This window comes from Triticum urartu, chromosome 5 (assembly GCF_003073215.2).
Source record: "Triticum urartu cultivar G1812 chromosome 5, Tu2.1, whole genome shotgun sequence".
Taxonomy (NCBI): domain Eukaryota; kingdom Viridiplantae; phylum Streptophyta; class Magnoliopsida; order Poales; family Poaceae; genus Triticum; species Triticum urartu.
In genome coordinates, this window is record NC_053026.1 from 444,164,337 (window position 1) to 444,236,425 (window position 72,089).

A 72,089-nucleotide genomic window follows, 5' to 3' on the forward strand; every position below is an offset into this window, starting at 1 on the left:
GTACTTGATGAAGTGGAACTTGAAGTAGTCTTGGGAATCCACTTGACTGAGGTCTTAGGAGCTTCTTCAAATGCATAAATTTCCTCTTGAAGCTTGTCCTTGCCTTTTTGCTTGTAGTCTTGTGGTGGAAGATCATCTTGAGCTTGTGTCCCCTTGAAAGAAGTATCATACTTCTCTTGTTGAGGAACAAACTTTGTCTTGGGGTATTGATCTTCTTCCCACTCAACTCCATTGGCATTGAACTTTCGTTCAAAACCAACACCTTGATTCTTCCGGTGCATTCCTTGCTTGTGCACAATTTCCTCGAATTGCTTACTCCCGGCAAGGCTTTTGTACACTCCTTTCTCTATAATTCCCTTCAATAAGCTATTTTCTTGCTCAAGTCTAACTTGGCTAAGAGAATCATTAGTGGAATCAAGAGAACTACTAGAAGCAACAATATTGGATTTAGCATGATCATTGTTACTTCTAGAGGAAGAATCTTTCTTGTTACTAGACTTGACTTGAGGCATGTAAGTGGATAAGAGTAAACGCTTGGCAATGTAATAAGAACTTTTCTTGCAGAGATCATCATTGATTGCTTTTAAGAACTCATGCTCTTGCTCAAGATTGAGATTTTCAAAGCGTAATTTCTCATGAGCTCTTAAAAGTTCTCGATGATCTTCGAAGATAGTTTCATGAGCTAACTTAAGAGTGTTTAGTTCTTTAGTTAGAGCCTCAATCTTCTCCTTATCATTGTCATTCGTTTTATCTTGATTAGCATGATTAATTGACGTTTCATCATAGTATTCATCACTAGAGTTGTCAACAAGCAAATCATCACCTAACAAGTCATCTTCATCACTATTGAAATCAACATACTCGGGGTGTGTTACCTTAGGACCTTTGGTCATGAAGCATCTTCCAATTCCTTCATTTGGTGAGTCAAATATGTCGTAGGAGTGGGTTGACACAAGTGCTAGACCGGCAACACCTTCATCTTGAGTATCTTCGGAGTCGGAGTGATAACTTCTCTCGGAGTGGCTGTCGGAGTCAGAGCCGGATACCCATTCACCAACATGAGCTTGATGTCTTCGTTTTGTGTAGCTCCTTGATGATTTTTCCTTCCTTTCCGAATCCTTGCTTCTCCGTGAGTATCTTCATTCATAACGATCATCTCTACTCCTTCTCTCTCTTGGTGGTGATTCTTTGCTTCTTCTTTTTGGAGAATCTTCTCTTCTCTTGTAGGGAGCCGTACACTCATTGGAATAGTGTCCGGGTCTTCCACAACTGTAGCAGTTTCGCTCTCGACTAGAAGATCTTTTGTCATTGTAGGACCTTGACTTGAAGCTTCTATCTTTGCTTCTACTCTTGTAGAACTTGTTGAAGTTCTTCACCATTAAGCTCAATTCTTCATTGTACTTTTGTTTCTCACTTGATGATGTAGGAGCTTCACATGAGGCTTTGTAGGCACCACTTGATTTGTTGTGAAGTTCCTCTTTATCCTTAAGTGACATCTCATGAGCAACAATTCTTCCAATCACCTCTGTTGGCTTGAGATCTTTGTAATTGGGCATCATTTGGATCAATGTGCACACGGTATCATATTTTCCATCCAAGGCTCTTAGAATCTTCTTGATGATGAATCTATCGGTCATCTCTTCACTTCCTAAGCCGGCAATCTCATTTGTGATGAGAGCAAGCCTAGAGTACATTTCAGCGACACCTTCACCATCCTTCATTTTGAACTTGTCAAGTTGACTTTGAAGCACATCCAACTTGGATTCCTTGACGGAGTCGGTACCTTCGTGCATATCAATCAAAGTATCCCAAATTTCCTTTGCATTCTCAAGACGGCTGATTTTGTTGAATTCTTCGGGGCACAGTCCGTTGAAGAGAATATCACAAGCTTGAGCATTGTATTGCAACATCTTCAACTCATCCGCGGTAGCTTCACGGTTTGGTTCTCTCCCGTCAAAGAAGTCACCTTGCAAACCAACACACACAATAGCCCAAACGGCGGGGTTATGTCCAAGAATATGCATTTTCATTTTATGCTTCCAACTAGCAAAATTAGTACCATCAAAGTAAGGACCTCTACGGTGATAATTTCCCTCGCTAGACGCCATACTCTCCTAGGTTGTGAAACCAAGGCTATGACCACCAAAAGCTATGGAGATCAAAGCAAATGGAGACCAAAGCTCTGATACCACTTGGAGGATCGAAAGTATGTCTAGAGGGGGGGTGATTAGACTACTTGACCAAATAAAAACTTAACCTTTTCCCAATTTTAGTTCTTGGCAGATTTTAGCTATTGTAGGACAAGTCAAGCAATCATCACACAATTCAAGCAAGCATGCAAAGAGTATATTGGCAGCGGAAAGTAAAGCATGCAACTTGCAAGAATGTAAAGGGAAGGGTTTGGAGAATTCAAACGCAATTGGAGACACGGATGTTTTTCCCGTGGTTCGGATAGGTGGTGCTATCCTACATCCACGTTGATGGAGACTTCAACCCACGAAGGGTAACGGTTGCGCGAGTCCACGGAGGGCTCCACCCACAAAGGGTAACGGTTGCGCGAGTCCACGGAGGGCTCCACCCACGAGGGTCCACGAAGAAGCAACCAAACACAAAGGGTCCACGAAGAAGCAACCTTGTCTATCCCACCATGGCCATCGCCCACACAGGACTTGCCTCACTAGCGGTAGATCTTCACGAAGTAGGCGATCTCCTTGCCCTTACAAACTCCTTGGTTCAACTCCACAATCTTGTCGGAGGCTCCCAAGTGACACCTAGCCAATCTAGGAGACACCACTCTCCAAGAAGTAACAAATGGTGTGTAGGTAATGAACTCCTTGCTCTTGTGCTTCAAATGATAGTCTCCCCAACACTCAACTCTCTCTCATAGGATTTGGATTTGGTGGAAAGAAGATTTGAGTGGAAAGCAACTTGGGGAAGGCTAGAGATCAAGATTCATATGGTAGGAATGGAATATCTTGGTCTCAACACATGAGTAGGTAGTTCTTTCTCAGAACATATGAGTTGGAATGGTGTATGCGTTCTGATGGCTCTCTCATCGAATGAGGAGGAGGTGGAGGGGTATATATAGCCTCCACACAAAATCCAACCGTTACACAGTTTTCCAATCTCGGTGGGACCGAATCAACAAACTCGGTCGGACCGAAAAGTTAAACCTAGTGACCGTTAGAGATTTTCGGTGGGACTGACATGCAACTCGATAGGACCGATATGGTTAGGGTTTGGGCATAACATAATCTCGGTGAGACTGATTGCACAAACTCGGTGAGACCGAGTTAGGCAATAAGCTAACTAGAGAGTTGGTCAGGCAAACTCGGTGGGACCGACTTGCTCTTTCGGTGAGACCGAAAAGTTACAAGAAGGAAAGAGAGAGTAATCTCGGTGGGACCGATTCACTCTTTCGGTGAGACCGAAAAGTTACGAAAGGGAAAAAGAGAGTTTGCGCCCCCATCTCGGTGAGACCGAGATCCCTATCGGTAGGACCGAATTGCTAGGGTTTGGCAGTGGCTAATGACAAGTAAAACTCGGTGGCGCCGGATAGGAAGAATCGGTAGGACCGAGTTTGGCTTAGGGTTTAGGTCAAATGTGGATATGGGAAAGTAGTTGAGGGTTTTTGGAGCATATCACTAAGCACATGAAGCAAGAGGCTCATTAAGCAACACCTCATCCCTGCTTGATAGTATTGGCTTTTCCTAAAGACTCAATGTGATCTTGGATCACTAAAATATAAAATGAAGAGTCTTGAGCTTTTGAACTTGAGCCAATCCTTTGTCCTTAGCATTTTGAGGGTTCCACTTTCACATCCATGCCATGCCAATCATTGAGCTTTCCTGAAATAATCATCTTGGAATAGCATTAGCTCAATGAGCTATATGTTGTTATGAATTACCAAAACCACCTAGGGATAGTTGCACTTTCACCTTTGTAACGTGTTGAAGCCATTCAGGTTAAAGTTCATGGCTACAGAGAAATCTGCAAGGAAGGAAGGCAGACAACGTCGTGGGGGAACATCAAGAGATTTGCCTGATGACCTCCCAGAGCTTTACAAGACAGATCTTGAAGAGGATTACAATCAGCGCAAGACCCGAATCCAATGGATTCGAAGATATTGGGCAGAACAATGGTTCAAATACCGGTTTGTGACCCAAGAATATGCTGAGAAAAATGCCATCAAGCGACCGTGGGGAGACATCCTATACAAGAATCTTCAACCCAGGTCCAGAGAAGAAGCCATTGAACAAGGCTTCTATCCCTGCATGGTCCGTGGGCCACAACCTGCAGATGCACACCCATCGTCACTACTATGGTGTCGTGACGACAATCTATTCAAGCGCAACTTCCAGTTTGCCAAGAACTCAGCGAAACAGAACAAGAAGTCTTTGGGATTAGACTTCAACCCTGGTCCCTCTGCTCCCCGTGCCGATGGAACTCGTGAAGCTGAACCCAATCTTCTTGGGTCCTTCTACAACTTGGAAGGTCTCATCACTCATATCGTGGTTCAAGGGATAGCCGTGAATGAGCCTGCTGATGACGCTGAATCAGATGAAGCGCCTGCAGCGCCGAAGCCAAAGAAACTGAAACAGCCAAAAGCTACAAAGCCTTCCTCTGCACCAAAAATCTCACGGGCGAAGCCACTGGCCACTGCACCTCTTGAAGACAGTGTGCAGTCTGAAGACTTGTCATGCATCTCCAAGCCCCAGAAGGTCAAGATGCCTCTGCCACACACCGGCCAAAAACTGACAGCTGCTGCTATTCTGCGCAACGATACCATTGATCTGTCCAGTGATGAAGATCTTGCAGATGACGCTCTTGAGCAACTGATCAAGAGCAAAGAAGAAGCATAAATCTTCAACAATTTGCCTCTCTTTGACGTGGCAATCATCCACGACTTCATTGATGAGTGGTTTGAAACACCCAACCTCAGCTTTGAAGACCTGCAACTTCCCATTGGTCTTAGTGTCGCCTTCCATGGCGCCATTGCTTCAGAGATAACTCTAGCTCAATGCATCGTTGAACTAAAGCAGAAGATTGGCTTTGAGAAAGCTCAGTTCAAGAAGCATATGGCCAAGCTCAGCGTGCAAGAGGTCAAGAACTTCAAGATCATGCTGCACGAGCTTAAAGAAGCCTTTCTCAAGAAGCGTGAAGAAGCTCAAGGTTCTTGTGAGCGCATGAAGAGCCTAGCTGACAAGTGTGTGCAAGCCTACAATGAGGCTGAGAAGCGCAAGGCCCTTGGGCGTCCTGGCATCAACCCCAGGAGGGCTGCAAAGAAGAAGAAGAAGCCCGCTATGGCCGAACCCGACGAACCAACGCAGGAAGCAGATCACATTGTCTTCCCAACTAGCATGACTGGCTCGAGGCCAAAGGCCAGGTCAACTGCTTCAGAACTGAAGAAGACGAGGACTGCTGAGGCTGAAGCCAGAAAAAGGAAACATCCTGAAGCCTCTGCTACTGCTCCCTCCAAGAAGAAGCGGAAGACCAAGAAGGAACGGGCTGCTCCCATAGAGCCCTTAATTGTTGAACCCATCTCCATGGTTCGCCCTGACGCTGAACATCAAGAGCGTCAACTGACTGTCCATGAGCCTGCTTTCACAGAGGCTCATGAAGCTGAAGACTTTCCAGCAGTTGATCCCACCACTGCTGAAGACATTGGTCACCATGACCATGTTGAAGATGATGCAGTTCTTCCTCAGCTCGAGCACCAACAGGTATCATCGCCTGTGCTAACGCACAGCGAACTCATCAGCATTGGTCGTCCTCTAACGCCAATTGCTCAGGATGCATCATGGGCTGATCGCCCACAAGCACAAGAGGAAGATGACTTTGAGGCCCATCCAACTCCAACTCCACAGGCGTCACCAGCGTTACGCAGGCTTCGCAAAGGACCAAGGCCTCCAGTCTCTGAGTCTGAAGCTAAAGCTGCTAAAGACATTCCGGCTGCATCAGCCAATGAAGAAGAAACCCCAAGCGCTGCTACACCCCCGTCTCACCAAGAAGCTGTTCTCGAGGAGAACGTGACTGTGACCGACCCTCCAGCTCATCAAGTGGAGGTTGAGAATCGTGAGGCTTCCACCACCAACACCAATGAAGCCACTGACTCTGTCATGGCTGAAGCCAATGTGGAGCCTACACCAACAAAAGCACCAGAAGTCAGCGAAGCCAATGATACTACTGCTTCTGGTCCTGCGCCTGCTGCTGGTCCTCAGTTTGACTATCATGTTGAGCACATGCCTCGGGTACAGAAGCCAATCCCAAGATTGCCCAGGTTTCCAGGTCCTGCATCAGCACCTGGATCCTTCAATGTCAATGGCTTCAAAGCAGACAACACCTTCTTCAATAGCTCCAAGAACCCCTACTCAAGGGAAAGAATATCTTCTGATCGGTTCTGGAGCTATCCGCAGCGAAGCTATTACTCCTGCATTCTATACAATCAAGGTCGCATCTTCCCACATAAGCGTCTTGACATCGAAGCAATAGCTGGTCTGCCCTGTCTGGAAGAAGCTCTGGATTGCTTCAAAGAGGTTGGATTGTTGCCGTTTGTCACCGACCAAGAGCACTGGAATGAAGAGTTGCTGCTCCAATTCTATGCCACACTTCACATCTGTGGGTACAACAGAGATCCGAAGACTTGGGTCCTGGAGTGGATGACAGGAAATGTTCATCACGAAGCCAAAGCCTTTGATATCATTAAGCTCACTGGTCTCCCCACTCCTGGCGATCTCTACGAACCTGGCTGTCAGCTTCACAGTGAAGCTATGGAGAGCATCTTTCAGAAACCTGAACCAAACATGAGTCAGATGCTTAGTATGATGAAGCCATTGTCACAAGAAGCTGCATATCCTAAGGAGTTCCATGTTGAAGACCTTGAGTATCTGCCAAGGACTATTTATCACATCATAAGGCGAACTCTCTGGCCTATCAAAGGACATTCTCCACATGTCAAGCTCGAAGGTGCAATGAAGACTTTGGTCTTCTATATTCTTCATGGCAAATGCTTCAATGCACAGGACTTCTTCATCCGCCAACTTGCTGCATCAGGCTCTGATCTATTTGGCTTGAAGTTCTACGCTCCATGGATAATGCGGCTCATTAACTCCACTCCGCTATCTCATATCAGCCATCTGCTCGCAATCATCGGATCTTTCTGCCTGAGGTGGATATGTCCGTTGAAGCCATTTATCCTGAGCCTGCCAATGAGCCTCTTAGTCTTTAGAATGCGGAGCATCAAAGCTTTTCTCAGAACATTGAAGGAGTTGAAGCAGTCACTCGTGTTTATCCGTTGGCTGGAACTACACGTGCACCACATCCTGCCCTTACTGAAGCCACCGATAGCACAATTGCCCAACGACCCAAGAAGCGCACTCGTGTCCTTAATGACCGAGAGCTTCTGGTGGCTCTTCATCAGAAACATGATAGGAATTAAGACTGGCTGAAGCGCCAAATGCAAAGCCTCTTGGTGGATGTCAACCGCATTCGCAATCTTGCCACCAAGAATGCCTTTGTTGCCCATGAAACCTCTCGACGCACATGGAAAGGGCTGACGCTTATGTGCTCTGAAGATGATCTTCAAGAAGATGGCTTCTCTGAACGCTTCAAGTTTGACTCCACACCTCCTCGAAGGGCAGTGCTGCGACGAACTCCATCTCTTGAAGACTCTGAGTTCTCTTCCTCTGCTACAACTGTGAATGCCAGAGTGATCGAGGACGAAGACGATGCTACTTCACCGCCACCTCCTTCAGCACGCTTCGACACTGCTCCAAGTTCTTCTGCACCGCCGAACACCACCGACGACCCTGCTGCTTCACCTACTCTTCATGGGAACGAGTAGATGCTCTATGTCTTCAAACCTTTTTGGTCCTTACTGACAAAAGGGGGAGAAGCATATGAGTTTGATAGTCTTCAAGCGGGTCCACATGGACGGTTGCTTTATATTTTGCCTCGTGTTTACAACTCTCGTTTTGATACATTTGGTTCTTTGAGTTGTATCACCTAAAACTCGATGGTCATCTGCTACTTATTTTCTACTTCGTGATGCGATGATAAATTCTGCATGTGCGACGATAAACTTTGCACTTAGATCATTTTGCAGACGTCCATTTTCCATTATGCATGTCATTATCTTCACATACCTTCTCATGCATAACGAATTGTCATCATAAGTTGAAGAGGATCTCCACGAGTACAACCTGCCATGTGCATTTGCATTCCAAAAGAAAATTACTTATATGCACATCTTCAGGGGGAGCCCTTGCAACTTATGAAGACAATTCCTTATCCTTTACAATTTCACATATTATATTCCCCGTTGAAAACTTCAACTAGTTTGTCATCAATCACCAAAAAGGGGGAGATTGTAAGTGCATCTAGTGCCACCCCTAGTTGGTTTTGGAGTATTGACGACAAACCTAGTTGAGGGACTAATGTGTTTGTAAGAATTGCAGGATAACACAGGTAGAAGTCCCTCATTGATTCGGTTTTCCTACCAGATATGACCCCTAAAAATGTATGAAGACATTGATATCAAAGGTGGTATATGAATATATTCACATTGAAGACTATGACAAGAGATGACATCGCATGAAGCCTATGGAGCTCGAAGACTTAGGTCTTTCGTAGTTCTTTTTCTTCTTTGTTGATTCATAGGAACCACCGTACTGTTAAGTGGGGTCCAAGAGAACCAGTCAGAATGACTGAAGTGATGCTTAACCAAAACCTATGTCTTCGAGTGAAGACTATGAGAGCTCATCTTGTCCAGAGTCAGACAAGTCAGCTTTGCTTGTAGCCCAAGTAAAGTTGCCGTGTGTGTTTTAAATCTGATCGTTGGAACACGTGTTAGTTCCTTAGTGACCCAGGGTCATTTCGGACAAATCAGGTCGGGTTGCCCAGTGGCTATAAATAGCCCACCCCCTACAACCATAAACGGTTGGCTGCTCAGAGTTAGAATACGGCTTTTGTCGTTTGAGAGCAACCCACCTCGAAGCCTTTGAGAGAGAATTCCTTGCGAGGATAAAGCCCTAACCACCCAGAGCCAAAGAGTGTTAAGGCATCACTTAAGCCTTCTTGTCTGTGTGATCTGAAGACTTATTACACTTGAGGACTGTGAATCCTCCAGCCGGTTAGGCGTTGCGTTCTGAGCATCCAAGAGACATTGTGGATCGCCGATGAACGAAGTCTGTGAAGGTTTGGGAGTCTACCTTGAAGACTTACCAGAGTGATTGGGCGAGGTCTGTCTGACCTTAGCTCAAGGGGAATAGGGTGAGGACTGGGTGTCCTGAGCTGCGTGTTCAGGACTGGGTGTCCGGGACTGTGTGTCCTCAGGTTTAAATACCTAGCCGCCCTAACCAGACGTACAATTGTCAAAGCAACTGGAACTGGTCCAACAAATCATTGTCTTCAACGAGTCACTGGTTTCATCCTTCCCTTCCCTTTACTTACTGTTGGTCCTTGTGAAGTCATTGTATGATTGCACTATCTTTTGTCTTCACTGACTGACTGCGTGTTCCGTTTGGCTTCATAATATCTTCCTACCTGATCCTTACTACCTAGCTGCTATTGGTCATTGTGCTTTCACTTTATTGAATACTTGACTATGGTTTGCCTAGTGTAGTCTACCTTCCGTTGGATGGTAATAGGTTTATTTCTATCGTTTGTCTTCGAAACTCCCACGTTTTGAAGACTTTCATAAAAATCGCCTATTCACCCCCCCCTAGTCGATATAACGCACATTCACAACCGAAAACCAAAATCATCTGACACTATTGCTGGGGACCTTAAACATCTTGTAGGGCGCAAGATCAAATGCCCAAATGGTCTTATTATGTACTTTGTTCCTGAATCGCTTGCTACTTGCCCTATCAGTCCTAATCTCGATCTAAGCTTTAATAATCCACTGCTTCGTCAAATGTTTTTGCTTCACAATTCTGTTCGTGAAGCCTATCCCCCTAACTGCACTGTAGGGTATGACACCAGCTGCTTCAGAATGGATTATTGATAGTGGGTGTACAAATCACATGACTGGCAAGCGAGGCCTTCTGATGGACTCAACTTTACGTCCATCTGACAAAAGTCACATCACATTTGCTGACACTGGTAAAAGCAAGGTATTGGGTCTAGGTAGAGTTGCAATATCAAAGGATCAACACATGGATAAATTCATGCTTGTTGAATCCCTTGGTTTCAACTTAATGTCTGTCTCAATGCTTTGTGATTTAAACATGATTGTGATGTTTGGAAAATATCGTTGCCTTGTACTAATGGAATCTGACAAGTCTCTAGTGTTTGAAGGGTATCGGAAAGATGATTTGTACGTGGTAGATTTCTCAGTAGGACCACAAATTGCAGTATGTCTTCTATCAAAAGCTTCTGAATGCTGGCTCTGGCATCAAAGGCTAGGGCATGCTGGCATGAGGAACCTCCACACCCTTGCAAGGAAGAAGCATGTCATAGGCATCGAGGGTGTCAAGTTCAAGAAGGATCACTTATGAGGTGCCTGTGAAGCAGGAAAGATGACGAGGGCCAAGCATCCCTCGAAGACAATCATGACAATGACTCAACCCTTCGAACTGCTCCACATGGATCTTTTCGGTCCCACTCATTACTCAACTCTTACTACTACTGCTTGTCTCTATGGCTTTGTTATTGTTGATGATTATTCAAGATATACTTGGGTGCATATAATCCTCTGCAAGACTGCAGTGCAGGATGTCTTCAGACGCTTCGCCAGTCGAGCAATGAACAACTATGGCGCCAAGATAAAGCACATCAAAAGTGACAATGGCACTGAATTCAAGAACACTGGCCTAGATACATATCTTGATACCTTAGGCATCACACATGAATTCTCAGCTCCGTACACGCCACAGCAGAATGGCGTCGTCGAACACAAGAACAGAACACTTATTGAGATGGCCCGGACGATGCTTGATGAATACAAGACTCCAAGAAAATTCTGGCCGGAAGCCATTGATACTGCATGCCATATCATCAACCATGTTTATCTTCACAAGCTTCTGAACAAGAAATCCTATGAGCTCCTTACTGGCAAGAAGCCAAATGTCAGTTACTTCAGAGTATTTGGCGCCAGGTGCTGGATCAAGGATCCACATCACACTTGAAAATTTGCACCAAAAGCACATGAGGGTTTTATGCTTGGACATGGAAAGGATTCACACTCCTACAGAGTCTTCAACCTTTTTCACTATAAAGTGGTTGAAACAGTGGATGTGCGGTTTGATGAGACGAACGGCTCACAAAGAGAGCACCTGCCAAATGTGCTAGATGAAGTTCCATCCAGTGAATCAATCAAACTTATGGGAACTGGAGAAATCATACCGTCTGAAGCTCAACCTGAAGAGGAACTTATCATCTCCACACCTGATCAACCTGAAGACAATGCTCAGCCTGAAGACAATCCCTCTAACGATGACAATGATCAGCAAGAGCAAAATCTTCGTCCTGTACATCCTCGTGTTGCAAATGAAGCACAGATTGGGAGAATAATTGATAGCATCAATGCACCAGGTCCACTCACTCGTTCAAGGGCAACACAGCTAGCAAATTTCTGTGGGCACTTCGCATTCATCTCAGTATCTGAACCCAAGAAAGTTGAAGAAGCCTAGATGGAACCTGAATGGATTCAAGCTATGCAAGAAGAGCTTCAACACTTTGAGCTGAATAATGTATGGGAACTGGTTAAGCGTCCTGATCCTCCCAAACACAATATAATAGGCACCAAATGGATATATCGCAACAAGCAAGATGAGCATGGTCAAGTTGTTAGAAACAAAGCTCGTCTCGTTGCTCAAGGGTACACTCAATTTGAAGGGATTGACTTCGATGAAACATTTGCTCCTGTGGCTAGACTTGAAGCCATACACATACTGCTGGCCTATGCAAATCATCATAACATACTTCTATATCAAATGGATGTGAAGAGCGCTTTTCTCAATGGCAAGATTGAAGAAGAAGTGTATGTTGCACAACCGCCTGGCTTTGAAGATCCAAAACATCCTGACATGGTGTACAAGCTCAACAAGGCACTGTATGGCCTCAAACAAGCCCCGTGGGCTTGGTATGACACACTCAAAGACTTCCTAAAGAGCAAAGGCTTCAAATCTGGTTCGCTCGACCCCACTCTCTTCACGAAGACATATGATGGTGAACTGTTTGTGTGCCAAATATATGTGGATGACATTATCTTCGGCTGCACCAATCAGAAATAAAGTGAAGAGTTTGGATATATGATGCAAGAGCAATATCAGATGTCCATGATGGGTGAGCTGAAGTTCTTCCTTGGTCTTCAAATACGTCAGCAATGCAATGGCATCTTCATATCTCAAGAGAAGTACCTCAAAGATTGCCTGAAGAAATTTGGTATGCAAGACTGCAAAGGCTTCACGACGCCAATGCCAGCCAAACATCATCTGGGTCCCAATGATAATGGTAAAGAGTTCGATCAAAAGGTATACTGCTCCATGATTGGTTATTTACTTTATCTATGTGCATCTAGGCCAGATATTATGCTTAGTGTTTGCATGTGTGCTCGATTCCATGCGGCACCAAAGGAATCGCATCACTTAGCTGTGAAGCGAATTCTTCGATATTTGGCTTACACCCCAACACTAGGATTATGGTATCCAAAGGGCTCAGAGTTTGATCTGGTTGGATTCTCGGATGCTGATTATGCTCGTGACAAGGTGGATCACAAGTCTACATCAGGCACATGTCATTTTCTGGGACGATCACTTGTATGTTGGTCTTCAAAGAAGCAGAAATGTGTATCTCTTTCCACTACTGAATCTGAATACATTGCTGCTGGATCTTGCTGCGCTCAGCTTCTGTGGATGAAGCAAACACTCAAAGACTATGGCATTCATCTGAAGCAAGTGCCACTCTACTACGACAACGAAAGCGCCATCAAGATTGCCAACAACCCAGTTCAGCACTCAAAGACAAAGCACATTGAAATTCGTCATCACTTTCTCAGAGATCATGTTGCGAAGGAAGATATTGATATCATACACGTCAACACTGAAGAGCAATTGGCAGATATATTCACCAAGCCCTTGGATGAGAAGAGATTTTGCAAGTTACGGTGTGAGCTAAATATCTTGGAATCCTCAAATGTCCTGTGATCAGGCACACATCCTAACACTTATGCATATTGATGACCTAGATGTGCAATACACGAAGTAAAGTATATCTTCAATCAATGAAGTCATACATTCTAAGTGTGAATACATTAATGTGGAATTTGACTTTGGAGCACCACGATAATTGTGCGCTGTGTCTGGGTCTAATACTTCCTATATGGTAGGTAACACCACCACCAAATTCTTCTGTTTGAAGTGTTGCACCCATGCGTTGCATTTGCTATGTCTTCACATTTGGTTGGCTTCAATCTAAACCTGTCTTCATGATTATCTTCACTATGTTGATTATATATATATACTAGTGTTCTGTCCTCTACAACATTCACTTATAGCTATGTCTTCTTGTTGAATCTTTTGAACTAAGTGAATGTGATCGGACCCTAACCTCTCTATGCTTTCTATCTCAAACTCTATCTCTCCAAATCATATGCATTCTCTTGAAACTGTCGAATGTCTTCTCTGCGTCCTTGTCAACAGAAGATACAGAGACAAACATTAAGTCCGCTTTCAATGCTAATTCCTTCACCTGAAAACCGGAGAAGTGGGAATGACCACCCGACAATCCAGGCGTGCGTGGGACCGTGGAACAACCTCCGATATGTTGCATGATGGCCACGTGTCCTTCAGATGTGAATCGCCAGGGGCACCTGTGTAATAACACTGTGCCGTCCCTATCCCTATAAATACACACCTCACCATAGTCATTATCCTTTCTTCCGCTCTCGCACGAACCCTAGCGCCACCGCTGTAACATCCCAAATTTGCAATCTGGAATGTTATACATTAGATCATCATGCATATCATATTTTCTTGCATTTTGGTCGATCCTAGAAATTTCACGCAACTCAAGGACTTTCGGAGAGAGTTGGAGATTTCGTTATTTTCATATTTGAGAGTTTTCTCAAATTTGAAAAGAGGATCATTTGATTTATTTATTTCATCTTCAATTATTTTTCCAACATCAAAAATATGAGAGAGGGAATAATATGACTTTCCCAAATTTAGGAAAAATGAAGATTTAATGAATAAATCAAAATTTGATTTTGCCGGAGTTTGTTTGTTTTCTTTGGATAGGGAAAAATGCGCGTTTTCAAAAATTGCATTTTAGGCCCGGAGTAAAGTTCATTTTGTTCGACTCGTTGTCACGAGTCGGGGAAAATTTACTTTAGAAATTTTGGAGTTCGTTTAGTTTTTCTTTTCTTTGTTTTTCTGCGCACGGAACTATTTAAAAAAAAAGGAGCAGCGCCCCGCCTGGGCCAAGGGCCCAGCCGCCAGCCGCCCTGGCATGCGTGGGACGGGACAACCTCCAAGATTTGCATTTTGCATGGATGGACGGTGTACGTTCAAATGTGAATGCAGGGCATGTGTAATAAACTGTGCCGGTCCTGTTATGAAATGACTTCGCTAAGTGCATTTATCTTGTCTTCACTCTGGAACAAACCGTAGGCGCCACGCTAGCCTGCGAAGATGCGGGACGACGAAGCTTTCTGTGCGGACGCTCCGACCGTCTTCACGTGCGGCGAGCGGACATGGTTGTCGTCCGGTGCGTAGGTGTCCTCGCGGTGCGAATTAGGGCATGAGATCGACTGTCGCTCTCTCCCGCATCTAGCAGTTCTTTGTGTGGTAAATAAAACTTCCTTTTTATGGCCCCTTTGATCCTATAGATTCATCACTTTCTACCACAAGCAGTTTCTGTTCACACAAGTTGGATCTATTTCATACTGCATCTCATAATATGCCTAGTATGTTCACTTATGCTTCACAAAGTAGTTAGATTCCTCACTTGTACTGATCTGTGGATTCGTACAAATCTGGAACCAACTCCTTATCTATGAGTGAATGTCTTCGCACGATGAGGTCAAGTCTTCTAAACTGATTTATCTTCAAAATCTTCTGAGAATGCATATGACCTCTTCCCCTTCCCTCGCACCTTAATGCTGTCACAGGTACATGTCCGTGGGAGAATCCCTTGGTTCTCATAGTCTGCATCCATTTGCGGAATTCTTACAGCATCATATAAATTCTCCCGAAGCCAGTTCCTATTTGTCCAGCAAGCGAAAGCCTTTGAAACCTTTGAACGTGTTGAAGCCATTCAGTTTGAAGTTCATGGCTGCAGAGAAATCAGTAAGGAAGGGTGGCAGACAGCAACGTGGGGGAATGTCAAGAGATTTGCCTGATGACCTCTCAGAGCTTTAGAAGATAGATCCTGAAGAGGATTACAATCAGCGCAAGACCCGAATCCAATGGATTCGAAGATATTGGGCAGAACAATGGTTCAAGTACCGGTTTGTGACCCAGGAATATGCTGAGAAAAATGCCATCAAGCGACCTTGGGGAGACATCCTATACAGAAATCTTCAACCCAGGTCCAGAGATGAAGCCATTGAACAAGGCTTCTATCCCTGCATGGTCCGTGGACCACAGCCTGCGGATGCTCACCCATCGTCATTGCTATGGTGTCGTGATGACAATCTGTTCAAATGCAACTTCCAATTTGCCAAGAATTCGTCTAAGCAAAACAAGAAGTCATTGGGACTAGACTTCAACCCTGGCCCTTCTGCTCCCCGTGCCGATGGCACCCGCGAAGCTGAACCCAATCTTGTTGGGCCCTTCTACAACCTGGAAGGTCTCATCACTCATATCATGGTTCAAGGGATAGCCCTGGATGAGCCTGCAGATGACGCTGAATTTGATGAAGCGCCTGCACCGCCGAAGCCACAGAAACTGAAGAAGCCTAAAGCTTCAATGCCTGCCTCAGCACCAAAAATCTCACGGGCGAAGCCACTGGCTACTGCACCTCCTGAAGACAATGTGCAGTCTGAAGATTTGTCACGCATCTCCAAGCCCTCAAGAGTAAAGATGCCTTTGCAACACACCAGCCAAGAACTGACTGCTACTGGTATTCTGCGCAACGATGCCATTGATCTGTCCAGCGATGAAGATCTTGCAGATGACGCACTTGAGCAACTGATCAAGAGCAAAGAAGAAGCAGAAATCTTCAATGATTTGCCTCTCTTTGACGTGGCAATCATCCACAACTTCATTGATGAGTGGTTTGACACGCCCAACCTCAGCTTTGAAGATCTGCAACTTCCAATTGGCCTCAGTGTCACCTTCCATGACGCCATTGCTTCAGAGCTAGCTCTAGCTCAGCGCATCGTTAAACTGAAGCAAAAGATCGACTTTGAGAAAGCTCAGTTCAAGAAGCACATGGCCAAGCTCAGCGTGCAAGAGGTCAAAAATTTCAAGATCATGCTGCACGAACTCAAAGAAGCCTTTCTCAAGAAGCGTGAAGAAGCTCAAGGTTCTCGTGAGCGCATGAAGAGCCTGGCTGACAAGTGTGTGCAAGCCTACAATGAGGCTGAGAAGCGCAAGGCCCTTGGTCGTCCTGGCATCGATCCCAGGCTGGCTGCAAAGAAGAAGAAGAAGAAGAAGGCAGTTGTGGCTGAACCCGAAGCACCAAGGCAGGAAGCACATCCCATTGTCTTCCCAGCCAGCATGACTGGCTCGAAGCCAAAGGTCAGGTCAACCGCTTCAGAACTGAAGAAGACGAGGACTGCTGAGGCTGAAGCGAGAAAGAGGAAACATCCTGAAGCCTCTGATGCTGCTCCCTCCCAGAAGAAGCGCAAGACCAAGAAGGATCAGGCTGCTCCCACAGAGCCCTTAGTTTTTGAACCTATCTCCATGGTTCGCCCTACAGCTGAACATCAAGAGCGCCAACTGACTGTCCATGAGCCTGCTTCCACAGAGGCTCATGAAGTTGAAGACATTCCAGCAGCTGATCCCACCGCTGCTAAAGACATTGGTCACCATGACAATGTTGAAGATGATGTAGTTCTTCCTCAGATCGAGCACAACTTGGTATCATCGCCTGTGCTTACGCACAGCGAACTCATCAGCATTGGTCGTCCTCTGACGCCAATTGCTCAGGATGCATCATGGGCTGATCACCCACAACAACAAGTCACACTACCCCGGCAAGCAGAAGAAGATGACTTTGAGGCCCAGCCAACTCCGTCTCCAGAGGCGTCGCCAGCGTTACACAGGCTTCGCAAAGGACCAAGGTCTCAAGTCCCTCTTTCGAGCGTTCCAGAAGGAGAAGTTCCCCACCAATCTGTTGCACATCAAGTGTTTCCAGATGCCACTCCTACTGTGAATGTCTCCGAGTCTGAGGCTAAAGCTGCTGAAGACATTCCGGCTGCATCAGCCGACGACACACGAGAAGAAGAACATGTCCCTACTCCCCCCATTACTGAAGAAGCTGTTCTCGAGGAGAACGTGTCTGTGCCCGACCCTCCAGCTCATCAAGTGGAGGTTGAGAATCTTGAGGCTGCCACCACCAACACAAATGAAGCCAATGACGTTGTCATGGCTGAAGCAAATGTGGAGCCTGCACCAACCAATGTGCTAGAAGTCAGTGAAGCCAATGATGCTACTGCTCCTGTTCCTGCGCCTGCTGCTGGTCCTCAGTTTGACTATCACGTTGAGCACAAGCCTCAGGTACAGAAGCCAATGCCAAGGTTGCCCAGGTTTCCAGGTCCTGCATCAGCGCCCAGATCCTTTAATGTCAACGGCTTCAAAGCAGACAACACCTTCTTCTGATCGGTTCTGGAGCTATCCGCAGCGAAGTTATTACTCATGCATTCTGTACAATCAAGGTCGCATTTTCCCTCATATGTGTCTTGACACCGAAGCCATAACTGGTCTGCCCTACTTGGAAGAAGCTTTGGATTGCTTCAAAGAGTCCAGATTGTTGCCTTTCGTCACCGACCAAGAGCACTGGAACGAAGAGTTGCTGCTCCAATTCTATGCCACTCTTCTCATTCGTGGCTACAACAGAGATCTGAAGACTTGGGTCCTTGAGTGGATGACCGGCAATGTTCATCACGAAGCCAAAGCCTTTGATATCATTGAGCTCACTGGTCTGCCCACTCATGGAGATCTTTATGAACCTGGTTGTTAGCTTCACAGTGCAGCTATAGAGAGCATCTTTCAGAAGCCTGAACCGAACATGAGTCAGACGCTTAGCATGATGAAGCCTTTGCCTCCAGATGCTACATATCCTAAGGAGTTCTTTGTTGAAGACCATGAGTATCTCCCACGCACTATCTATCACATTATCAGGCAAACTCTCTAGCCCATCAAAGGACATTCTCCGCATGCAAAGCTGGAAGGTGCAATGAAGACTTTGGTCTTTTATATTCTTCACGGCAAATGCTTCAATGCACAAGACTTCTTCATCTGCCAACTTGCTGCATCAGGATCTGATCTTTTTGGCTTGAAGTTTTACGCTCCATGGATAATGCGGCTGATCAAACTACACTCAGTTGTCTCATATCAGCCCTCTGCTCGCCATCGTCGGATCTTTCTGCCTGACGTTGATATGTCCATTGAAGCCATCTATCTAGAGCCTGCCAAGGAGCCTCTTAGTCTTCTGAATGCTGAGCATCAAAGTTTCTCTCAAAACATTGAAGGAGTTGAAGCAGTCACTCGTGTTTATCCTCTGGCTGGTACTACACGTGCACCTCATCGTGCCCTCACTGAAGCCACTGAAAGCACTATTGCCCAACGGCCCAAGAAGCGATCTCGTGTTCTCAATGACCGAGAGCTTCTGGTTGCCCTTCATCAAAAACAGGATAGGCATCATGACTGGCTGAAACGCCAAATGCAAAGCCTCTTGGTGGATGTCAACCGCATTCGCAATCTTGCCACCAAGAATGCCTTTGTTGCCCATGAAACCTGTCGGCGTACATGGAAAGGGCTGACGCTTATGTGTTTTGAGGATGATCTTCAAGAGGATGGCTTCTCTGAATGTTTCAAGTTTGACTCCACACCTCCAAGAAGGATTGTGCTGCGACGAACTCCGTCTCATGAAGACTCTGAGTTCTCTTCCTCCGCGGCAACTGTGAATGCCAGAGTGATCGAGGACGAAGACGATGCCACTTCACCGCTCACTACTTCTGCATGCATCGACACTGCCCCGAGTTCGTCTGCACCACCGAACAACACCGACGACCTTGCTGCTTCACCTACTCCTCATGGGAACGAGTAGATGCTCTATGTCTTCAAACCTTTTTGGTCCTTACTGACAAAAGGGGGAGAAGCATATGAGTTTGATAGTCTTCAAGCGGGTCCATATGGGCGGTTGCTTTATGTTTTGCCTAGTGTTTACATCTCTCATTTTGATACATTTGGTTCTTTGAGTTGTAACACTTAAACTCGATGGTCGTCTGCTACTTATTTGCTATTCTGTGATGCGATGATAAATTCCGCATGTGCGACGATAAATTCCGCACTTAGATCATTTTGCAGACGTCCATTTTTCATTATGCATGTCATTATCTTCACATACTTTTCATGCATGATGAATTGTCATCATAAGTTGAAGAGGATCTCCACAAGTACAACCTGCCATGTGCATTTGCATTCCAAAAGCAAATTACTTATATGCACATCTTTAGGGGGAGCCCTTGCAACTTATGAAGACAATTCCCTATCCTTTACAATTTCACATAGTATATTCCCCGTTGAAAACTTCAACTAGTTTGTCATCAATCACCAAAAAGGGGGAGATTGTAAGTCCATCTAGTGCCACCCCTAGTTGGTTTTGGAGTATTGACAACAAACCTAGTTGAGGGACTAATGTGTTTGTGAGAATTGCAGGATAACACAAGTAGAAGTCCCTCATTGATTCGGTTTTCCTACCAGAGATGACCCGTAAAAATGTATGAAGACATTGAAGTCAAAGGTGGTATGTGAAGACATTCACATTGAAGACTATGACAAGAGAAGATATCGCGTGAAGACTATGGAGCGCGAAGACTTAGCAGTTTCGTCATTCTGTGTTTTTCTTTGTTGAGTCATAGGAACCACCGTACTGTTAAGTAGGGTCCAAGAGAACCAGTCAGAATGACTGAAGTGATGCTTAACCAAAATCCTATGTCTTCGAGTGAAGACTTTGAGAGCAAATCTTGTCCAGAGTTGGATAAGTCAGCTTTGCTTGTAGCCCAAGTAAAGTTGCCATGTGTGTTTGAAATCTGACCGTTGGAACACGTGTCAGTTCCTTAGTGACCCAGGGTCATTTCGGACAAATAAGGTCGGGTTGCCCAGTGGCTATAAATAGCCCACCCCCTACAACCATAAACGGTTGGCTCCTCAGAGTTAAAGCATGGCTTTTGTCGTTTGAGAGCAACCCACCTTGAAGCCTTTGAGAGAGAATTCCTTGAGAGGATAAAGCCCTAACCACCCAGAGCCAAAGAGTGTTAGGCATCACTTAAGTCTTCCTGTCTGTGTGATCTGAAGACTTATTACACTTGAGGACTGTGAATCCTCCAGCCGGTTAGGCGTCGCGTTCTGAGCATCCAAGAGTCATTGTGGATTGCCGGTGAACGAAGTCTGTGAAGGTTTGGAAGTCTACCTTGAAGACTTACCAGAGTGATTGGGCGAGGACTGGGTGTCCTTAGCTCAAGGGGAATAAGGTGAAGACGAGGTCTTCTGAGTTGAATCTCAGCCTCCCTAACCAGACGTACAGTTGTCACAGCAACTGGAACTGGTCCAACAAATCATTGTCTTCAACGAGTCACTGGTTTCTTCCTTCCCTTCCCTTTACTTACTATTGGTCCTTGTGAAGTCATTGTACGATTGCATCACCATTTGGCTTCACTGAGTGATTACTTGTTCTGATTGGCTTCACAATATATTCCTACCTGATCCTTACTGCCTAGCTGCTATTAGTCATTGTGCTTTCACTTCATTGAATACTTGACTATGGTTTGCCTAGTGTAATCTACCTTCCGCTGCATGGTAATAGGTTTATTTCTATCGTTTGTCTTCGAAAATTACATGTTTGAAGACTTTCATAAAAATCGCCTATTCACCCCCCCTCTAGTCGATCACTAGCACTTTCAGTTTGGAGAACTCCATAGTCGATTAAGCATGGCATACCCCCGATCCCCAAATTTAGCCTATAACGGAAAGGGCTTACTGGCCGCTATCTGTCCTTCTTGACAGATTTCCTCGCACACCGTGCGGGACTCACACCGCGCCTCCTTGGCATCTTGAAGGGCCTTGGCGAGTTCGGTCCCCTTCGCCTTATTTTCATGTTCTAAGGACTCGCACTTGCGGGCGATGTCCTTGAGCTTTTGCTCCACCTCGGTCACCCGTTCCTCAAAACGGTGTCGAGCGGCCTGTTCGGCCGTTAAATCCGCAGCCACTTTATCAGCGGCCACCTTGCTTACCCTAGCTTTCTCCTTGGCTTGGGTAAGCTCGCCCCTGAGGGTTTCAACCACGGCAGCACCATCTACACAAACACACACATTGCAGCTCTGGAAATCCCATAAAATAGGGACATAAATAGGCATAAAATAAGAGTATTTCGTACCTTGCGCCTGGTCGGGCCGCTTGTTAACAAGGACTAGATCCTCATCAGCTCACTCTAGTTTCCGTTTGAGTTCGGAAATTTCTGCTGACTGGACAGTCGCTGCTAACAGGGAGGCATGTTTTAATCCAAATAAAATAGCATGTTACCACCTGACAACTGACTATAGATCCTCCGCTCGCTTTTCTTACAAACAACCGAACAGAGTCTCAGGGGCTACTGTCTATATACATGCATATTTCTCATAAAAATGATCAAAAATATTACATTGTGTACCTCAAAGCTTGCTAGCAGGCTGGAGAAGGCTTCATTCAGCCCGCTCTTGGTGGACTGAATCTTCTCAGCCACCGTACCCATCAGGATGCAGTGCTCATCCAGGACGGATGCACTTTGTAGGATGTCCGCCGTGGTATTCGGCGCCTCTGGATTAACAGAGGACGCCACTCCCCCTTCCCCTACAGGGGGTCGCTCACTAGACTCCGAAGCCGTATGGGTCTCCGGAGTAGTATGCGGTTGTGGGTCGGATTGACCGGGCCCTCTATCGCCGGTCTCCGTGGGGGTTGTACCCCCCCAGCCCTTCGGTAGCCGAGGTGTTGCCCTCCGGTGCCGTTAAGTCGCACCCCCTCGCATCTCTTCGAGGCCCGAGGAAGGCCTATGTGATGACACCTCGGTGTCATCTGCCCTAGGCAGCGTGGAAGCTAGGGGAGGCGATTCGCTCTCCATCATCTCCGGTGGCAGATCCCCCGAGGATGAGGATTGCTGGGGGAGACTGTCGGCCGGACTAAAAAAATAGAACTTAGAGTTATCATAACAGTCCATAGAGATTGGATGTATGTGAAGAAAAAACCCGGACTACTTACGAGTCGGCTTGGGGCTTGGTCCGGCGACGGTGTTTCGGGAGGGCCTCGGCGTCTGATTCCAAGTCATCTGAGAGGGTAATCTTGTCCTCTTGGATGCTTTGGCCTCTAAGTCTTTGGAGGCCGCCCTCTTCTTGCCCTTGCGGGGAGGATCTTCTTCTTCCTCCTCCTCCTCCTCGTCGTCGTCGCCCTCGTGAGAGGACTGGGCATCAGCTTCTCCGAACACTGCGTCTGAAGCACCCTCCTCTTTCTTCTTCTTCTTCTTCTTCTTGTCCTTCTTTACCGACGCCTGGTATGGCGCTGAGACCAGCATCCTCATTAGTAGAGGATTGGGTAGGTTTTCGGGGAGCGGAGCCGGACACCGGATCTGCTCCGCCTTTTTGGTCCAGACCTGTTTGCAGAAGGACTATTCAATACTTCTCCTTAGGAAGGACGCACCAATTGGTGTTTGGGGGTTTCAGAATTTACCTCGGAGGCTGGATGATTGCAGTCGAGGCTGGTGTCGTCCGATGACTTTGGCCACGACTTCTGCTTCTTGAAAAGCAACTTCTGGATCCCCTTATGTGTTGTGCCATAGAACCATTGCAGGGACCGCGGCCCTTCCGGATTGAACTCCCACATCCTGAAGGACCGCCGCTGGCAGGGAAGTGCTCGGCGGATCAACATCACTTGGATCACATCAGTGAGGCTAATCTCCCTCGCTATCATGCCTTGGACGCGCTTCTGCAGCAGCAGCACCTCATTGACCGACCCCCAGTCTGGACCCTTGTCGGTCCAGGATGTGAGCCTTAGCGGGGTTCCAGATCTACAGGATGGAGCAGCTACCCACTAAGAGCTGCAGTGTTCTGTGATATAGAACCATTCCTATTGCCATATCCTGACGGTGTCCACAAAGACTCCCTTTGGCCAGTTGACTTTGGGGATCTTGCTCACCATTGCACCACCGCAGTCCGCGTGTTGCCCATCGACCACCTTTGGCTTCATGTTGAAAATCTTGAGCCATAAGCCGAAATGTGGAGGGACACGGAGGAAGGCCTCACACATGACGATGAACGCTGAGATGTGGAGGGATGAATTTGGGGCCAGATCATGAAAATCTAGCCCGTAGTAGAACATGAGACCCCTCACAAAGAGGTGGAGGGCTAATCCGAGTCCGCAAAGGAAGTGGGGGATGAACACCACCCTCTCGCCGGGCTCCGGAGTAGGGATGACCTACGCCGGATCGGGAAACCTGTGCTTGATTTCCGCGGTTAGATACCGTGCCTCACGCAGCTCCTTGATATTCTCCTCCGTGACGGAGGAAGCCATCCACTTGCCCTGAGAACCGGCCATGGTAGGAGGAGTTGCGGAGGGGGGAAGCTTGGAACTTGGGCGCTGGAGCTCGAGGATGGGGAGGCAGAGAGAGAGAATGAGGTGCGGGGTGGAAGAGTTGGATTCTATCCACTTATATGGACTGCGAATATCAAGTGTCCCCCGTCCCTTGAGCCCTAAAACTCACCTATTTCCAAGGGGTCGTGCGAACGACACAGTTAGATTACCAAACCTCATATTGATGAGAATCCCGCGATAAGGGGACACGATCTCTGCTTTGACAAGACGTGTCGATAGGAGTCGCATGTTGAAACGCGAGGCGGGAGGCCCAAAAATGATTCAAAATGATAGCAGAGTTAAGCGTGACATTTCGCTGGAAAAAGTTGTCGATGGATATATCTTATTTCAAGTATTATGCTTTTATGGTTGGAGGGTTAACTTGTTAAACAGATCTGGACATATTTCTTGTTGATCAACTACATTAAAATATTCGGGGAAGGAACCCGCCTTGCAATGCCGAAGACAATCTGCGCGCCGGATACATCGTCATTGAAGCCTGGTTCAGAGGCTACTGAGGGAGTCCTGGATTAGGGGGGGGGGTCCTTGGGCGTCCGGGCTATGTAACATGGGCCGAACTAATGGGCTGCAAAGATACAAGATAGAAGGCTTTCCCTCGTATCCGGATGGGACTCTCCTTGGCGTGGAAGGCAAGCTTGGCGTATGGATATGAAGATCCCTTTCTTTGTAAACCGACTCTATACAACCCTAGCCCCCTCCGGTGTCTATATAAACCAGAGGGTTTAGTCTGTAGAGGCAATCATAATCATATAGGCTAGACATCTAGGGTTTAGCCATTATGATCTCGTGGTAGATCAACTCTTGTAACCCCTATACTCATCAAAGTCAATCAAGCAGGACATAGGGTATTACCTTCGTCAAGAGGGCCCAAACCTGGGTAAACACCGTGTCCCTGTCTCCTGTTACCTTTGATCCTTACACGCACAGTTCGGGACCCCCTTCCCGAGATCTGCCGGTTTTGACACCGACACCATGCTTCTATTGGATATACTCTTGATGATCTTAAGGGCATTAGTCCCACTCTATGCCAGCACAAAATTAATATGGAGCCTGATGATAAATCCTAAGATGGAAGAGGTTGCAAGAACTGAAATATTAAAGCTTCTGGAAGCGGGTACATTCTATCCCATAGCTGATAGTAGATGAGTAAGTCTCATTCATTATGTCCCTAAGAAAGGAGGCATTACAGTTGTTCCTAATGACAAAAATGAACTTATTCCACAAAGAATTGTAACTGGCTATAGGAAGGTAATTTATTTTAGCAAATTAAACAAATCCACTAGAAAAGATCATTACCCCTTAACTTTTATTGATCAAATGTTAGAAAGACTGTCTAAAGATACACACTTTTTCTTTCTTGATGGATATTCTGGTTTCTCTCAAATACCTGTATCACAATCTGGCCAGGAGAAAACGACCTTTACTTGTCCTTTTGGAACTTATGCTTATAGACATATGCCTTTTGGTTTATGTAATGCACCTGCCACTTTTCAAATATGTATGACTGCCATATTCTCAACTTATGTGAAAAGATTGTTGAGGTTGTCATGGATGATTTTTTCCGTTTATGGAACTTCTTTTGATGATTGCTTAAGCAACCTTGATCGAGTTTTGTGGAGATGTGAACAAACTAATCTTGTCTTGAATTGGGGGAAGTGTCACTTTATGGTGAATGAAGGTATTGTCTTGGGGCATAAAATTTTGAATGAGGTATTGAAGTGGATAAAGCTAAAGTCGATGCAATTGAGAAAATTCCATGTCCTAAAGATATTAAAGGTATAAGAAGTTTCCCTGGTCATGCTAGTTTCTATAGGAGGTTTATTAAAGACTTCTCTAAAATTTATAGGCCTCTTATTAATCTCTTGCAAAAAGATGTTCCGTTTTTTTATGATGATTGTGTAGAAGCCTTTGAAACACTTAAGAAAGCTTTAACATATGCACCTATTGTCCAACAACCTGATTGGAACTTGCCTTTTCAAATTATGTCTAGTACTAGTGATTATGTTGTTGGTGCTATTCTAGGATAAAGAGTTGATAAGAAATTAAATGGTATCCATTATGCTAACAAAACTTTAGACAATGCTCAAAGAAAGTATGCTACTGCTGAAAAGAATTTCTAGCAGTTGTGTTTGCTTGTGATAAATTCAGATCTTACATAGTGCTACCTCTTGAGCATGCGTTGGTTTTCCCTTGAAGAGGAAAGGGTGATGCAGCAAAGTAGCGTAAGTATTTCCCTCGGTTTTTGAGAACCAAGGTATCAATCCAGTAGGAGACTACATGCAAGTCACCTAGTACCTGCACAAATAAACAAGAACCTCGCAACCAACGCGATAAAAGGCATTGTCAATCCCTTCACGGTCACTTACGAAAGTGAGATCTGATAGAGATAATAAGATAAATATTTTTGGTATTTTTGTTGTATAGATTGAAAAGTAAAGATTGCAAATTAAAATTGTAGATCAGAAACTTATATGATGTAAAGTAGACCCCGGGGCCATAGGTTTCACTAGTGGCTTCTCTTAAGATAGCATATATTACGGTGGGTTAACAAATTACTGCCGAGCAATTGATAGGAAGGTGCATAGTTATGATGATATCTAGGCATGATCATCAACATAGGCATCACGTCCATGTCAAAGTAGACCGAAACGATTCTGCATCTACTACTATTAGCCCACACATCGACCGCTATCCAGCATGCATCTAGAGTATTAAGTTCAAAAGAACGGAGTAACGCATTAGGCAAGATGACATGATGTAGAGGGATAAACTCAAGCAATATGATATAAACCCCATCTTTTTATCCTCGATGGCAACAATACAATACGTGCCTTGCTGCCCCTGCTGTCACTGGGAAAGGACACCGCAAGATTGAACCCAAAGCTAAGCACTTCTCCCATTGCAAGAAAGATCAATCTAGTAGGCCAAACCAAACTGATAATCCGAAGAGACTTGCAAAGATATCAAATCATGCATATAAGAATTTAGAGAAGAATCAAATATTGTTCATAGATAATCTTAATCATAAACCCACAATTCATCGGATCTCTGCAAACACACCGCAGAAAGAATTACATGGAATAGATCTCCAATAACATCGAGGAGAACTTTGTATTGAGATCGAAAGAGAGAGAAGAAGCCATCTAGCTAATAACTATGGACCCAAAGGTCTGTGGTAAACTACTCACATCATCGGAGAGGCTATGGTGTTGATGTAGAAGCCCTCCGTGATCGAATCCCCCTCCGGCAGATCACCGGAAAAGGTCCCCAGATGGGATCTCACGGGTACAGAAGGTTTCGGCGGTGGAAAAGTGGTTTCGTGGCTCCCCTCGATGTTTTCAGGGTATAAGAGTATATATAGGTGAAAGAAGTAGGTTGGTGGAGCCGCGAGGGGCCCACGAGGGTGGGGGCGCGCCGCCCTACCTCGTGGCCGTCTCGCTGCTTCCTTGACGTCCACTCCAAGTCTCCTGGATTGCGTTCGTTCCAAAAAAGATACTCGCGAAGGTTTCATTCCATTTGGATTCCGTTTGATATTCCTTTTCTGCGAAACACTGAAATAGGCAAAAAAACAGCAATTTGCACTGGGCTTTCGGTCAATAGGTTAGTCCCGAAAATAATATAAAAGGGCATAATAAAGCCCATAAACATCCAAAACAGATAATATAATAGCATGGAACAATCAAAAATTATAGATACGTTTGATACGTATCAAGCATCCCCAAGCTAAGTTCTTGCTCGTCCTCGAGTAGGTAAATGATAAAAACAAAATTTTTGATGTGGAATGCTACCTAACATAATTTCTGAATGTATTTCTCTTAATTGCGGCATGAATGTTTAGATCCGAAAGATTCTAGACAGAAGTTTAATATTGACATAAAAATAATAATACTTCAAGCAATGCTAACCAAGCAATCATGTCTTATCAAAATAACATAGCCAAAGAAAGCTTATCCCTACAAAATCATATAGTTTGGTCATGCTTCATTTTCGTCACACAAAATGCTCCCATCATGCACAACCCCGATGACAAGCCAAGCAATTGTTTCATACTTTAGTCTTTTCAAACTTTTAAGCAATATATGAGCGCGAGCCATGGATATAGCACTATGGGTGGAATAGAATATGATGATGGAGGTTGTGTGAGAAGACAAAAAGGGAGAAAGTCTCACATTGACGCGGCTAATCAACGGGCTATGGAGATGCCCATCAATTGATGTCAATGCAAGGAGTAGGTATTGCCATGCAACGGATGCACTAGAGCTATAAATATATGAAAGCTCAAGAAAAGAACCTAGGGCATTTTGAGGAAGCCCATTGTTGGAATATACAAGCCAAGTTCTATAATGAAAAATTCCCACTAGTATATGAAAGTGACAACATAAAAGACTCTCTATCATGAAGATCATGGTGCTACTTTGAAGCACATGCATGGAAAAAGGATAGTAACATTGCCTCTTCTCTCTTTTTCTCTCAATTTTTTGGGCCTCTCTTTTTTATGGCCTTTTCTTTTTTTCGAAGAACTTTCCTCACATGGGACAATGCTCTAATAATTAAAATCATCACACTTTTATCTACCTACAACACAAGAATTACAACTCGATACTCAGAATAAAATATGACTCTATATGAATGCCTCAGGCGGTGTACCGGGATATGTGATGAATCAAGAGTGACATGTATGACAGAATTATGAAGGTGGCTTTGCCACAAATATGATGTCAACTACATGATCATGCGAGGCAATATGACAATGATGGAGCGTGTCATAATAAAAGGTACGGTGGAAAGTTGCATGGCAATATATCTCAGAATGGCTATGGAAATGCCATAATAGGTAGGTATGGTGGCTGTTTTGAGGAAGATATAAGGAGGTTTATGTGTGATAGATCATATCATATCACGGGGTTTGGATGCACCGGTGAAGTTTGCACCAACTCTCGAGGTGAGAAAGGGCAATGCACGGTACCGAAGAGGCTAGCAATGATGGAAGGGTGAGAGTGCGTATAATCCATGGACTCAACATTAGTGATAAAGAACTCACATACTTATTGCAAAAATCTACAAGTCATCAAAACCAAGCACTACGCGCATGCTCCAAGCGGGATAGATTGGTAGGAAAAGACCATCGCTCGTCCCCAACCGCCACTCATAAGGAAAGCAATCAAAGAACACCCCATGCTTCAAATTTGTCACACAACGTTTACCATACATGCATGCTATGGGACTTGCCAACTTTAACACAAGTATTTCTCAATTCCCTAATTACTCAACTAGCACAACTCTAATATTACCACCTTTATACCTCAAAACAACTATCAAGGATCAAACTTCTCATAACATTTAATGCACTCTATATGAAAGTTTTTATTATACCCATCTTGGATGCCTATCATATTAGGACTAATTTCATAACCAAAGAAAATTACCATGTTGTTCTAAAAGACTATCAAAATAATATAATTGAAGCATGAGATATCAATAATTTCTATAAAATAAAACCACCACCGTGCTCTAAAAAGATACAAGTGAAGCACCAGAGCAAAATTATCTAGCTCAAAAGATATAAGTGAAGCACATAGAGTATTCTAATAAATTCCGATTCAGGTGTGTCTCTCCCAAAAGGTGCGTACAGCAAGGATGATTGTGGTAAACTAAAAAGCAAAGACTCAAATCATACAAGACGCTCCAAGCAAAACACATATCATGTGGTGAATAAAAATATAGCCTCAAGTAAAGTTACTGATAGATGAAGACGAAAGAGGGGATGCCTTCTGGGGCATCCCCAAGCTTAGGCTCTTGCCACTCCTTGTTCCAAAATCCATCAAATCTTTACCCAAAAACTTGAAAACTTCACAACACAAAACTCAACAGAAAATCTCATGAGCTCCGCTAGTATAAGAAAAAACAAATCACCACATCAAGGTATTGTAATAAACTCATTATTTATTTATATTGGTGTTAAACCTACTATATTCCAACTTCTCTATGGTTCATACCCCCTGATACTAGCCATAGATTCATCAAAATAAGAAAACAACACACAAAAAACAGAATCTGTCAAAAACAGAACAGTCTGTAGTAATCTGTAGGTTTCGAATACTTCTGTAACTCCAAAAATCCTAGACATTAGGACATCCTAAATAATTAGTATATTTATCTACTGCAGTTAGAATCAGTATTTTATCGCTCTCTGGTTAAAATGAAAATTATTCTCGTGAGCGCATACTTTCTGTTTTTTTAGCAAGATCAAATAACAATCATCCAAGAAGATCCTAAAGGCTTTACTTGGCAGAAACACTAATTAAAACATAAAAACACAATCATAACAGAGGTTAGATGATTTATTTATTACTAAACAGGAACAAAAAGCAAGAAACAAAAATAAAATTGGGTTGCCTCCCAACAAGTGCTATCGTTTAACGCCCCTACCTAGGCATAAAAACAAGAATAGATCTAGGTATTGTCATCTTTGGTATGCAATCCATCTGTGGCTCTCATAATAGATTCATAAGGTAATTTAATTTTATTTATAGTAAAGTGTTCCATACCTTTCCTTAACGGAAATTGGAATATAATATTTCCTTCTTTCATGTCAATAATTGCACCAATCGTTCTAAGGAAAGGTCTACCAAGAAAATTAGGACATGTAGGATTGCAATCTATATCAAGAACAATGAAATCTATGGGCACATAATTCCTATTTGCAACAATAAGAACATCATTAATCCTTCCCATAGGTTGCTTAATGGTGGAATCCGCAAGATGCAAATTTAAAGAACAATCATCAAATTCACGGAAACCTAACACATCACACAAAGTTTTTGGAATCGTGGAAACACTAGCACCCAAATCACATAAAGCATAGCATTCATGATCCTTAATATTAATCTTAATAGTAGGTTCCCACTCATCATAAAGTTTTCTAGGGATAGAAACTTCTAATTCAAGCTCTTCTTTATGGGATTGCATTAAAGCATCAACGATATGTTTAGTAAAAGCTTTATTTTGATCATAAGCATGAGGAGAATTTAGCACGGATTGCAACAAGGAAATATGAAATTAAAGAGCAATTATCATAATTAAATTCCTTGAAATCCAAAATAGTGGGTTCATTGCTATGTAAAGTTTTGACCTCTTCAATCCCACTTTTACCAATTTTTGCATTAAGATCTAAAAACTCTGAATCATTGGGACGCCTTCTAAATAAAGTTGACTCATCTACAGTCCCATCTTTATTAAGATTAATATCGGCAAACAAAGATTTAATAGGATACACACCAATCACTTTTAAATCTTCATCATTGTTATCATGAAAACTAGAAGAACACGCCTTCACAAAACAATCTTTTTTAGCATGCATCCTAGCGGTTCTTTCTTTGCACTCATCAATGTAAATTATCATGGCTTTGAGAGACTCATTGATATCATGCTTAGGTGGAATAGATCTAAGTTTCAAAGAATCAACATCAAGAGAAATTATATCCACGTTCCTAGCCAACTCACAATCTTAAGCAATTTTTCCTCAAGCAAAGCATTGAAATTATTTTGCTAATTCATAAGTTCTTTAACACTAGTCTCAAAATCAGAGGGCATCTTATTAAAATTTCCATAAGAGTTGTTGTAGGAATTACCATAATTATTAGAGGAATTACTAGGAAATAGACTAGAATTAAAATTCCCTCTATACACGTTGTTACCAACAAAATTCCTACCAACAAAATTCACATCCATAGATTCATTATTATTCTCAACCAATGTGGACAAAGGCATATCATTAGGATCAGAAGAAGCACTCTTATTAGTAAACAATTTCATATCCATCTTTCCACTCAAAACGTCAATCTCTTCTATCGCATGGGGACTTTTTTATTAGTAGATCTTTCGGTGTGCCATTGAGAATCATTAAACATAATATTATCTAGGAGTTCAGTAGCTTATCCTAAAGTGATTTCCATAAAAGTGCCTCCCACGGCCGAATCTAAAAGATTTCTAGAAGAAAAATTCAATCCAGCATAAAAATTATGTATATTCATCCATAAATTCAAACCATGTGTAGGGAAATTACGTATCATTAATTTCATCCTCTCCCAAGCTTGTGCAACATGCTCATGATCAAGTTGCTTAATGCTCATAATATCATTTCTAAGAGAGATGATCTTAGCGGGAGGAAAATACTTAGAGATAAAAGCATCTTTGCACTTATTCCATGAATCAATACTACTTTTGGGCAAAGAAGAGAACCAAGTTTTCGCACGATCTCTAAGCGAAAACGGAAATAGCTTCAATTTAACAATATCATTATCCACATCTTTCTTCTTTTGCATATCACATAAATCAACAAAGTTGTTTAGATGGGTAGCGGCATTTGAAGGAAATATGCCCTAGAGGCAATAATAAAGTTATTATTTATTTCCTTATATCATGATAAATGTTTATTATTCATGCTAGAATTGTATTAACCGGAAACATAATACATGTGTGAATACATAGACAAACAGAGTGTCACTAGTATGCCTCTACTTGACTAGCTCGTTAATCGAAGATGGTTATGTTTCCTAACCATAAACAAAAGAGTTGTTATTTGATTAACGGGATCACATCATTAGAAGAATGATGTGATTGACATGACCCATTCCATTAGCTTAGCACCCGATCGTTTAGTATGTTGCTATTGCTTTCTTCATGACTTATACATGTTCCTATGACTATGAGATTATGCAACTCCCTTTTGCTGGAGGAACACTTTGTGTGCTACCAAACGTCACAACGTAACTGGGTGATTATAAAGGAGCTCTACAGGTGTCTCCAAAGGTACATGTTGGGTTGGCGTATTTCGAGATTAGGATTTGTCACTCCGATTGTCGGAGAGGTATCTCTGGGCCCTCTCGGTAATGCACATCACATAAGCCTTGCAAGCATTGCAACTAATGAGTTAGTTGTAAGATGATGTATTACGGAACGAGTAAAGAGACTTGCCGGTAACGAGATTGAACTAGGTATTCAGATACCGACGATCGAATCTCAGGCAAGTAACATACCGATGACAAAGGGAACACCGTATGTTCTTATGCGGTCTGACCGATAAAGATCTTCGTAGAATATGTGGGAGCCAATATGAGCATCCAGGTTCTGCTATTGGTTATTGACTGGAGACGTGTCTCAGTCATGTCTACATTGTTCTCGAACCCGTAGGGTCCGCACGCTTAAGGTTTCGATGATAGTTATATTATGAGTTTATAAGTTTTGATGTACCGAAGTTAGTTCGGAGTCCCGGATGTGATCACGGACATGACGAGGAGTCTCAAAATAGTTGAGACATAAAGATTGATATATTGGACGACTATATTCAGACACCGGAAGTGTTTCGGGTGATTTCGGAGAAAATCGGAGTGCCGGAGGGTTACCGGAACCCCCCCCCCCCGGGAGAAGTAATGGGCCTTATGGGCCTTAGTGGAGAGAGAGAGGGAAGGCCAGGGTGGACCGCGCGCCCCCTCCCCCTTTGGTCTGAATTGGACTAGGAGAGGGGGGGGGGCGGCGCCCCCCTTTCCTTCTCCCTCTCCCCCTTCCTTTCGCCCTCCTAGTAGGAGTAGGAAAGAGGGGAGTCCTACTCCTACTAGGAGGAGGACTCCTCCTCCTTGGCGCACCATAGGGCCGGCCGGCCTCCTCCCCTTGCTCCTTTATATACGGGGGCAGGCGGCACCCCTTGACACACAAGTTGATCTTCGTGATCGTTCTCTTAGCCGTGTGCGGTGCCCCCCTCCAGCATACTCCTCGATAATATTGTAGCGGTGCTTAGGCGAAGCCCTACGACGGTAGAACATCAAGATCATCACCACACCGTCGTGCTGACGGAACTCTTCCCTGATACTTTGCTGGATCGAAGTCCGAGGATCGTCATCGAGCAGAACGTGTGCTAGAACTCGGAGGTGTCGTAGTTTCGGTGCTTGATCGGTCGGGCCGTGAAGACGTACGACTACATCAACCGCGTTGTCATAACGCTTCTGCTGTCGGTCTACGAGGGTACGTAGACAAAACTCTCCCCTCTCGTTGCTATGCATCACCATGATCTTGCGTGTGCGTAGGAATTTTTTTGAAATTACTACGTTCCCCAACAGTGGCATCCGAGCCTAGGTTTTATGTGTTGATGTTATATGCACGAGTAGAACACAAGTGAGTTGTGGGCGATATAAGTCATACTGCTTACCAGCATGTCATACTTTGGTTCGGCGGTATTGTTGGACAAAGCGGCCCGGACCGACATTACGCGTACGCTTACGCGAGACCGGTTCTCCCGACGTGCTTTGCACAAAGGTGGCTAGTGGGTGTCAGTTTCTCCAACTTTAGTTGAACCGAGTGTGGCTACGCCCGGTCCTTGCGAAGGTTAAAACATCACCAACTTGACAAACTATCGTTGTGGTTTTGATGTGTAGGTAAGATTGGTTCTTGCATAAGCCCGTAGCAGCCATGTAAAACTTGCACCAACAAAGTAGAGGACGTCTAGTTTTTGCAGGGCATGTTGTGATGTGATATGGTCAAGACATGATGCTAAATTTTATTGTATGAGATGATCATGTTTTGTAACCGAGTTATCGGCAACTGGCAGGAGCCATATGGTTGTCGCTTTATTGTATGCAATGCAACTACACTGTAATGCTTTACTTTATCACTAAGAAGTAGCGATAGTCGTGGAAGCATAAGATTGGTGAGACGACGACGATGCTACGATGGTGATCAAGGTGTCGCGCCGGTGACGATGGTGATCATGATGGTGCTTCAAAGATGGAGATCACAAGCACAAGATGATGATGGCCATATCATATCACTTATATTGATTGCATGTGATGTTTATCTTTTATGCATCTTATCTTGCTTTGATTGACGGTAGCATTTTAAGATGATCTCTCACTAATTATCAAGAAGTGTTCTCCCTGAGTATGCACCGTTGTGAAAGTTCTTCGTGCTGAGACACCACATGATGATCGGGTGTGATAGGCTCTACGTTCAAATACAACGGGTGCAAAATAGTTGCACACGTGGAATACTCAGGTTATACTTGGCGAGCCAAGCATATACAGATATGGCCTCAGGACACGGAGACCAAAAGGTCGAGCGTGAATCATATAGTAGATATGATCAACATAGTGATGTTCACCAATGAAGCTACTCCATCTCACGTGATGATCGGACATGGTTTAGTTGATTTGGATCACGTGATCACTTAGAGGATTAGAGGGATGTCTATCTAAGTGGGAGTTCTTAAGTAATATAATTAATTGAACTTTAATTTATCATGAACTTAGTCCTGGTAGTATTAGCATATCTATGTTGTAGATCAATAGCTCGCTTTTAGCTCCCCTGTTTTATTTTTGATATGTTCCTAGAGAAAATTGTGTTGAAAGATGTTAGTAGCAATTATGCGGATTGGATCCGTGATATGAGGTTTATCCTCATTGCTGCACAGAAGAATTATGTCCTTGATGCACCGCTAGGTGACAGACCTATTGCAGGAGCAGATGTAGACGTTATGAACGTTTGGCTAGCTCAATATGATGACTACTTGATAGTTTAGTGCACCATGCTTAACGGCTTAGAATCGGGACTTCAAAGACGTTTTGAACGTCATGGACCATATGAGATGTTCCAGGAGTTGAAGTTAATATTTCAAGCAAATACCCGAGTTGAGAGATATGAAGTTTCCAACAAGTTCTATAGCTAAAAGATGGAGGAGAATCGCTCAACTAGTGAGCATGTTCTCAGATTGTCTGGGTACTACAATCGCTTGAATCAAGTGGGAGTTAATCTTCCAGATAAAATAGTGATTGACAGAATTCTCTAGTCACCATCACCAAGTTAGTAGAACTTCGTGATGAACTATAATATGCAAGGGATAACGAAAACGATTCCCAAGCTCTTCGTGATGCTAAAATCGACGAAGGTAGAAATCAAGAAAAACATCAAGTATTGATGGTAGACAAGACCACTAGTTTCAAGAAAAGGGCAAAAGGAAGAAGGGGAACTTCAAGAAGAATGGCAAGCAAGTTGCTGCTCAAGTGAAGAAACCCAAGTCTGGTCCTAAGCCTGAGACTAAGTGCTTCTACTGCAAAGGGACTGGTCACTGGAAGCGGAACTACCCCAAGTAATTGGCGGATAAGAAGGATGGCAAAGTGAACATAAGTATATTTGATATACATGTTATTGATGTGTGCTTTACAAGTGTTTATAGTAACCCCTCAGTATTTGATACTAGTTCAATTGCTAAGATTAGTAACTCGAAACGGGAGTTGCAGAATAAATAGAGACTAGTTAAGGGTGAAGTGACGGTGTGTGTTGGAAGTGGTTCCAAGATTGATATGATCATCATCGCACACTCCCTATACTTTCGGGATTAGTGTTGAACCTAAATAAGTGTTATTTGGTGTTTGCGTTGAGCATGAATATGATTTGATCATGTTTATTGTAATACGGTTATTCATTTAAGTAAGAGAATAAATTGTTGTTCTGTTTACATGAATAAAACCTTCTATGGTTACACACCCAATGAAAATAGTTCGTTGGATCTCGATCGTAGTGATACACATAATCATAATATTGAAACCAAAAGATGCAAAGTTAATAATGATAGTGCAACTTATTCGTGGCACTGCCGTTTAGGTCATATTGGTGTAAAGCGCATGAAGAAACTCCATGCTGATGGGCTTTTGGAATCACTTGATTATGAATCAGTTGATGCTTGCGAACCATGCCTCATGGGCAAGATGACTAAGACTCCGTTCTTCGAAACAATGGAGCGAGCAACAGATTTGTTGGAAATCATACATACTGATGTATGTGGTCCGATGAATATTGAGGCTCACGATAGGTATCATTATTTTCTGATCTTCACAGATGATTTGAGCAAATATGAGTATATCTACTTGATGAAACATAAGTCTGAAACATTTCAAAAGTTCAAAGAATTTCAGAGTGAAGTGGAAAATCATCGTAAAAAGAAAAATATGGTTTCTACGATCTTATTGCAGAGACAAATATTTGAGTTACGAGTTTGGTCTTCAATTAAAACTATGTGGAATAGTTTCACAAATTTGTGCCACCCGGAACACCACAGCATAATGGTGTGTCCGAACGTCATAACCGTACTTTATTGGATATAGTGCAATCTACGATGTTTCTTACAGATTTACCAACATCGTTTTGGGGTTATGCATTAAAGACAGCTGCATTCACGTTCAAAAGGGCACCATCTAAGTCACCATCTAAGTCCGTTGAGACGACACAATTTGAACTGTGGTTTGGCAAGAAACCAAAGTTGTCGTTTCTTAAAGTTTGGGGTTGTGATACTTATATGAAAAAGTTTCATCCTGATAAGCTCAAACCCAAATCGGAGAAATATGTCTTCATAGGATACCCAAAGGAGACTGTTGGGTACACCTTCTATCACAGATCCGAAGGCAAGTTATTCATTGCTGAGATTGGATCCTTTCTAGAGAAGGAGTTTCTCTCGAAAGAAGTGAGTGGGAGGAAAGTAGAACTTGATGAGGTAACCGTACCTGCTCCCTTATTGGAAAGTAGTTCATCACAGAAATCTGTTCCTGTGACTACTAGACCAATTAGTGAGGAAGCTAATGATGATGATCATGTAACTTCAGATCAAGTTACTACCGAACCTCGTAGGTAAACCAGAGTGAGATCCGCACCAGAGTGGTACGGTAATCCAGTTCTGGAGGTCATGTTACTTGACCATGACGAGCCTACAAACTACGAGGAAGCGATGATGAGCCCAGATTCCACGAAATGGCTTGAGGCCACGAAATCTAAGATGAGATCCATGTATGAGAACAAAGTATGGACTTTGATTGACTTGCCCAATGATCGGCGAGCCATTGAGATTAAATGGATCTTCAAGAGGAAGACGGACGCTGATAGTAGTGTTACTATCTACAAAGCTAGAATTGTCGCAAAAGGTTTTCGACAAGTTCAAGGTGTTGACTACGATGAGAGTTTCTCACTCGTATCTATGCTTAAGTCTGTCCGAATCATGTTAGCAGTTGCCGCATTTTATGAAATTTGGCAAATGGATAAACAAAATTGCATTCCTTAAATGGATTTATTAAAGAAGAGTTGTATATGATACAACCAGAAGGTTTTGTCAATCCTAAAGGTGCTAACAAAATGTGCAAGCTCCAGCGATCCATCTATGGACTGGTGCAAGCATCTCGGAGTTGGAATATGCGCTTTGATGAGATGATCAAAGCATATAGTTTTATACAGACTTGCGGTGAAGCCTGTATTTACAAGAAAAGTGAGTGGGAGCACTACATCATTTCTGATAAGTATATGTGAATGACATATTTTTGATCGGAGATAATGTAGAATTATTCTGCAAAGCATAAAGGAGTGTTTGAAAGGAGTTTTTCAAAGAAATACCTCGGTAAAGCTGCTTACATATTGAGCATCAAGATCTATAGAGATAGATCAAGACGCTTGATAAGTTTTTCAATGAGTACATACCTTGACAAGATTTTGAAGTAGTTCAAAATGGAAAAGTCAAAGAAAGAGTTCTTGCCTGTGTTACAAGGTGTGAAATTGAGTAAGACTCGAAGCCCGACCACGGCAGAAGATAGAAAGAGAATGGAAGTCATTCCCTATGCCTCGGCCATATGTTCTATAAAGTATGCCATGCTGTTTGCCAGATCTATTATATACCCTACACTGTGTTAAGCAAGGGAGTACAATAGTGATCTAAGAGTAGATCACTGGACAGCAGTCAAAATTATCCTTAGTGGAATAAGGAAATATTTCTCAATTATGGAGGTGACAAAAGGTTCGTCATAAAAATTTACGTCGATGCAAGTTTTGACACAGATCTGGATGACTCTAAGTCTCGATCTAGATACATATTGAAAGTGGGAGCAATTATCTAGAGTAGCTCCGTGCAGAGCATTGTAGACATAGAATTCGCAAAATACTTACGGATCTGTATGTGACAGACCCGTTGACTAAAATTATCTCACAAGCAAAACATGAACACACCTTAGTACTCTTTGGGTGTTAATCACATAAATGATGTGAACTAGATTACTGACTCTAGTAAACCCTTTGGGTATAGGTCACATAACGATGTGAACTATGGGTGTTAATCACATGGTGATGTGAAGTATTAGTGTTGAATCACATGGCGAGGTGAACTAGATTATTGACTCTAGTGCAAGTGGGAGACTGAAGGAAATATGCCCTAGAGGCAATAATAAAGTTATTATTTATTTCCTTATATCATGATAAATGTTTATTATTCATGCTAGAATTGTATTAACCGGAAACATAATACATGTGTGAATACATAGACAAACAGAGTGTCACTAGTATGCCTCTACTTGACTAGCTCGTTAATCGAAGATGGTTATGTTTCCTAACCATAAACAAAAGAGTTGTTATTTGATTAACGGGATCACATCATTAGAAGAATGATGTGATTGACATGACCCATTCCATTAGCTTAGCACCCGATCGTTTAGTATGTTGCTATTGCTTTCTTCATGACTTATACATGTTCCTATGACTATGAGATTATGCAACTCCCGTTTGCCGGAGGAACACTGTGTGCTACCAAACGTCACAACGTAACTGGGTGATTACAAAGGAGCTCTACAGGTGTCTCCAAAGGTACATGTTGGGTTGGCGTATTTCAAGATTAGGATTTGTCACTCCGATTGTCGGAGAGGTATCTCTGGGCCCTCTCGGTAATGTACATCTCATAAGCCTTGCAAGCATTGCAACTAATGAGTTAGTTGTAAGATGATGTATTACGGAACGAGTAAAGAGACTTGCCGGTAACGAGATTGAACTAGGTATTCAGATACCGACGATCGAATCTCGGGCAAGTAACATACTGATGACAAAGGGAACACCGTATGTTGTTATGCGGTCTGACCGATAAAGATCTTCGTAGAATATGTGGGAGCCAATATGAGCATCCAGGTTCTGCTATTGGTTATTGACTGGAGACGTGTCTCAGTCAGGTCTACATTGTTCTCGAACCCGTAGGGTCCGCACGCTTAAGGTTTTGATGACAGTTATATTATGAGTTTATAAGTTTTGATGTACCGAAGTTAGTTCGGAGTCCCGGATGTGATCACGGACATGACGAGGAGTCTCGAAATAGTCGAGACATAAAGATTGATATATTGGACCACTATATTCGGACACCGGAAGTGTTCTGGGTGATTTCGGAGAAAACCGGAGTGCCGGAGGGTTACCGGAACCCCCTCGGGAGAAGTAATGGGCCTTATGGGCCTTAGTGGAGAGAGAGAGGGGCGGCCAGGGTGGGCCGCGCGTCCCCTCCCCCTGTGGTCCGAATTGGACTAGGAGAGGGGGGCGGCGCCCCCCTTTCCTTCTCCCTCTCCCCCTTCCTTTCCCCCTCCTAGTAGGAGTAGGAAAGAGGGGAGTCCTACTCCTACTAGGAGGAGGACTCCTCCTCCTTGGCGCGCCATAGGGCCGGCCGGCCTCCTCCCCTTGCTCCTTTATATACGGGGGCAGGGGCACCCCTAGACACACAAGTTGATCTTCGTGATCGTTCTCTTAGCCGTGTGCGGTGCCACCCTCCACCATACACCTCGATAATATTGTAGCGGTGCTTAGGCGAAGCCCTGCGACGGTAGAACATCAAGATCGTCACCACGCCGTCGTGCTGACAGAACTCTTCCCCGATACTTTGCTGGATCGAAGTCCAGGGATCGTCATTGAGCTGAACGTGTGCTAGAACGCGGAGGTGCCGTAGTTTCGGTGCTTGATCGGTCGGGCCGTGAAGACGTACGACTACATCAACCGCATTGTCATAACGCTTCTGCTGTCGGTCTACGAGGGTATGTAGACAACACTCTCCCCTCTCATTGCTATGCATCACCATGATCTTGCGTGTGCGTAGGAATTTTTTTGAAATTACTACGTTCCCTAACAGCATCTTCACTAGGAAGGCCAGCAAATTGATCTTTCATGACAAGATTCAGCAAAGCGGTATTAATTTCACACGATTCAACATTGGTAAGAGGAGCAATCGGAGTGCTAATAAAATCATTATTGTTGGTATTGGAAAAGTCACTTAATTTAGTATTATCTTGAGCCATCGTGACAAACAATCACCCCAACAAACAGTCACACAATAGGCAAGCGGGAAGGGACGAACAGAAAAAAGGGCAAACGGAAAAGAGGCGAATAAAACGGCAAGGGTGAAGTGGGGGAAGAGGAAAACGAGAGGCAATTGGCAAATAATGTAATGCGAGGGATAAGAGTTTGTGATGGGTACTTGGTATGTCTTGACTTGGCGTCGATCTCCCCGGCAATGGCGCAAGAAATCCTTCTTGCTACCTCATGAGCATGCGTTGGTTTCCGTTGAAGAGGAAAGGGTGATGCAGCAAAGTAGCATAAGTATTTTCCTTAGTTTTTGGGAACCAAGGTATCAATCTAGTAGGAGAATACACGCAAGTCACCTAGTACCTGCACAAACAAACAAGAACCTTGCAACCAACGTGATAAAGGAGTTGTCAATCCATTCACGGTCACTTACGAAAGTGAGATCTGACAGAGATAATAAGATAAATATTTTTGGTATTTTTGTTGTATAGATTGAAAAGTAAAGATTGCAAAATAAATAGTAAACAAATTGTTGATCGGAAACTTATATGATGTAAACTAGACTCGGGGGCCATAGGTTTCACTAGTGGCTTCTCGAAAGATAGCATATATTACGGTGGGTGAACAAATTGCTGCCAAGCAATTGATAGAAAAGCGGTCGATGTGTGGAGTAATAGTAGTAGATGGAGAATAGTTTCGGTCTTCTTGACACGGACGTGATGCCTATGTTCATGATCATGCCTAGATAGAAGGTCGGTGGAGCTGCGTGGGGCCCACGAGGGTGGAGGGCGCGCCGCCCTACCTCGTGGCCGCCTCGCTGCTAATGGCTACTACACAACCTTCTTCTTGTAGACATTGTTGGGCCTCCAAGTGCAGAGGTTTGTAGGATAGTAGCAAATTTCCCTCAAGTGGAAGACCTAAGGTATATCAATCTGTGGGAGGCGTAGGATGAAGATGGTCTCTCTCAAACAACCCTGCAACCAAATAACAAAGAGTCTCTTGTGTCCCCAACACACCCAATACAATGGTAAATTGTATAGGTGCACTAGTTCGGCGAGGAGATGGTGATACAAGTGCAATATGGATAGTAGATAAAGGTTTTTGTAATCTGAAATTATAAAAACAGCAAGGTAACAAGTGGTAAAAGTGAGCGTAAACGGTATTGCAATGCGTTGAAACAAGGCCTAGGGTTCATACTTTCACTAGTGCAAGTTCTCTCAACAATAATAACATAATTGGATCATATAACTATCCCTAAACATGCAAGAAAGAGTCACTCCAAAGTCACTAATAGCAAAGAACAAACGAAGAGATTATGGTAGGGTACGAAACCACCTCAAAGTTATTCTTTCTGATCGATCTATCATAGAGTTCGTACTAGAATAACACCTTAAGACACAAATCAACCAAAACCCTAATGTCACCTAGATACTCCAATGTCACCTCAAGTATCCATGGGTATGATTATACGATATGCATCACACAATCTTAGATTCATCTATTCAACCAACACAAAGAACTTCAAAGAGTGCCCCAAAGTTTCTACCGGAGAGTCAAGACGAAAACGTGTGCGAACCCCTATGCATAAGTTCACGAGGTCATGGAACTCGCAAGTTGATCACCAAAACATACATCAAGTGGATCACATGATATCCCATTGTCACCACAGATAAGCACGTGCAAGACATACATCAAGTGTTCTCAAATCCTCAAAGACTCAATCCGATAAGATAACTTCAAAGGGAAAACTCAATTCATCACAAGAGAGTAGAGGGGGAGAAACATCATAAGATCCAAATATAATAGCAAAGCTCGCGATACATCAAGATTGTACCATCTCAAGAACACGAGAGAGAGAGAGAGAGAGAGATCAAACACATAGTTACTGGTACATACCCTCAGCCCCGAGGGTGGACTACTCCCTCCTCGTCATGGAGAGCACCAGGATGATGAAGATGGCCACCAGAGAAGGATGTCCCCCCCTCCGGTAGGGTGCCGGAATAGGCCTAGATTGGTTTTTGGTGGCTACAGAGGCTTCTGGCGGCGGAACTCCCGATCTATTCTGCTCCTCGATGTTTTTAGGGTATATGGACATATATAGGCGAAAGAAGTCGGTCAGGGGAGCCCCGAGGGGCCCACGAGGGTGGGGGGCGCGCCCAGGGGGTAGGGCGCGCCTCCCTACCTCGTGGCTTCATCGAAGCTTCCCTGACGTCTACTCCAAGTCTCCTGGATTGCTTCCGTTCCAAAAATAAGTTCCGTGAAGTTTCAGGTCAATTGGACTCCGTTTGATTTTCCTTTTCTACGATAGTTTAAAACAAGGAAAAAACTGAAACTGGCACTGGGCTCTACGTTAATAGGTTAGTCACAAAAATCATATAAAATAGCATATAAATGCATATAAAACATCCAAGGTTGATAACATAATAGCATGGAACAATCAAAAATTATAGATACGTTGGAGACGTATCAAGCATCCCCAAGCTTAATTCCTTCTCATCCTCGAGTAGGTAAATGATAAAAACAGAATTTTTGATGTGTTATGCTACCTAACATAATTCTCAATGTAATTTTCTTTATTGTGGCAAGAATATTCAGATCCATAAGGTTCAAGACAAAAGTTTAATATTGAAATAAAAACAATAATATTTCAAGCATACTAACCAAGCAATTATGTCTTCTCAAAATAACATGGCCAAAGAAAGCTATCCCTACAAAATCATATAGTCTGGCTATGCTCTATCTTCATCACACAAAATATTTAAATCATGCACAACCCCGATGACAAACCAAGCAATTGTTTCATACTTTTGATGTTCTAAAACTTTTTCAATCTTCACGCAATACATGAGCGTGAGCCATGGACATAGCACTATAGGTGGAATAGAATGGTGGTTGTGGAGAGGACAAAAAGGAGAAGATAGTCTCACATCAACTAGGCATATCAACGGGCTATGGAGATGCCCATCTTTAGATATCAATGTGAGTGAGTAGGGATTGCCATGCAACGGATGCACTAGAGCTATAAGTGTATGAAAGCTCAAAAAGAAACTAGGTGGGTGTGCATCCAACTCGCTTGCTCACGAAGACCTAGGGCATTTTGAGGAAGCCCATCATTCGAATATACAAGCCAAGTTCTATAATGAAATATTCCCACTAGTATATGAAAGTGACAACATAGGAGACTCTCTATCATGAAGATCATGGTGCTACTTTGAAGCACAAGTGTGGTAAAAGGATAGTAACATTGTCCCTTCTCTCTTTTTCTCTCATTTTTTCTTTTTTTCTTTCTCTTTTTTATGGCCTCTTTCTTCTTTTTTTCATTTCTTTTTTTATTTTTTATTTTCTCCGGAGTCTCATCCCGACTTGTGGGGGAATCATAGTCTCCATCATCCTTTCCTCACATGGGACAATTGTAACGCCCCGAGACCGATATGCCAGGTGTCGTTCAGTTATTCGCTGGTGTTGCCTTGTCATTCCTTGCGTGTCATGCATTGCATATCATGTCATCATGTGCATTTCATTTGCATACGTGTTCGTCTCTTGTATCCGAGATTTTTCCCCGTTGTCCGTTTTGCAATCCGGCGTTCCTTTCTCCTCCGGTGGTCATTTCTACCTTTCTTTCTGGTGTGGGGATTAAACATTTCCGGATTGGACCGAGTCTTGCCAAGCGGCCTTGGTTTACTACCGGTAGACCGCCTGTCAAGTTTCGTACCATTTGGACTTCGTTTGATACTCCAACGGTTAACCGAGGGACCGAAAAGGCCTCGTGTGTGTCGCAGCCCAACACCCTTCCAATTTGGCCCAAAACCCACCTAACTCTGCTCCATCATCTCGGTCGTTCGATCACGATCGCGTGGCCACAAACCGCACCTCATTTGGACTCTCCTAGCCCCCTCTACCTATAAATATGTGATCCCCTCCGAATTTTTCGCGCAGTCCAAATCCTAGCCGTCCTCTACCTCGCGCCCGGACGAAACCTTCACCACCGGCCGGACATGTCCGCTGCCTCCGCCACCTCACTCCGCCCAATGAGAGCGTGACACGTCACCCCGCCGCCGCTTCCCTTCCACTCACCGCGCGCCACATGGCACCGCGCCGCCCCACTTCGCCGCCGGCCCGCGCGAGCCCGGGTCTCCGCCGCCGCCCGCAGGCACCCCGCGCCTCCTCGCTCCCGCAGCCGGTCGAGGGGAGGAGCCCCTCGATCCACGCCTTCGCCACCGGTTTTCTCCGCCGCCGTGCGCCCTCGCCGCCGCGGGCCACCATCGCCGGCGCCGCCTTGCCCGTCCCAACGCCGTTTTCCCTCGCCGTCGCCTCCCTTCCTCCGGCCCCGTCCAGATCCGGCATGGAGCTCGCCGGATCCGCCCGTTTCCTGCCGCCTCGCCGGACCCCGCTCGCTGCCGGCGTCCTCCATCGCCGCCATCGCCATGGATCGGGAACCAGTTCCCCCGCTCAACGACGTTGACCCTCGACGTGGGCCGGTCCAGCTTCCCGGCCAGCGCAGCGCCGAGTGTGGCCCAGCCTCCTCCGCCCCGAGGCCCAGCTTTCCGCAACCGCAGCGCCAGGCCCATCCCCAGCCGGCCCCGACGGCCTGCCTTCCCCTCCTTCCCGGGCCAGGCCCAGGGTTAGCCGCCCCAGCGCCCCGCCTCTATTTTTTTTCCTCCTGTTGGGCTAGTTTGTTTCGGCCCGATGCATGTTTTTTTCCTCTGTTGCGATTTGTCTATTATCCAGAGTTTGGCAGTTTTGCAGAATAGTCCCCCTAGTTCATGCATTTAATAACTCACAAATGGTGCATCGGATTAAAATGATTTATATATGAAACTTGCTCAGAATTTTGTGTAGATTAATAATATCCAACTTTCATCCATGTTTAAAATATTTAAAATGTTGTTTGCATTAATTTGCTCCTATGCCATGCTAAAATGATTTAATTCATAACTAAATAACCGTAACTCCGATTTTAATAAACTTTATATGTAAATGGGGTAGAATTTTGCCTAGTTTAACATGGTGGCATCATCTTGCATGTTTAACAACTCTAATATTATGTTAAATTGTGTTTAGGGCAGAACAAGACCTAACCTAATATTTGCACATGAGGAGTTTCCGGAATTGTTGTTCGTTGCCTCCGGCCTCATTTAACCTTGACTAGATAGGTAGTTTTCATTTGCTTCACCTCTTGCCATGTTAATCAACATTTAATATTTGTTGGGTACATAAACAAGAGAGAACTAAATAATTGATGTGGTGTTTTGTCAATATGCATCCCGATGCATATTGAGCTCCACTTAATTTGTAGGATTGTTTGTGCACTTTGCCATGCCATGCATACTTAAACGGACATGCATCATACTTGATTGTGCATCATGTCATGATTATGTGGTGGTTGTTTACTATGTTGTGTGCTTATTTTCCGGTGATTGCTTCTTCGGGTGGGTTCCGTTAACGTTGAGATGTGAGGACCCGTTCTTCTACGTCCGTTTGTCTTCTTCATGGACTCGTTCTTCTTCCTTGCGGGATCTCAGGCAAGATGATCATACCCTCGAAATCACTACTATCTTTGCTATGCTAGTTTGCTCGCTCTTTTGCTATGCCAATGCTACGATGCCTACCTTTGCTTGTCAGCCTCCCAATTGCCATGTCAAACCTCTAACCCACCATGTCCTAGCAAACCGTTGATTGGCTATGTTACCACTTTGCTCAGCCCCTCTTATAGCGTTGTTAGTTGCAGGTGAAGATTGAAGTCTGTTCCTTGTTGGAACATGGAGATGTTGTTCCTTGTTGAACATGTTTACTTGTTGGGATATCACTATATATCTTATTTAATTAATGCATCTATATACTTGGTAAAGGGTGGAAGGCTTGGCCTTATGCCTGGTGTTTTGTTCCACTCTTGCCGCCCTAGTTTCCGTCATATCGGTGTTATGTTCCCGGATTTTGCGTTCTACGCGGTTGGGTATAATGGGAACCCCTTGACAGTTCGCCTTAAGTAAAACTCCTTCCAGCAATGCCCAACATTGGTTTTACCATTTCGCCACCTAGCCTTTTTCCCTTGGGAGTCGCGCATCCCGAGGGTCATCTTTATTTTAACCCCCCCGGGCCAGTGCTTGTCTAAGTGCTTGGTCCAAACTAGAGCCCCTTGCAGCGCCACCTCGGGGAAACTCGAGGGCTGGTTTTAGTTGTACGGATGCTTATCCGGTGTTGCCCTGAGAACGAGATATGTGCAGCTCCCATCAGGATGTCGCACATCGGGCGGTGTTGCTGTTTAGTTTTACCCTGTCGAAATGTCTTGTTGTACCGGGATACCGAGTCTGATCGGAACGTCTCGGGTGGAGGTCTATTCCTTCGTTGACCGTGAGAGCTTGTGATGGGCTAAGTTGGGACACCCCTGCAGGGATTTGAACTTTCGAAAGCCGTGCCCGCGGTTATGGGCAGATGGGAATTTGTTAATGTCCGGTTGTAGAAAACCTGAAGTTGACCTTAATTAAAATGAATCAACCGCGTGTGTACCGTGATGGTCTCTTTCCGGCGGAGTCCGGGAAGTGAACACGGTTTGGAGTTATGCTTGACGTAGGTTCTAGGATCACTTCTTGATCATACTTTTATCGACCGTGCTTTGCCTTCTCTTCTCGCTCTCATTTGCGTATGTTAGCCACCATATATGCTAGTCACTTGCTGCAGCTCCACCTCATACCTTGACCTTACCCATAAGCTTAAATAGTCTTGATCGCGAGGGTGCGAGATTGCTGAGTCCCAGTGGCTCACAGATACTTCCAAACCAGCTTGCAGGTGCCAATGAGTCCGTGCAGATGATGCAACCAAGCTCAGGAGGAGGTCGATGCAGATCTTGTCCTTTGTGGTGTTTCGTTCTAGTTGATCAGTAGTGGAGCCCAGTTGGGGTCGATCGGGGACCTTTTGTCGCATTTGGGGTTCTTCTTTTATTTTGGTTCCGTAGTCGGACCTTGATTGTATCTGTTTGATGTAATGCTTTATTCATGTAATTGTGTGAAGTGGCGATTGTAAGCCAACTATGTATCTCTTTCCCCTATTGTATTACATGGGTTGTGTGAAGATTACCTCACTTGCGATGTATGCCTTCAATGCGATTATGTCTCTAAGTCGTGCCTCGACACGTGGGAGCTAGAGTCGCATCGAGGGTGTTACAAGTTGGTATCAGAGCCTTCCCCGACCTTAGGATCTCCAGTGCTTGATCGTTTTTAGCAGCCGAGTTGTGTCTAGAAAAATGTTTTGAGTCATTAGGAATTATATATCGGAGAGTTCAGGAATTCTTTTTACTTCCCAGTCTCCTCATCGCTCTAGTAAGGCATCCTAACGTAGAGTTTTGACTCTTCTCTTCTCAAATTTCACTAAAAAATTTTAGGATCACGCGAGTATCTTGGATTTGTTCCGATGGCTTATGATGAGAACATTGACTTGGTGCCTCCTGTCAGGGGTTTAGTGGAAGTGTCCCGGGGAGTTGAGCTCTGAGGTGTTGTCATCATTATTTTATCGTTGCAATTCTGGAATACTTGAGATATGTTCGCCGACATCGAAAATCTCTTTTATGCAGTTCGTTGGTGAGATAACCTAGACGCCACCCAGTACTGGGGCGGGAGTTCGGGAGTATCGCCATAACTTGTATAACGGATGCTTTTCGAAGGTTGAGGTAGATGATTTCCGAAGGTTTCTTGGTTATGTGTTGAAGGATGGATACAGCTGGATGTAGGATTTGCTAGATTTGGGTGAGATATTATGCTTCCCCTGTATCCCCAACACCTGATTGCATAACCGGAAAGGTTCGGGAGTTTCATAGGTGGGAATTCGAGTAGCTCTTAGGATATCTTTCTGACAGATGTATGATATGAAATTGGGGTTCGACGTCTAGTGGTCCGCCTATTCACGGTCGGTTTTACAGTGGTCTCGTTGTGTCTTAAAGAGTCCTTGGCTATGCCGACTTGGGGATGCTTCGTATGTCATGTGCACTGCCTTGTACATGATGGTGCTGTACGATCGAGCCCATGTAGGCCCCACCACGAAAACTTCGGACGAAATCTCTATCATATGTTTGTTCCGGCTTATTCTGCAAGCCAATCCTTTGTTTTGTTTTGAGTTGTGGTATTAGAGTTGCTTCAAAGTCAAAGGTTGATTCCATACCTTTTTCCAAATGGTGTTCTCATACTCCGATGTGAATACTAATCCTTCTTGACCATCAAGATTGTCTTGTCAATCATTTTCACTGGTGTGTTTCTTTTCAAGTGGATCCGATCATTTCAACTACCGCAAGATCATTTATCACTTCTTCTCAACGGTGTTTGTTTCATCCGTCTCCAAGTTGCCTTTGTTTTTTTCCCACCCTCCCTCCCTTTGTTTTCTCCAAGGATTAAGATCTCTTAATCGAGTATCCTTCTTATTGGTGTGAAGTCTCTCCATTCCTTTTTTTGTCAATATTCTTATCCGGTGATTCTCATGAAGATTCTAACGGAGTCTCAAGTTCATCATTCTTCATTCTTTTTCTTCTCCGGTGTTGTCAATTCAAGCTTTCGGTGTTGATCATATTCTTTTCCGTATTTCATTGCATTCTCTTACCGGTGCACCTCTTAATAATTAATTTCTCGCTATTCATTTGTTCCGGAGTGCTCAAGATATCTCAATGGGCTCGTCTTGTCATTCAAGATCCGTTCAACCTTTTTCAAGAAATGTTATATCATTCAAGCCTTTTAATTCAACCGGTGCAACCTCCTTTTTAAATCGTTCTACGGTGTATCTTTTCAGTGGGCCCTAACCCACAGGTCTTTTTCCAGGATCTTACCTGACTCTTCTTATTTTCCTAGAGCTATCCTAAATTCATTTTAAATTTGACGTAAGAATGATTTATCATTAGTCAAATGCTTTTCTCCAAGATCTATCGAATTATTTTCATCGTTGGTTCAACCTCTTCGTTTTGATTCTTCCGGAGTGCCTAAACGATTCTTGATGGTGTTTCTCATCGTCATTCTCATATTTTGAAGACCGAAGAAGAGTTTCTCTTTAATCTTGCTCTATTCTCTTCAAGATTCATGGTGCTAGCTTGTTGCCATCCTCTCATAATTGTTTTCGATTGTGAGAATCTTTTCCACCCATCAGGAGAAATTCAAGAGTCTTCTCAGTTTGTTATCCGGAGTCCATCAAGTCAGGTTTATTCATTCTCAGTTTGCAGTTTTCATTCTCCGATCTTACCGGTGCTTCGTTCAAGTGATCTTTAATCGGCTCGTGATCTCTTCGTTCTCATGTATCTAAATTTCTCTCAAGCTTCTTCATTCATTTGCCTATTCTTCCCGTTGTTCCTTTATCTTTTCTTCGTTCATCTTAATTCTTATGGTGGTTCTTTCAAGATCTCTCTTCCTTGTTCATCATATCAATTCATTTGTTGTTCCAATCCTACCGGTGGTTCGTTGGAAACCTTCTTAAAGTTGCGCTATAGCTATCTTAATCTTTCTACGAGGATAAGTAGTATGCCAAATCCGTTGCTTGTCAGCAATTAAATTGTTGAAGGATACGCATAACATAATTCTTATTCTTGTTCCATCCAAATGATTAATTCCTTATTCCGGAGGTTCATCAAAATTCTTGATCTCAATTGTTCATCTTATCTTTTCCCGGAGTTCCTACCTCTCGTAATCATATCACCACGGAGGTTCATCTAAATCATTACAAGGTTTCACCTTGTGTTTGCAACTTCTCTTTCTTCTCGTTATCCTTTCATTACCGGAGTTCTTCTTGGAGATTCTACATGTTGGTTCATCAAGGATTTATATTCCTTCTCGAAATGTTCATCGAGATTCTTTTCTAAGGAGTTCAAGCATTCTTCATCTCGCTATCCGGAGTGCATTTCTGTCTACCCTATCATTCGAGGTGGTATTATGTCATTCTTGATAATTTAAGTTCGGGTTTTCATGATTCACATGCTGTCTAGAATGAGACATTTTTAAATCCATCAATCTCGTCATTGGAGCTATCTTGGGTTATATTTCACCTAAAGTTGTCCCTAAGGATTGTTGCTATTATGGTGCTCATAAATGATCCAAGCTCTTCGTTTGTCCTTTCCGGTGCGACATACCTTTCTCGTAAATTTGTTCATATCAATCCAATTCTTTCCCGTGAGTGGCAGGTTGTCACCTCATAATTCGAGATGTATTCCATAAAGACCATATCAAACTTATCCTTTTCGTTGTTGCTTTTCCAACAAATCCGTTCGACCTTTCTCCTAAAGATGCCTTTTCAAACTCTTTTGTGGCAGAAATTGGCATTTTCTTCTCAATTCTCTTATTTCAATTTTCTATCTTCTACTCTTTTGTTCTGGAGGCTTTCTGATGTTGCTCTCTTCAACCCATCTTCTGGCTTTGTCAGGATCATGTTCTTTTCATGATTGTCCATTTAACCGGAGTGTCATGCCCTCTTTGCAAGTTATATCATCTTATCAAATTCTTATTCAATTTCTGTTATTTTCAACCGGAGTGCTGCCCGAATTTGGTCTTCCTTGATCCCCTTCCTTAACCGGAGTGTTTTTCTATATATATATATCTTCCCTCCAACCTCAAGGTTTTCGCAATGCTCTTTGTCCCTCGTTTCTAACGGAGTGTTTTCGACCTAGTTCACCTTTGTTGTATTCTTTTCTCGAATTTGTTCAACCTTGCAAGGTTCTTGGTTCCACTCGTTTGTCAAAGAAGCAACTTAGTTTTATCTCTTCACTTTCTCTTCTGTTGTCCCTCCGGTGCCATTCTAGATCTCGGGACGAGATCCTCTCGTAGTGGTGGAGTGTTGTAACGCCCCGAGACCGATATGCCAGGTGTCGTTCAGTTATTCGCTGGTGTTGCCTTGTCATTCCTTGCGTGTCATGCATTGCATATCATGTCATCATGTGCATTTCATTTGCATACGTGTTCGTCTCTTGTATCCGAGCTTTTTCCCCGTTGTCCGTTTTGCAATCCGGCGTTCCGTTCTCCTCCGGTGGTCATTTCTACCTTTCTTTCTGGTGTGGGGATTAAACATTTCCGGATTGGACCGAGTCTTGCCAAGCGGCCTTGGTTTACTACCGGTAGACCGCCTGTCAAGTTTTGTACCATTTGGACTTCGTTTGATACTCCAACGGTTAACCGAGGGACCGAAAAGGCCTCGTGTGTGTTGCAGCCCAACACCCTTCCAATTTGGCCCAAAACCCACCTAACTCTGCTCCATCATCTCGGTCGTTTGATCACGATCGCGTGGCCACAAACCGCACCTCATTTGGACTCTCCTAGCCCCCTCTACCTATAAATATGTGATCCCCTCCGAATTTTTCGCGCAGTCCAAAACCTAGCCGTCCTCTACCTCGCGCCCGGACGAAACCTTCACCACCGGCCGGACATGTCGGCTGCCTCCGCCACCTCACTCCGCCCAATGAGAGCGCGACACGTCACCCCGCCGCCGCTTCCCTTCCACTCACCGCGCGCCACATGGCACCGCGCCGCCCCACTTCGCCGCCGGCCCGCGGAGCCCATCCGGGGCCCGCGCGAGCCCGGATCTTCGCCGCCGCCCGCAGGCACCCCGCACCTCCTCGCTCCCGCAGCCGGTCGAGGGGAGGAGCCCCTCGATCCACGCCTTCGCCACCGGTTTTCTCCGCCGCCGTGCGCCCTCGCCGCCGCGGGCCACCATCGCCGGCGCCGCCTTGCCCGTCCCGACGCCGTTTTCCCTCGCCGTCGCCTCCCTTCCTCCGGCCCCATCCAGATCCGACATGGAGCTCGCCGGATCTGCCCGTTTCCTGCCGCCTCGCCGGACCCCGCTCGCTGCTGTTGTCCTCCATCGCCGCCATCGCCATGGATCGGGAACCAGTTCCCCCGCTCGACGACGTTGACCCTCCACGTGGGCCGGTCCAGCTTCCCGGCCAGCGCAGCGCCGAGTGCGGCCCAGCCTCCTCCGCCCCGAGGCCCAGCTTTCCGCAACCGCAGCGCCAGGCCCATCCCCAGCCGGCCCCGACGGCCTGCCTTCCCCTCCTTCCCGGGCCAGGCCCACGGTGAGCCGCCCCAGTGCCCTGCCTCTATTTTTTTCCTCCTGTTGGGCTAGTTTGTTTCGGCCCGATGCATGTTTTTTTCCTCTGTTGCGATTTGTCTATTATCCAGAGTTTGGCAGTTTTGCAGAATAGTCCCCCTAGTTCATGCATTTAATAACTCACAAATGGTGCATCGGATTAAAATGATTTATATATGAAACTTGCTCAGAATTTTGTGTAGATTAATAATATCCAACTTTCATCCATGTTTAAAATATTTAAAATGTTGTTTGCATTAATTTGCTCCTATGCCATGCTAAAATGATTTAATTCATAACTAAATAACCGTAACTCCGATTTTAATAAACTTTATATGTAAATGGGGTAGAATTTTGCCTAGTTTAACATGGTGGCATCATCTTGCATGTTTAACAACTCTAATATTATGTTTAGGGCAGAACAGTACCAAACCTAATTTATGCTCATGAGGAGTTTCCAGAAATGTTGTTCGTTGTTTCCGGCCTCATTTAAATTTGCCTAGATAGGTAGTTTTCATTTGCTTCACCCCTTGCCATGTTAACCAACATTTAATATTGTTGGGTACATAAACGAGATCGAACTAAATAATTGATGTGGTGTTTTGTCAATATGCATCCCGATGCATATTGATGCTCCACTTAATTTGTAGGATTGCTTGTGCACTTTGCCATGCCATGCATACTTAAACCGGACATGCATCATACTTGATTGTGCATCCTGCCATGTTCATGTCGTGGTTGTTTACTATGTTGTGTGCTTCTTTTCCGGTGTTGCTTCTTTGGGTTGGTTCCGTTAACGTCGAGTTTGTGAGGACCCGTTCGTCTACGTCCGTTTGTCTTCTTCATGGACTCGTTCTTCTTCCTTGCGGGATCTCAGGCAAGATGATCATGCCCTCAAAATCACTACTATCTTTGCTATGCTAGATGCTCGCTCTTTTGCTATGCCAATGCTACGATGCCTACCTTTTGCTTGTCAGCCTCCCAATTGCCATGTCAAACCTCTAACCCACCATGTCCTAGCAAACCATTGATTGGCTATGTTACCGCTTTGCTCAGCCCCTCTTATAGCGTTGTTAGTTGCAGGTGAAGATTGAAGTTTGTTCCTTGTTGGAACATGGTGATGTTGTTCCTCGTTGGAACATGTTTTCTTGTTGGGATATCACTATATATCTTATTTAATTAATGCATCTATATACATGGAAAAGGGTGGAAGGCTCGGCCTTATGCCTGGTGTTTTGTTCCACTCTTGCCGCCCTAGTTTCCGTCATATCGGTGTTATGTTCCCGGATTTTGCGTTCCTCACGCGGTTGGGCTATAATGGGAACCCCTTGACAGTTCGCCTTAAGTAAAACTTTGCCAGCAATGCCCAACATTGGTTTTGCCATTTGCCACCTAGCCTTTTTCCCTTGGGAGTCGCGCATCCCGAGGGTCATCTTTATTTTAACCCCCCCGGGCCAGTGCTTGTCTAAGCATTGGTCCAAACTAGAGCCCCTTGCAGCGCCACCTCGGGGAAACTCGAGGGCTGGTTTTTAGTTGTACGGACTGCTTATCCGGTGTTGCCCTGAGAACGAGATATGTGCAGCTCCCATCAGGATGTCGGCACATCGGGCGGTGTTGCTGGTTTAGTTTTACCCTGTCAAAATGTCTTGTTGTACCGGGATACCGAGTCTGATCGGAACGTCTCGGGTGGAGGTCTATTCCTTCGTTGACCATGAGAGCTTGTGATGGGCTAAGTTGGGACACCCCTGCAGGGATTGAACTTTCGAAAGCCGTGCCCGCGGTTATGGGCAGATGGGAATTTGTTAACGTTCGGTTGTAAAAAACCTAAACTTGACCTTAATTAAAATGAATCAACAGCGTGTGTAACCGTGATGGTCTCTTTCCGGCGGAGTCCGGGAAGTGAACACGGTTGTTGGAGTTATGCTTGCCGTAGGTAGTCCAGGATCACTTCTTGATCATACTTTTATCGACCGTGCTTTGCCTTCTCTTCTCGCTCTCATTTGCGTATGTTAGCCACCATATATGCTAGTCACTTGCTGCAGCTCCACCTCATACCTTGACCTTACCCATAAGCTTAAATAGTCTTGATCGCGAGGGTGCGAGATTGCTGAGTCCCCGTGGCTCACAGATACTTCTAAACCAGCTTGCAGGTGCCAATGAGTCCGTGCAGATGACGCAACCAAGCTCAAGAGGAGCTCGATGCAGATCTTGTCCTTTGTGGTGTTTCGTTCTAGTTGACCAGTAGTGGAGCCCAGTTGGGGTCGATCGGGGACCTTTTGTCGCATTTGGGGTTCTTCTTTTATTTTGGTTCCGTAGTCGGACCTTGATTGTATCTGTTTGATGTAATGCTTTATTCATGTAATTGTGTGAAGTGGCGATTGTAAGCCAACTATGTATCTCTTTCCCCTATTGTATTACATGGGTTGTGTGAACATTACCTCACTTGCGACGTATGCCTTCAATGCGATTATGTCTCTAAGTCGTGCCTCGACACGTGGGAGCTATAGTCGCATCGAGGGTGTTACAACAATGCTCTAATAATGATGATCATCACACTTATAATACTTACAACTCAAAATATTACAGTGGAAAGTTGCATGGCAATATATCTCGGAATGGCTATGGAAATGCCATAATAGGTAGGTATGGTGGCTGTTTTGAGGAAGGTAAATGGTGGGTTTATGGTACCGGTGAAAGTTGCGCGGTACTAGAGAGGCTAGCAATGGTGGAAGGGTGAGAGTGCGTATAATCCATGGACTCAACATTAGTCATAAAAAACTCACATACTTATTGCAAAAATCTATTAGTTATCGAAACGAAGTACTATGCGCATGCTCCTAGGGGGATAGATTGGTAGGAAAAGACCATCGCTCGTCCCCGATCGCCACTCATAAGACAATCAATAAATAAAGCATGCTCCGACTTCATCACATAACGGTTCACCATACGTGCATGCTACGGGAATCACAAACTTTAACACAAGTATCTCTCAAATTCACAACTACTCAACTAGCATGACTCTAATATCACCATCTTCATATCTCAAAACAATCATCAAGTATCAAACTTCTCATAGTATTCAATGCACTTTTTATGATAGTTTTTATTATACCCATCTTGGATGCCCATCATATTAGGACTAGTTTCATAACCAAAGCAAACTACCATGCTGTTCTAAACACTCTCAAAATAATATAAGTGAAGCACGAGAGTTCATCTATTTCTTAAAAATAAAACCACCGCGTGCTCTAAAAGGATATAAGTGAAGCACTAGAGCAAATGACAAACTACTCCAAAAGATATAAGTGAAGATCAATGAGTAGTCGAATAATTATGCAACTTTGTGAATACTCTCTAACATTTAAGACTTTCAGATCTTGGTATTTTATTCAAACAGCAAGCAAAACAAAAGAAAATAAAATGACGCTCCAAGCAAAACACATATCATGTGGTGGATAAAAATATAGCTCCAAGTAAAGTTACCGATGAATAAAGACGAAAGAGGGGGTGCCTTCCGGGGCATCCCCAAGCTTAGCTTTTGGTTGTCCTTGAATATTACCTTGGGGTGCCTTGGGCATCCCCAAGCTTAGGCTCTTGCCACTCCTTATTCCATAGCCCATCGAATCTTTACCCAAAACTTGAAAACTTCACAACACAAAGCTTAATAGAAAACTCGTAAGCTCCGTTAGTGTAAGAAAATAAATCACCACTTAGGTACTGTTGTGAACTCATTCTAAATTCATATTGGTGTAATATCTAATGTATTCCAACTTATCTATGGTTCATACCCTCCGATAGTACTCATAGATTCATCAAAATAAGCAAACAACACATAGAAAAGAGAATCTGTCAAAAACAGAACAATCTGTAGTAAATATTCTTGATGACACACTACCTATTGATGATAGTTTTCTCGATGAGCAACTAGCTATCATAAATGCTTCTCGTAATAGTTTGTGGTATGCAGACTATGCTAATTATATTGTTGCTAAATTTATACCACCTATTTCACATACCAACAAAAGAAAAAGTTTGTCTTTGATTTAAGACATTACTTCTGGGATGACCCACATCTTTATAAAGAAGGAGTAGATGGTATTGTTAGACGTTTTATACTGATGTCTACTACACAATTTGGTCTTGTAGACTCGTGTTGGGCCTTGATGTCGCTTGAAGCTACGTCGGTATTTCCCCAAAGAGGAAGGGATGATGCAGCACAGCAGCGGTAGGTATTTCCCTCAGATATGAAACCAAGGTTATCGAACCAGTTGGAGAACCAAGCAACACAACGTAAACAGCCCCTACACACAAATAACAACACCTCGCAACTCGAAGTGTAAAAGGGGTTGTCAATCCCTTTCGGGTAATGGTGCCAGAAACGGTGTGTGACGGGAGATAAAATTGTAATAGATTGATAATTGGATCACAAATAAACTAAATTGCAGCAAGGTATTTTTCTATTTTTGGATTAATAGATCTAAAAATAAAAGGGCAAGTAAAATAGACCGCAAAGCAAATAAATGAGGAAGAAGACTCGCGGGGGCAGTAGGTTTCACTAGTGGCTTCTCTCGAAAGAAATAGCAAACGGTGGGTAAACAAATTACTTTTGGGCAATTGATAGAACTTCAAATAATTATGACGATATCCAGGAAATGATCATTACATAGGCATCACGTCCAAGATTAGTAGACGGACTCCTGCCTGCATCTATTACTATTACTCCACACATCGACTGCTATCCAGCATGCATCTAGTGTATTAAGTTCATGGAAAAAACGGAGTAATGCAATAAGAACGATGACATGATGTAGACAAGATCCGTTTATCTATTGCGGCAGATATAGATCCCATTTTTTATCCTTAGTAGCAACGATACATACGTGTCGGTTCCCTTTCTGTCACTGGGATCAAGCACCGTAAGATCGAACCCACTACCGGGCACATCTTCCCATTGCAAGATAAATAGATCAAGTTGGCAAAACAAAACCCAAATATGGGAGAAGAAATACGAGGCTATAAGAGATCATGCATATAAGAGATCAAAGAAACTCAAATAACTTTCATGGATATAAAAAGATATGACTGATCATAAACTCGAAGTTCATCAGATCCCAACAAACACCCCACAAAAAGACTTACATCATATGGATCTCCAAGAGACCATTGTATTGAGAATCAAGAGAGAGAGAGAGGAAGCCATCTAGCTACTAACTACGGACCCGAAGGTCTACAAAGAACTACTCACGCATCATCGGAGAGGCACCAATGGAAGTGGTGAACCCCTCCGTGATGGTGTCTAGATTGGATCTGGTGATTCTGGACTCTGCGGTGGCTGGATGGATATTTCGATGACTCCCCTAGGGTTCTGGCATTTTTGGGGTATTTATAGAGCAAAGAGGCGGTCCGGGGGATACCCGAGGTGGGCACAATGCACCAGGGCGTGCCAGGGCCTCCTGGCGCGCCCTGGTGGGTTGTCCCCTCCTCGGGACTCTCCCGGGGTGCAACCAGGGCCCAACATCTTCCTTTTGGCCCATAAAAAATCTCCGTAAAGTTTTGTGCCATTTGGACTACGTTTGATATTGATTTCCTACGATGTAAAAAACATGGAAAAACAGGAACTGGCACTGGGCACTATGTTGAGAGATTAGTACCAAAATGATATAAAATGATTATAAAACATCCAAGATTGATAATAAAACAGCATGGAACAATAAAAAATTATAGATACGTTGGAGACGTATTAGCATCCCCAAGCTTAACTCCTACTCGTCCCCGAGTAGGTAAGTGATAAAAATGGAATTTTTGATGTGGAGTGTTGTTCATCATGTCATAACATATTCTTTCTTTCATAGCATGGACATTTGGACTTTTATGTGATTCAAAGCAATAGTCTAGTTTTGACATAATAATTTAGATACTCAAGCATATCAACAAGGAACCATTTCTTTCAAAATATCAACGCTAAAATAAGTTATCCCTGGCCCATCATGCTCAAACATTAATCCATTCATGAAACACACTCGAGTATTAGCTACACCCAATACTTAAGTACGATCATATTGCCTCCTAGTTGGTGCTTTTATAAGAGAAGATGGAGACTCAAATTTAAAAATAACAATTGCATAAAGTAAAAGAAAGGCCCTTCACAGAGGGAAGTCAGGATTTGTAGAGGTGCTAGAGCTCAAAGCGAAAAATTAGAGATAAAAACATTTTGGAAGGTGTATCCATCCCACCAACGAAAACGACGTAGAGCTATGAACACTTTCCATGCTAGATATGCCATAGGCGGTTCCCAAACAGAAAATAAAGTTTATTCCTTTTTCCACCATTTCTTTCACTTTCCATGGCTAGCCGTATCCATGGTTTCCTTCCATACCAACACTTTCCAAGGAATTTATTATTAGACAACATAAAGTAAATTCATTTTTGCATTTCGGGACTGCAAATCCCTAAAACCTTTGCCTTACTCTCGTGCAATGACAAGTGAATAAACACTCATCTTGAGAATAACACATCCAGCATGGAAAGTATTAGCCACCCATTACCGTTCCGCGAGCGAAACAAACACACAAAAGAGAAGTTTATTTTGAAAATTAGAGATGGCACATGCAAATTTTCTTAGAATGGCAAAAGAATACCGCATATAGGTAGATATAGTGGACTCATGTGGCAAAACTAGTTTACAGGATTTTGGATGCACAAGTAGAGGTCATACTTAGTGCAAAATGAAGGCTAGCAAAAAGATTGAGAAGCGACCAACTGAGAAACGAATAATCTCATAAGCAAGTATTAAGCATAATTAACACCGAATAATGCACCACAAGTAGGATATAATTTTCATTGCATGATTATTGACTTTCGTGCATGCATAGGGAATCATAAACTTTAACACCAATATTCTTACTAGAGCACAATTACTCATCAACATAACTCACATGTCACATCATCATATCTCAAAACTATTACCAAGAATCAAGTTTATTTTGTCCAATGATCTTCATGACATTTTTTAACTTATCCTTATGTCGGTGTACTAAGGTAGGGGTACCCTAGTACCCCGAACTTGTGCACGGGCAGTCGCAGCATCCCCGCGGCAAGGCTTGCCGGGTGACCGCCAAGACCCTCCGCGCTACTTTGAAGACCATTCAAGAACAAAGTATCCAAGACAAGACCCCGGTGAGGGGAGCTTGCCGGGAAAGCTATCAAAAGCATCTCCAGGCCCCGGCAAGGGGAGCTTGCCGGGAAGGAAACGAGACCCCAGCAAGAGGAGCTTGCCGGGAAGGCCAACCCAGGCATACCAAGAAAACCTGCCGCGGCGCGCCACGCGTCCCGGCAAGACCCGGTGAGCGACAAGCTCCCGGACGCGACAAGATGACGACCGCGGCGAGGAGTTTGCCGCGGGAACCGCCTCTCCGAGCCTGCGCTCCAGCATAACCACCACGTGTCGCTCTGGGGGCCTCTCCCAAGCACACGTGGCAGGAGGTCGCGCAGCTAGGGGTGCGAGGTGGCGAGCAGGCGCTGACGAGATAACCATCGTGGCGAACGGTGGTGTCCCTAGCGGTCCCTCTCGGTACTGTTTAGGCGACACAGACGGGCATTTAATGCCCTTGTCCCCTGCCGTCAGGGTTAGGTATGATAGCACTGTAGCAGGTAGCTGTGCCTGCTACAGCACCTAGCTGTGCCTATCCACGGCACCCTTTCCATTTTTGCCCTTGGCCCCCGTTGCTCTATGTCGGTAACCCCTTGAGTATAAAAGGAGGCCCGTCTTCAACGTAGAGGGGGGTCGGCCATTCTGAGGGCCTTCGGGAGAAGGCCATTCCAACGCCCACGCTCGGTCTCGCTAGTCGCCGGTGTGTACTCTAGCACCCCGCGCTCCCGAGCTAGAAATCAATACCAAACCACAAAGCAGGAGTAGGGTTTTACGCATTCGTGCGGCCCGAACCTGGGTAAATCGCTCGCGTGCTTCGCCTCGATTTACTCTTCGCACGACCAACCGCCCGCGTGCTTCGCCTCGATCTGCTCTTTGCGCGACCTCCGCCCCCCACCGAACCGAAAGGGACCCGGTCCGCCGGTCCCATAGGTGTCCGTGGATCAGAAACCCCGGCATCTCTGGCGCGCCAGGTAGGGGGCGTCGAAGTTGTGCGAACCAGATCCGGTGTCCTCGCGGGCTAGATCTTCATCGTCCTCAGATCCGGCATCCCCTCGGGCTAGATCTTCATCATCTTCGTCAACATGCCGCCGAAGAAGAAAGTTTCGGAGGCAGCTGCTCCGTCCGCGCCGAGCCAGCCACCGCCGGAGCAAACGGCCGGTGGGGCAGGCGCCGGCGGAGGAACACGCGTCGACGAGGGAACCCGCGGTGCTGCCAGGTCCCAGGGCAAGGCTGCGCTGCCCATTGGCGGCGTAGCCGGCTCCCACAACGACCGGGCGCACTCCAAGACCTCGGCGTCCGTGCATGCACCGCGCCCATCTCAGGAGGTGCGGCACCGGCAGCGTCATGGTACTCACGGTACCATGCACTCGCTGGATCCGGATCGGGCTGGTGGATCTCGGAGCGCTCCGGACCACCATGCACGTCAACCTGCTGGCGCGAGTGACACGCGGTCGCCTAGACGGGACGCTGCTCCTTCTAACGTGGTTAGAAGTCCGAGCATGTCCCGCTCCTCGCACCATTCGCTACCGCCGCCCGCCACCGCAGCCGAAGCTTTGGCGCGAGCTCAGCTTCTCCTTGACTACCCCCCAGCGCCGGACAAGATCGACGACTGGAGGGCCACTATCCAGAGCAGAGTATTGGCAGAATTTATAGCAGAATGGACGCCAACACCAGATGAAGAAATTCCAGAAACGAGCATCCCCGACAAGGAGGCAAGAAAAGAGTGGCTGATGTACTTTGATGGTGCCTTTTCGCTGCAAGGCGCCGGCGCTGGTGTGCTGCTTATCGCACCCACCGGAGAGCACCTCAAGTACATAGTCCAGATGCACTTTCCCAAGGAGCAAGCAACAAACAATACTGCAGAGTACGAAGGCTTGCTTGCCGGTCTCCGGATCGCGGCAGACCTTGGGATCAAGAAGCTCCTTGTCAGGGGTGACTCACAGCTTGTCGTCCGCCAAGTAAACAAGAATTATCAGAGTCCGTTGATGGAAGCTTACGTCGACGAAGTGAGAAAGCTAGAAGAGCGCTTTGACGGCCTACAAATGGAGCACGTTCCGAGATCTCAGAACGCCCTTGCTGATGGCCTGTCAAAGTGCGCCACACTTAAGCTACCTGTGGAACCAGGGACCTTTGTGCTCAAGCTGACCCAACCGTCCGTAACACCATCAACTGGACAAAGCAAGAAGAGGAAGTTGATTCCTGGTGACTACCTACCAGCAGAGCTTCCCGAAGCCGCCGCCAAGAAGATCCCCAAGATCAACACCGAAGGCGCTGAGGAGCAGTCTGCTCCGGCAAGCCCTAGGGCTTGTTCCGTTGAAGCAGAAGCTCCCGGCAAGCTTGTCGCGGAATGTCACGCTCCGGCAGAGACACAGCTTCTCGCCGTAGAAGCGGATATTCCCGCAGCAGTCTCCAAGATCAACGCCAAGAGCGCCGGGGAGCAAGATGCTCCGGCATGCCCCAGGGTTTGTTCCGTTGAAGCTGAAGCTCCCGGCAAACTTGTCGGGGAACGTCAAGCTCCGGCGGAGACACAGCTTCTCGCCGTAGAAGCGGATGTTCCCGCGGCAGCAGAGTTGCCTTTAGTCTTTGTTGTCGAGCCACAGGCTCCAACGTGGGCGCAACAGATTGTCCGTTTCCTTCAGACAGGAGAACTTCCCGAAGAGCAAGAAGAAGCCGAAAGAGTAGCCCGGCAGTCAAGTATGTACCAGTTCGTCGACAAGACACTGTACAGAAGAAGACTCAACGGTGTGAAATTGAGGTGTATTCCCCGGGAAGACGGACAAAAGCTGTTGGCAGAGGTACATGGAGGCATATGTGGACACCACATTGGCGCAAGAGCACTCGTCGGCAAAGCATTCCGGCAAGGTTTCTTCTGGCCAACAGCCCTCCAGGATGCAACTGCACAAGTAACCAAGTGTGAAGCGTGCCAGTTCCATTCCAAGCAGATACACCAGCCAGCTCAAGCTCTCCAGACGATCCCTTTATCCTGGCCATTTTCGGTCTGGGGGCTCGACATCCTCGGCCCCTTCCCCCGAGCTGTCGGGGGCTTTGAGTACTTGTACGTCGCAATCGACAAGTTCACAAAGTGGCCGGAAGTGGAACCAGTGAGGACGGTGACCGCACAGTCAGCCGTCAAGTTCTTCAGGTCGATTGTTTGCCGCTTCGGGATCCCTAACCGGATAATCACCGACAACGGCACACAATTTATGAGCCACACCTTCATGCAGTACGTCCAAGATCTCGGCGCCAAGGTCTGCTTCGCTTCTGTTGCTCACCCGAAAAGCAATAGTCAAGCGGAGAGGGCAAACGCCGAGGTGCTGCGCGGGCTCAAGACCAGAACTTTTGACAGGCTGCACAAGTGCGGAAGAAACTGGATCGAGGAGCTACCGGTGGTTCTTTGGTCGATCAGAACGACGCCAAATCGAGCCACTGGACAGACACCCTTTGCTCTAGTCTATGGAGCAGAGGCAGTTACCCCCACGGAACTCGTAAACGGGTCACCTCGAGTGCTCGCTTACGATGAGCTTGAGCAAGAGCGGCTGCGGCAAGATGACGCGCTGCTCCTTGAGGAAGATCGTCTCCAGGCTGCTGTGCGAGCTGCTCGCTACCAGCAAGCTCTGCGCCGCTACCACAGCCGCAGAGTCAATGCCAGGAGTCTCGAGGAAGGCGACCTTGTTCTTCGGCGCGTTCAGTCGGCCAAGAATTCCAACAAGTTGACACCGAAGTGGGAAGGCCCTTACCGGGTGAAACGAGTCACAAGGCCTGGCGCTGTCCGCCTTGAGACCGAAGATGGCATTCCTGTGAGCAACTCCTAGAACATCGAGCATCTTCGTAAGTTTTACCCGTAAGGCGCGGTTGTCGGGCCTTGCCCGGCAACCACCTTTCTGTACAAGTCTTGCCGCTGTTGCATGTAATCCTTTGTACAGAGCCAGGCGCAGACCCTGAGCACTAGTAAATGAAGCGCTGCCACCCCGGGGTTATAGCATGCATGCTAGGTTGAGTCTCGTCCTTGGTTAGGGTTGATAGTGCCTAACAGCGGCTAACCCCTAACTTAGAGGTCGAGTGTCCGTCCCTTTGCTCTTCTTTCGTGCGCAGGGCTCGCATATCCTGGCTAGACCGCTTGAGGACGAAAAGGAGAAGAAGGGCGCGCCGGCACCTGAACCCCGACAAGCCAGTATTGCCGAGGGTTGCGGGTACCAAGATCCGTTCCCGGCAAGCCAGAGTTGCCGGGGGCTGCAAAATCAGATAAGTCTTTCGTCCCTCATCATGCATCCTCTTATGGACTGGGGAATGTGAAACCGCGTTTCTCCCCGAAAACTGCCGTGCTCCCCCGACTCTAGGCCCTGGAGCGCGTTCCCGGGGCCAAGTTTGGTCATAGCCGCGACAGCAAAGGGATGAAACGAGGAGGCCGCACCCACCTCGTTCCCGCCTCCGTCAAAGGCGTGAGGAAGGTCGAGCGACGTGGGAAGGCGGCAGGGCCTGTTGCCGGGAATGTCTGTCCGAGGGATACTAAGGATTCGCTCCTTGGCGTGGGTTCGACCCGCGAGGCAAATAACCCGGCAAACATCCCCTTTTCATTAAAAAACATCCCACTCAGGTACAGTCCATAGAGGATGAAAAACATGAAAGAGAGGGTTACAAGTTTTAGATGTAGCTAAGGCCCGAGGGCTTACAAATTAAAAAGATAAGGTGCCCGTAATCCCTTTCCTGTCCCTCTCTTCAGGAGGTAGGTCAAGGAGGCGAAAAGGGGAAAAGGGGCGCCTAGACGAGCCACAGGTGCCAGAAGACACCAAGAGAACATCCCGGGGGGCCGACCGAGGGCTTGACGGTGATGGCGACGCCGGAAGCGGGGCTCGAAGACGGGGCGGCAGGATGTCAGCACGCTGTCGAGGGCACCACGCCCTCGTACTCCGACCTGACAGCCTTGCCGCCAGCCCTCTTCCCCTTCCGCAGCCTCCCTACGCCAGTCGCCCAAGGAGACGCCCCCGGGGAGTTCAAGGAGCCGGCGACGCGGATGATGGGGTCGCCGGTGTCGCGCGAAGCGGCGCCCGACACCTAGTCGGACCCGCCATCCCGCCGACCGTTACCCTCATCATCGCTGTCGCTCTCCTCCTCGTCACCATCACTCGAGGAGGAGCCTTCGCTATCGGAGGAGCTGTCCACGCAGCACTTCGCCCGAGTGCCGAAGCACCCGAAGACCTTGACGGAGAGGAGACCGCCCTCCATCAACTTAAAATGGAGGGTGAGTCCCCCCGTCAAGCTGTGGATACGAGCGAACGTCTTCCACCCCCGATCAAGATACATCACATTAGGGGCTGGGAATACGACGCGGACTCGCGTGCTGCTGATTCCGCAGCCCCTCATGTGCAGTCTCAGCGTCTCGGGCGGGTCCAACTCCATCGCGCTCGCAAACGGAGCTGGAAGCCGGAGGCGACGACGAGGCGCCCGGCGCAGCCTGACAAAGAACTCGCAAGGGTCGTCCCCTATATGGACCGCCGTGGGGGGAGGAGCCGCCGGCGGAGGCGAAGCTGGCGCACCGCCCCGTCCGCCTCTTCCTCGAGCGCCTCGACCTCGTCCTCGACCTCGCCCGCGACCTCGCCCCCTCCCTCTTCCCCTTATGGCTGGCTCTACCGCCACGGGCGCGGAAGAGGGAGAGGTGCGCTGACTGGCGGCGATCCTCGCCGCCACTGATGAAGGGCCAGGGTTCCCTTTCTCCATGACGAATGAGAGAAAGGGAAGCTGAAGCTGAAGGAAGGAGGAGATGGGAGAGTGCGGGCTTCCGTGCTCCCCTCCCGCTCTTTATAAAGGAGCGAGGTGGGGGCTCAGCCGCCCCGCTCGGCGAATCAAGGCACGGGAAGGGCAAGGAGTTGGCCCCGACCCGCTGCCTCTGCTCGCGATGGCCCAGCTTCCCACTTCCACCGTCCGCAACTCCAGGCGCATGGAAGCCGCGTGGCGAGGATGCGGAACCGGGGCGACGAATGAGGCGGCCTCGCCCCACCCCGTGATCGCGGGGAGTGGGCGCCTCGGAAACCGCGCACCGGCCCCGTTCAGTAAATGCACCACGCCTCCACACCTACCTCCGTTTAGGGAGGAGGACGTGAACCGTTCCGTTCATCATGGCCTGACGCATGCTCGCGGGCTTAGCCCCGCGCACGCCGCCCACGTCACCCACGGCGCCGCATTTGACGTGTGCCGTTCTGGACGTGCGCGGCGGAAGCGGAGAGATATGCGGCGTGACCTAGGCCGCGTGTGCCCGTGCACTGTTTTGGGCCTAGCCCAACAGCGCTCGGCACCGTGTTTGGCCCAGGCCCGGGGGCTCCTGTCGGTGTACTAAGGTAGGGGTACCCTAGTACCCCGAACTTGTGCACGGGCAGTCGCAGCATCCCCGCGGCAAGGCTTGCCGGGTGACCGCCAAGACCCTCCGCGGCTACTTTGAAGACCATTCAAGAACAAAGTATCCAAGACAAGACCCCGGTGAGAGGAGCTTGCCGAGAAAGCTATCAAAAGCATCTCCAGGCCCCGGCAAGGGGAGCTTGCCGGGAAGGAAATGAGACCCCGGCAAGAGGAGCTTGCCGGGAAGGCCAACCCAGGCATACCAAGAAAACCTGCCGCGGCGTGCCACGCGTCCCGGCAAGACCCGGTGAGCGACAAGCTCCCGGACGCGACAAGACGATGACCGCGGCGAGGAGTTTGCCGCGGGAACTGCCTCTCCGAGCCCGCGCTCCAGCACAACCACCACGTGTCGCTCTGGGGGCCTCTCCCAAGCACACGTGGCAGGAGGTCGCGCAGCTAGGGGTGCGAGGTGGCGAGCAGGCGCTGACGAGATAACCATCGTGGCGAACGGTGGTGTCCCTAGCGGTCCCTCTCGGTACTGTTTAGGTGACACAGACGGGCATTTAATGCCCTTGTCCCCTGTCGTCAGGGTTAGGTATGATAGCACTGCAGCAGGTAGTTGTGCCTGCTACAGCACCTAGCTGTGCCTATCCACGGCACCCTTTCCATTTTTGCCCTTGGCCCCCGTTGCTCTATGTTGGTAACCCCTTGAGTATAAAAGGAGGCCCGTCTGCAACGTAGAGGGGGGTCGGCCATTCTGAGGGCCTTCGGGAGAAGGCCATTCCAATGCCCACGCTCGGTCTCGCTAGTCGCCGGTGTGTACTCTAGCACCCCGCGCTCCCGAGCTAGAAATCAATACCAAACCACAAAGCAGGAGTAGGGTTTTACGCATCTATGCGGCCCGAACCTGGGTAAATCGCTCGCGTGCTTCGCCTCGATTTACTCTTCGCACGACCAACCGCCCGCGTGCTTCGCCTCGATCTGCTCTTCGTGCGACCTCCGCCCCCTGCCGAACTGAAAGGGACCCGGTCCGCCGGTCCCATAGGTGTCCGTGGATCAGAAACCCCGGCACCTTATTGGATATCTATCACTTTGGCACTGATTTTCATGTTTTGCTTTTCATGAGCTCAAACTAATATAAGTGAAGATCATGAGCATAAAATTTTTCTTTCTCTCAAAATAATTTAAGTGAAGCAAGAGAGAATTTCTTCAAAATATTACTAACTCTCAAATAAATCTAAGTGAATCAAGAGAGTATTTCTTCAAAAAATACTAAGCACGCCGTGCTCAAAAAGATATAAGTGAAGCACTAGAGCAAGTCCTAGCTCATAAAAGATTTAAGTGAAGCACAGAGAGCAATTCTAACAAGTCATGATATAATTTTGGCTCTCTCAAATAGGTGTGTCCAGCATGGATTGATGACTTAAAACACAAAATAAAACAAGCAAAGACACATATCATACAAGACGCTCACAGCAAAACACATATCATATGACGAATAAAAATATAGTCTCGAGTAAAATACCGATAGTTGTTAGAAGAAAGAGGGGATGCCACTCGGGGGCATCCCCAAGCTTAGTTGGTTGCTCATTCTTGGATAATATCTTGGCATGCCGAGGCATCCCGAATCTTAAGCTCTTCTATCCTTCTTTCATCCATCGTAAGATAACCCAAAACTTGAAAACTTCAATCACACAAAACTCAACAAAACCTTTGTGAGATCCGTTAGTAAAAGAAAGCAAACCACTACTATAAGTGTTGTATCAAACAAATTAATATTTTGTTTTTTTATTATATATACTGTATTCCAACTTTTCTATGGCAAAAATTCATCAAAGAAAACCATAGAGCCATCAAAATATGCGCCCAACACAAAGAAAACAGAATCTGTCAAAACAGAACAGTCTGTAGTAATCTGATACTTCCGAATACTTTTGTAACTCCAAAAATTATGAAAAATTAGGAAGACCAGGATAAAAAGTATTCTGATCTACTGCAGATGGAATTGGTATTTTATCTCTCTTTGGTTAAAAATTTTAAATATTTTCGCGAGCGCATACTTTCTGTTTTTTCAGCAAGATCAAACGACAATCATCCAAGAAGATCCTAAAGGCTTTACTTGGCACAAACACTAATTGAAACACAAAAAACACAATTATAACAGTAGAATAGTTGTGCAAACACACAAGAAAAAAAAGAAAAAATAAATTTTATTCATTGGGTTGCCTCCCAACAAGCGCTAGTTTAACGCCTGTAGCTAGGCATAAAGCAAGGATCTAAGTTTTGTCATCTTTGGTTCGAGATCCATAAGATGCCCTCATGATTGATTCATATGGTGGCCTAATTCTTGTTCTAGGAAAGTGTTCCATATCCTTCCTCAAAGGAAATTTGAACTTAATATTGCCTTTCATATCAATCACGGCACTGATAGTGCGTAAAAACGGTCTACCAAGAATAATTGGACAAGACGGATTGCAATCAATATCAAGAACAAAAAATCTATGGGCACATAATTCCTATTTGAAAAAAATAAGAACATCATTAATTCTTCTCATAGGATTTTTAATAGTATAATCCGCTAAATGTAAATTCAAAGAACATTCTTCAAGATTGGTAAGACCAAGCACATCACATAAAGATTTCGGAATTGTGGAAACACTAGCACCCAAGTCACATAAAGCAAAACACTCATAATTTTTAATCTTGACTTTGATAGTAGGTTCCCACTCATCATGCAATTTTCTAGGAATTGAAACCTCCAATTCCAACTTTTCTTCAAAAGCTTTCATCATAGCATCAACAATATGTTTAGCAAAACCTTTATTTTGTTCATAAGCATGGGGTGAATTCAACATGGATTGTAACAAAGAAATACAATCAATCAAAGAGCAACTATCATAATTAAAGTCTTTTTAATCCAAAAGAGTGGGTGCATCACTAGCTAAAGTTTTGACCTCTCCAAACCCACTTTCATCAATTTTCTCAACAAGATTTTCACCCTCCGAATATTGGGACGCCTTCTACCTAAAGTTGACTCTTCTCCGGTCCCTTTTTCACCATTCTTAACTATACTAAACAAGCAATCAATAGAAGAAACACCAATCATTTTAAGATCTTCACAACCTTTACAATAATAATCACTAGAAAAAGCTTTCTCTAAAAATTCTCTTTTAGCTCTAAGCATTGCAGTTCTTTTCTTACTTTCATCCATAGAAACATAAAGAGCTTTAATTGACTCATCAACTTTAGGCACAAAAAATTTCATCTTGAGATTTTCCACATCATGAGAAATTCTATCAACACTTCTAGACAAATCATCAAGTTATGTTATTTGTGTGCAAAAGAAAAAAGATGTGGACTATTATGAGGCAAAGAAGAGAACCAAATTTTTGCAGAATCACGCAAAGAAAATGGAAATAATTTCATCTTAACCACATCATTGTCCACATCTTTTTTCTTTTGCATATCGCATAATTTCACGAAGGTATTAAGATGGGACGCGGCATCCTCATTAGGAGTACCAGAAAATTGGTGTTTCATAACAAGATTTAGAAAAGTAGTATTAATATCACAAGTCTCCACACTAGTGGCGGGAGGAGCAAGCGGAGTGCCAATAAAATCATTGTTGTTGGTATTTGGGAAATCACATAACTTGGTGTTCTCTTGAGTCATGATGACCACACAACAAGATTGCACTAAAAAATAGATCCGGCAAGAAAACGGCGAACGGAAAAGGGGGGGCGAATAAAATGGCAAATTTTTGTGAAGTGGGGGAGAGGAAAATGAGAGGCAAATGGCAAATAATGTAAATTGCGAGGAGATTTGATTTGTAATCAGGAACCTCATATATGTTGAAGATCCTCCTCGGCAATGGCGCCAGAAATTCCTTTTGATGTCGCTTGAAGCTACGTCGGTATTTCCCCAAAGAGGAAGGGATGATGCAGCACAGCGGTGGTAGGTATTTCCCTCAGATATGAAACCAAGGTTATCGAACCAGTAGGAGAACCAAGCAACACAACGTAAACAGCCCGTGCACACAAATAACAACACCTCGCAACCCGACATGTTAAAGGGGTTGTCAATCCCTTTCGGGTAACGGCGCCAGAAACGGCATGTGGCAGGAGATAAAAATTGTAATAGATTGATAATTGGATCACAAATAGAATAAATTGCAGCAAGGTATTTTGTATTTTTGGATTAATAGATCTGAAAATAAAATGGCAAACAAAATAGATCGCAAAGCAAATAAATGAGGAAGAAGACCCGAGGACCGTAGGTTTCACTAGTGGCTTCTCTCGAGAAAAATAGCAAACGGTGGGTAAAAAAATTACTGTTGGGAAATTGATAGAACTTCAAATAATTATGACGATATCCAGGCAATGATCATTACATAGGCAACACATCCAAGATTAGTAGACCGACTCCTGCGTGCATCTACTACTATTAACCCACACATCGACCGCTATCCAGCATGCATCTAGTGTATTAAGTTCATGAAAAACGGAGTAATGCAATAAGAATGATGACATGATGTAAACAAGATCCGTTTATCTATAATGGCAGATATAGATCCCATCTTTTTATCCTTAGTAGCAACGATACATACGTGTCGGTTCCCTTCCTGTCACTGGGATCAAGCACCGTAAGATCGAACCCACTACCGGGCACCTCTTCCCATTGCAAGATAAATAGATCAAGTTGGCCAAACAAAACCCAAATATTGGAGAAGAAATACGAGGCTATACGAGATCATGCATATAAGAGATCAAAGAAACTCAAATAACTTTCATGGATATAAAAAGATATGACGGATCATAAACTCGAAATTCATCAGATCCCAACAAATACACCACAAAAAGACTTACATCATATGGATCTCCAAGAGACCATTGTATTGAGAATCAAGAGAGAGAGAGAGAGAGAAAGAGAGAGGAAGCCATCTAGCTACTAACTACGGACCCAAAGGTCTATAAATAACTACTCACGCATCATCAGAGAGGCACCAATGGAAGTGATGAACCCCTCCGTGATGGTGTCTAGATTGGATCTGGTGATTCTAGACTCTGCGGTGGCTGGATATTTCATCGATTCCCCTAGGGTTCTGGGATTTTTGGGGTATTTATAGAGCAAAGAGGCGGTCCAGGGGGTACCCGAGGTGGGCACAACCCACCAGGGCGCTCTAGGGCCTCCTAGCGCGCCCTGGTGGAGTGTCCCCTCCTCAGGACTCCCCCCAGGTGCAACCAGGTCCCAACATCTTCCTTTTGGCCCTTCAAAAATCTCTGTAAAGTTTCGTGCCATTTGGACTCCCTTTGATATTGATTTCCTGCGATGTAAAAAACATGGAAAAACATGAACTAGCACTGGGCACTATGTCACTAGATTAGTACCAAAAATGATATAAAATGACTACAAAATGATTATAAAACATCCAAGATTGATAATAAAATAGCATGGAACAATCAAAAATTATAGATACATTGGAGACGTATCACGCCTCCAAGCGTAGAGTTTTGTAGGACAGTAGCAAATTTCCCTCAAGTGGACGACCTAAGGTTTATCAATCCGTGGGAGGCGTAGGATGAAGATGGTCTCTCTCAAACAACCCTGCAACCAAATAATAAAAAGTCTCTTGTGTCCCCAACACACCAAATACA